The sequence below is a fragment of the Protomyctophum parallelum genome (assembly GCF_964188405.1).
Source record: "Protomyctophum parallelum genome assembly, chromosome: 12".
Classification (NCBI taxonomy): Eukaryota; Metazoa; Chordata; class Actinopteri; order Myctophiformes; family Myctophidae; genus Protomyctophum; species Protomyctophum parallelum.
In genome coordinates, this window is record NC_139712.1 from 47757513 (window position 1) to 47829601 (window position 72089).

A 72089-nucleotide genomic window follows, 5' to 3' on the forward strand; every position below is an offset into this window, starting at 1 on the left:
AATTTGCTCAAAGACAGTAACAGCTTCTTTGTTCACTGGCATGCCTCCATTGATGACACTAGAATCCTTATTTAAGAGCTAAGCAAATGTATTCCGTATTCCCTGGTGGTTCACAGTGAATGCTTGTTAGGATATCTCTGGCACGCCGGGCCTTTTTTTTTTTTACACGGTGTTGACTAAACAGGCTTTCTTAGAAAGGAAGATTTATTAGGATTAACTCCCATCAATTATGCATGCATTCCCAAATGACCTATCAGGGCTAATCCTGTGGGGAGCACAGTGAGGTATATAGTGAGAGAGAGGTTCACCAATAGCATAGAGGATTGTGTCTGGTTAAACACAGAGCTTAATGAACGTCTGGGGAGCATTCACAGACCTATATATATATATTCCACTGTAGTACACAGTGGCATAATACGTTTATAGAGGTTGACATAAGTAAGTGCATTGAAGTAGCACTTCAATGCACTGTGAGGAAGTCACTTACTGTACTTACTGTACTGTAAAATATCAGGAGGGACATCCACTTTGCGGCTGGCTGTTTGTCGTCCCCTGGGGAACGGTTATTTTCTCATAACAGACCTGCCTACCGCGCGTTATGTTAATTGCTTATAGCAGCGTAATGCTGCTTAAAATGCTCTTTTGTCGTAAAGGTTTGCCGCATCTAACACGGAGATGCACTTTATTTGTACGATTTGTGGAAAAACCTTGAAATTTAAACTCTTTGGCGAAGACCTTCTTTTGTACCCGTCTCCTTCCCTTTGTCTTGGAATAACGACACGACGGGAAATATGCACAAAAACGAATTTCACCCACTATTTTACTTGTAAAAACCTGTCTGTCTGTCTGTCTGTCTGTCTGTCTGTCTGTCTGTCTGTCTGTCTGTCTGTCTGTCTGTCTGTCTGTCTGTCTGTCTGTCTGTCTGCTAGCTGTGCTGGGATGAATCGCATATCTAAACAACATTGATCCTCAGAGTATCAGTGCACCGGGGCCTCGATATCAACAACCCCCTTGTGTTTCAGGAGTGATCAATATTGTGTCGCCAGATCCAATTAATTTGTGTTTGTCTCCTCTCCTCTCCACAGGGACCTACATGACGTTGAGGACGGGAATACGATGCGTTTTGTGGCGACGCTGATCTCCAGCATTCATCCCAGCTGAAACTCGCTTCCCGTAAACTCAACGAGTCAACTTTCACGCTTCCCAGGATAATACCATGATAGCCAATCACCTGCCGCTCCTCCTGATGCTGTCCGTCCTGTGGCCCAGCGCCGCCCTGCCCTTCTCCCCCCGGAGCATCGGGAATCTGTTCGGCATGTCAGAGGGTGACGGACGGATACTGCAGCGCTCCAAACGAGGATGGATGTGGAATCAGTTCTTTCTGCTGGAGGAGTACGCGGGAAACGACCATCAGTACGTCGGGCAAGGTAACGTCTCAGAACACCACCGTCCACTTTTTTTTTTGCTTTAGCTTGTTAACCCATTCTGACCTGAGATCAGATTCATACGAGGTTTCCGCCGGACACACACTGGTCTGATTAACCCATTCTGACCTGAGATCAGATTCTAAAAAATGTCAGTCGTTCTTCGATTATCGCGCCACTCGGTGGCGCGATATGAGCTTGTAGGTCTGCTATTTTTGAAAAATAGCTCAGATCAGATTCATACGAGGTTTCCGCTGGACACACACTGGTCTGATTAACCCATTCTGACCTGAGATCAGATTCTAAAAATTTTAGTCGCTCTTCGATTTTTCAAAATAGCAGACCTACAAGCTCGTATCGCGCCACTCGGTGGCGCGATACGAGCTTGTAGATCTGCTATTTTTCAATAGCTAAAGCATGACATGATGCTGACACCAAAATGGGTGCCCGTTCAGAATGGGTTAAATCAATGCTTGATGTACAGTAATTGGTTGATGGGAGGCACGGACCGAAACAGAAAAGCTCGGCCTTCGAACTGAATCGTGCTGACGCTGACGCGGCGGCGCACACACATGCAACATCACCCCCCCCCCACTGCGGCTCTCACACATCACGCTTCGCCCCATCAAGTCACGTGTTGTACGTGAACCCTGACATGAATGTCACCTCACATCATCGCATAATTAATTTTCCTGCTGTGCAGATGTCAGTGATGTGATGGAGGAGGCTTTGACATTTGCTGTGTGGAAAAGAGCACCATTTGAAGCTCATTTGGAGAGCTTGTTTGGCATCATGCCTACATGGTGTAATTATGCACATCACGAAGCCACGGGCAACTGTAATCACAGCTTCATCAAGTCCTTTTGAAGGTGCAGCTGATGAGTCTTCTTGCATACTTCAAGTCTTTGCCAAATTGGGAGCTTCTATAGGCCAGACATAATGATATACTGCGCATAATTCACAAGAAATTGCAAGAAGGGTTAATACAGTACACCCACAGCTTCTCATTTAAGTTATCGACTGGAACGAAGGGGGTTTGGGGTGACTGTGAACAGCCAACTTAATGTTAAACCGATGTATCCGTGGCACTGCTTATGGCTGCGCTGGGCACTGGGGTGGGTCATTTCAAAGCCTGAGAATTGAAAACTTTGCCTTCCAGAAATCACAATTCTGATTAGCTGGTATGTGTGTGTGTGCATGCATGCCTGCCTGCCTGGTGCCTGCTTGTGTGTGCGTTTGCAGTCTGTGCATTGAAATTCAACTCACAATGAGGTAAACAAGTTGTACTAACTACGTATGTGTGGGGACACTCATGTGTCTGGGCATATTTCTTGCTGCATTCTTTGATGCTTTCTGGCACTGAACTTCCGTGGCACGACAGCCAACCCATTCACCAACTCCCCACTCTCCCTGTGTACAATACAATTCACCATTAAACTGTCGGGGAGACAAAGGCCTATAATAAATGACGGAGCCGTGGATTGAGGTAGGGTGTTGTTGGGGCGTTTGGGGGCAGAACATGCAGGTAGAACATGCACGGCAGTGTGCTGCCATGCAGAGGCGATCCAGATCTGTATCACCACTTTCTCTCTTTCAATGCAGGCCGCAGTGCAGACTAGAGTTCTTCAGAGAGAGAGAGAGAGAGAGAGAGAGAGAGAGAGAGAGAGAGAGAGAGAGAGAGAGAGAGAGAGAGAGAGAGAGAGAGAGAGAGAGAGAGAGAGAGAGAGAGAGAGAGAGAGAGAGAGAGAGAGAGAGAGAGAGAGAGAGAGAGAGAGAGAGAGAGAGAGAGAGAGAGAGAGAGAGAGAGAGAGAGAGAGAGAGAGAGAGAGAACGTTGAAAAGCTATACATTTCCTTAATCGACTGGGAGGACGTAGCTGTGAAATGTTGTTTTGTGTATTTTGCATGCATGCAACATTGCCTTGTGCTGCTGGTCCTGTGTGTGCAGCATGTGTCCTCACTTGTTAAAGGAGAATTCCATGCTAGAATGCTTTCTTATCTTTCTTACCTTTCTTTGTAGTTGTTACGTCCCCACCAAAGAGGTCCAGGTGTTTCTTTTGTGCAAAAGCTCCTTATTGGCTATTTTCCCTATACCATAAGCCCTCAATGAATTGCATTGAATTGAATGGAAATTGAATGGGGCTATGGGGTGTTATGCTAGTTCGCTTATTTCCATCGAAAGAAGTAGTAAAGTGTGCCGCTTGGGATATTATTTACATTATGAAGAGAGGATATATACAAAGAAATTATCATTTTGAGCGATGGAAATAAGCGAATTAGCACAACACCCCATAGCCCCATTCAATTCCCATTCAATGCAATGCAATTCATTGAGGGCTTATGGTATAGGGGAAATAGCCAATAAGGAGCTTTTGCTCAAAATAACACCTGGAACTCTTTGATGGGGACGTAACAACTACAAAGAAAGGTAAGAAAGCCTTTTAGTATGGAATTCTCCTTTAACGTGAAGCCTGCAGAGCTACAATGTGAAATGGGTGTGCATTCATCTGGGAGTAGAAACCTTGATATCTCTCCTTTTGACTGACTTTCAGACTGCCGTTAACAAGTGAGCACTCTGCAAAACCCAGACGCGGCGCCCTATTTCTTTTAAGGGGGGTCTGTGAAGTTAACACTTGCAAGAACACAATCACGTCTGGAGCATTTCTGAAGTGAACAAAATCCCATTATATGTTCCACACAACATGTTGCCCAGAATTAGAATATTCCAGCTGTTTTATTATTCCTCTCGCTCTCGTGTTATTGTTTTAGAATTGGCATCTTCAATGTTTTTTAGCAAGGTCTTGTGCAAATATCTTACCCCGTGAATTTTACAACCAGCTATACATGATAATGTGACACAGACAAGACAGGTCAAGTCTTGGAGAGAGAGAGAGAGAGAGAGAGAGAGAGAGAGAGAGAGTATTACTCTGTACCCATTTTGAGCTCTATTTTGCTATCTCCTCTTTGCAGCGAGCAATGCTCACCACAGACCTGACTGGGAGTGCCAATGCTTTCGCTGCTTTACTGACAATCCCTCAGTGTTTGTTGTGTGAGGCAATTTAACTCATCAAGTCTCTCTTGTGTGCAGCTTGTGCTGCAAGGCCAGGAGAGGCAGTGCTTGTGCTTTGTTGCCTTGAAAGGGAAGCCATTAAAGCTATACGAATTTGATTTAGTCACGGCTTTGTGGGAAAGTCATTGTGCGGCACTTTTTCAAGATTGTCATTGCAATTTTCACCCATGCTTATGCAATCTGTTTCCTGCACTATAACGCAGAGCCCTGCACCTTTTCCTTTTTAACCCATTCTGAACGGGCACCCATTTTGGTGTCGGCATCACGTTATGCTTTAGCTATTTAAAAATAGCAGATCTACAAGCTCGTATCGCGCCACCGAGTGGCGCGATACGAGCTTGTAGGTCTGCTATTTTTTAATAATCGAAGAGCGACTGACATTTTTAGAATCTGATCTCAGGTCAGAATGGGTTCATCAGACCAGTGTGTGTCCAGTGGAAACCTCGTATGAATCTGATCTCAGGTCAGAATGGGTTAACCATCCAAAACCAACAGCTGGGTTTAGGACTGAATGCAGCAGATGTACAGTATGATGTAGCTAATAAACCATATATAGAGCAGTCATCTCTTGTATTGTCTTTATCCGACCGATAGGCCAGGAGAAAACCTTTATTTCCCCGCCCCCTGTCCGCATGTGTGTCCGTGCATGTGTCCGCATGTGTGTCCGTGCATGTGTCCACATGTGTGTCCGTGCATGTGTCCGCATGTGTGTCCGTGCATGTGTCCGCATGTGTGTCCGTGCATGTGTCCGCATGTGTGTCCGTGCATGTGTCCGCATGTGTGTCCGTGCATGTGTCCGCATGTGTGTCCGTGCATGTGTCCGCATGTGTGTCCGTGCATGTGTCCGCATGTGTGTCCGTGCATGTGTCCACATGTGTGTCCGTGCATGTGTCCGCGTGTGTGTGTCCGTGCATGTGTCCACATGTGTGTCCGTGCATGTGTCCACATGTGTGTCCGTGCATGTGTCCGCATGTGTGTCCGTGCGTGCATGTGTCCACAATGTGTGTCCGTGCATGTGTCCGCATGTGTGTCCGTGCATGTGTCCACATGTGTGTCCGTGCATGTGTCCACATGTGTGTCCATGCATGTGTCCACATGTGTGTCCGTGCATGTGTCCACATGTGTGTCCGTGCATGTGTCCACATGTGTGTCCGTGCATGTGTCCACATGTGTGTCCGTGCATGTGTCCACATGTGTGTCCGTGCATGTGTCCGCATGTGTGTCCGTGCATGTGTCCACATGTGCCTCTGTGTGTGTCCTGTGTGCACTGCTAATCTTGGAATTCTGAAACCACTCAATAAACTTTGCATGCACACTTTGTAGGCAGAAAGAAGTAAAAAGAAAAACACCCCAAATAGTTCAAATCGCCCTCTTATGGTGGTGCTATATCAGGTCACTTTTCGTTTTAATCCAATTTAGTCGTCTCCTACCAGGGAGGAGCCCTTGCCAGGAGGACGTATAGCCTTCATTCTACTCCTCCCTGCTGACAGGTGCCATATGCCATGATGTACAGTGACAATTATCACCCTCCCTGCCCGGCTTCCCTCCCACAAACACGGGCTAATTGTGTTTGTGTAGACAAAGCCACAGCAGCTCCACGGTAGATTTGAACCCACAACAGGGGCCTATAACTGTACTCATATGTCGTAGTCACGTGATAAACAGGGAAACAAACATACCTTCGATGATTCTCACTGACAATAAAGTTGATGTACAGTTTGAGTTCACACCCGTGTGAAGTGAGGGGCGCTAATTTAAAGTCTAACTCATGTTGATTAGGTGATGTAATGTGATGTAAAACAAACGGTGCCAACACAAACATTAAACGCCATTAACAATATAGAGACAATATGACGTAATGAGTGACAATATGACGTACATTTTCCCTTCATCGTCAATGGTGCTTTTAAAACAAACATTGAACTAAAAACAACGGCGACCATGAGGCCAATTTGTGGAGATTCTTCTCAAGGCTGAGTGTGTTGGGGCATAAGGCCGCAATCATACACTGCCACTGAAGAATACCGGAAGACTCGACCCGGTGCTTGCCCGTTTTTCCTCCCGGAATTGTCACCAGTGAGGGGGATAACTTTGTAATATGCTATTGGCTGTTTGTATTCTTTTTGGAAAAATATAAAAAGATACTCCTGTAGAAAGGCTATATTATTTTACTTATATTGACAATTTAGTATTATTTAGTATATGTAAGGTTTTGCCCCCTCAAATGGTACCTCGTCAGATAATCCCCCACATATCCTACAACAACTTCTGTGAACAGACTTCAATGTAGTAGATTTTCATTAATTATATTTGTACTGTCTGCTGTCATGAAAGTTTATAGTTAGAGAAATTCAAAGTCCAGCCGTCTGCTGTCCAGCCTCTCCCACCCCTCACATTGGGGAAAATTCTGGGAGGAAACGGGGCGAGTCTTCTTGTTACCCCACTGAATACCCCAGGTTATGTGGTTTGTGTGTTGTGTTGCAGTTTCTGTAACAGTTTTTGTCTTCCGGGGTATAGGGTTGTCAGCCCCATGGCCTGGAGCCCCATGGCCCCATAGCCCCATAGCCCCATGGCCCCATAGCCCCATGGCCCCATGGCCCCATGGCCCCATAGCCCCATAGCCCCATAGCCCCATGGCCCCATGGCCCCATGGCCCCATGGCCCCATGGCCCCATGGCCCCATGGCCCCATAGCCCCATGGCCCCATAGCCCCATGGCCCCATGGCCCCATGGCCCCATGGCCCCATGGCCCCATGGCCCCATGGCCCCATGGCCCCATGGCCCCATGGCCCCATGGCCCCATAGCCCCATGGCCCCATGGCCCCATGGCCCCATGGCCCCATGGCCCCATGGCCCCATGGCCCCATGGCCCCATAGCCCCATGGCCCCATGGCCCCATGGCCCCATGGCCCCATGGCCCCATGGCCCCATGGCCCCATGGCCCCATAGCCCCATAGCCCCATAGCCCCATAGCCCCATAGCCCCATGGCCCCATGGCCCCATGGCCCCATGGCCCCATAGCCCCATGGCCCCATAGCCCCATAGCCCCATAGCCCCATAGCCCCATAGCCCCATAGCCTCATGGCCATGCAACTCCCCACCTGGAGGACCAGTGCTGCTTTATGTCTAGCCCCTCTCCCGTGACCTGCCCGGTTGAACCTGCCAGGGGCTTTAACCCATTCTGACCTGAGATCAGATTCATACGAGGTTTCCACTGGGACACACACTGGTCTGATGAACCCATTCTGACCTGAGATCAGATTCTAAAAAATGTCAGTCGTTCTTCGATTTTTCAAAAAATAGCAGACCTACAAGCTCGTATCGCGCCACTCGGTGGCGCGATATGAGCTTGTAGATCTGCTATTTTTAAATAGCTAAAGCACAACATGATGCCGACACCAAAATGGGTGCCCGTTCAGAATGGGTTCATCTTTGAGCCCCCGCCGATATAGTTCATAGATTGCTATGTCATAATTAACTTGTGACAACCAAGCAGCGGCTTGGAAATCACTGCAATAGAAGCCAGAGATACGTCTGTGCGGCTTACAGTACTAGTACTGTAACTGTACTGTACAGTACTATAGTGCCTCACATTGCATCACTCGCACAACGCAAAGAACACTCTGGGGGATTATTACCATTATAAATAAATACCACACTGTTTGCTCGCATGATTCCAGCTAATTGGCCAAACATTGAGCATGCTATAGAGCAGTGGTCCTCAACAGGCGGACCGCGGTCCACGACCGGACCGCGGCACACCTCTCTGCGGGCCCTGGAGAAAAGGCCTGGGCCGTGGCTCAGTGGTCCAGGCACCTTGGCTGGTAATCCAGTCTGGCAGTGTGCCGCGGGTTCGACTCCCGATCCCGACAGGAAATGGGGAGAGAGATGGGGGAGTGACCCCCCCCATCTCTCTCCCCATTTCCTGTCAGCCTATACTGTCTATCCCTCCATAAAGAATATAAAATAAAGGCGAAAGCCACAACAAAACATTAAGAAAAACCCAGAATAAACAGAATAAAGAGAAGAAAAAAAGTCACTGCAACCGCGAGTTGAATTCTCTGTTGTATTCGATCAATGCCAAGAAGCAATTAACACTCTGAATGTGTGTATTATGGGCCGGTATGTCATGATGACAATGTTGCGCTGACTGGCTCACATTCACACATTCAGTTGAATGAAACAAAATTGGATTTTTGGAGGTGTGAATAATTAATATTTTGTCAAAGTGAAAGAGCTATACAAACCCGGTTTATATACCTTGGTAATTGGTTGTTTCTAGGTGAGGGGCGCAGCAATTTTATTTGCGTGCGCATGAGACTTGGACCATGGTCTTGTTCAAAAAATATTTGTGGACCTTCAGCATTTCTAGTTGAGGACCCCTGCTATAGACATAGGAAAGCGAACTGTATGCACATGATTAGGGAGCTGCCCCTATGAAGACGTGTAATAATTAACATGGTCATTTGGAAGAAGGGTCTGTTCTTTTCCATTAAAAAGTATTTTCCAATTTGACAAAACAATTATCAATTAGACAAGACAGCTGCAATTGGCATGATTGAGAGAAGATATTATCTGATAAGCACCTAATTTGTTACCCCTTCGCAATTACAAATAATGGAAAATGTGATGCATGATATGATATATTATGAGAAGGAAAAAAACACACCTGTGTGAAGTGAGGGGCGCTCTTATCATCGTACATCATCATGATGTAACGATTTGCTCAGACACATGACGTAAATTCTCCATTCATTGTCAATGGGAATTTAACAAAAATACCGATTTGCTCAGTCACATGACGTAAATTCTCCATTCATTGTCAATGGGAATTTAACAAAAATACCGATTTGCTCAGACACATATGACGTGAATTCTCCATTCATTGTCAATGGGAATTTAACAAAAATACCGATTTGCTCAGACACATATGACGTAAATTCTCCATTCATTGTCAATGGGAATTTAACAAAAATACCGATTTGCTCAGACACATGACGTAAATTCTCCATTCATTGTCAATGGGAATTTAACAAAAATACCGATTTGCTCAGACACATGACGTAAATTCTCCATTCATTGTCAATGGGAATTTAACAAAAATACCGATTTGCTCAGACACACAACGTAAATTCTCCATTCATTGTCAATGGGAATTTAACAAAAATACCGATTTGCTCAGACACATTATGACGTAAATTCTCCATTCATTGTCAATGGGAATTTAACAAAAATACCGATTTGCTCAGACACATATGACGTAAATTCTCCATTCATTGTCAATGGGAATTTAACAAAAATACCGATTTGCTCAGTCACATGACGTAAATTCTCCATTCATTGTCAATGGGAATTTAACAAAAATACCGATTTGCTCAGACACACATGACGTAAATTCTCCATTCATTGTCAATGGGAATTTAACAAAAATACCGATTTGCTCAGACACATATGACGTAAATACTCCATTCATTGTCAATGGGAATTTAACAAAAATACCGATTTGCTCAGACACACATGACGTAAATTCTCCATTCATTGTCAATGGGAATTTAACAAAAATACCGATTTGCTTAGACACATATGACGTAAATTCTCCATTCATTGTCAATGGGAATTTAACAAAAATACCGATTTGCTCAGACACATGACGTAAATTCTCCATTCATTGTCAATGGGAATTTAACAAAAATACCGATTTGCTCAGACACATGACATAAATTCTCCATTCATTGTCAATGGGAATTTAACAAAAATACCGATTTGCTCAGACACATGACGTAAATTATCCATTCATTGTCAATGAGAATTTAACGTAAATACCGATTTGCTCAGACACACATGACGTAAATTCTCCATTCATTGTCAATGAGAATTTAACGTAAATACCGATTTGCTCAGACACACATGACGTAAATTCTCCATTCATTGTCAATGAGAATTTAACGTAAATACCGATTTGCTCAGACACACATGACGTAAATTCTCCATTCATTGTCAATGGGAATTTAACAAAAATACCGATTTGCTCAGACACACAACGTAAATTCTCCATTCATTGTCAATGGGAATTTAACAAAAATACCGATTTGCTCAGACACATTATGACGTAAATTCTCCATTCATTGTCAATGGGAATTTAACAAAAATACCGATTTGCTCAGACACATATGACGTAAATTCTCCATTCATTGTCAATGGGAATTTAACAAAAATACCGATTTGCTCAGTCACATGACGTAAATTCTCCATTCATTGTCAATGGGAATTTAACAAAAATACCGATTTGCTCAGACACACATGACGTAAATTCTCCATTCATTGTCAATGGGAATTTAACAAAAATACCGATTTGCTCAGACACATATGACGTAAATTCTCCATTCATTGTCAATGGGAATTTAACAAAAATACCGATTTGCTCAGACACACATGACGTAAATTCTCCATTCATTGTCAATGGGAATTTAACAAAAATACCGATTTGCTTAGACACATATGACGTAAATTCTCCATTCATTGTCAATGGGAATTTAACAAAAATACCGATTTGCTCAGACACATGACGTAAATTCTCCATTCATTGTCAATGGGAATTTAACAAAAATACCGATTTGCTCAGACACATATGACATAAATTCTCCATTCATTGTCAATGGGAATTTAACAAAAATACCGATTTGCTCAGACACATGACGTAAATTCTCCATTCATTGTCAATGAGAATTTAACAAAAATACCGATTTGCTCAGACACACATGACGTAAATTCTCCATTCATTGTCAATGAGAATTTAGGACAAAAATAGCCGGTATGCTCGTCTACATACAACGTAATGTCTCCATTGTCAATGGCACTGTTTGTGTTAGGAACATATGACGTAAATTCTCAATTCAATGTCAATGGGAATTTGTGTATAGGACAAAAATAGCCCATTTCCTCAGACACATATATACGACACAAATCCTCCATTCATTGTGTTTAGACAAAAGTCTACAGTACTATGGCTGAATATAAAAACTTACAGACAGGCAGCAAGAATTATGAATTGAAATTAGAAAAAGGTTCATTCAGAAGCTGTATAATGTGATGTCAAATTGCGTGTGGCTTTTGGGAGGATGACTGCGTAAGAGGATGTCAGGAAGAAGAAGTGGTGTCTCGACATTACTTATTGTTGCATTGATTTGAATGTTAATACCAAGTCCTGCTATCAGTACAGCTCTGTCTTTATCCGTCACTCACTATACTGACTATGCTCTACTTTCTTACATTACATCAGTTTCTCTGTCTTCCTTTTATGCACATTCCCATTCCCATAATGGAGATCTCTGTATCTGGCTGTCTGGCTGTCTGTTCCATGCCCATATATATATATATATATAAAAAAAAAATTATCCCACGATTTTGTAACCCAGTTTTCTTTTCACCCAGTGCCAATTATCTAATGTAATCCTGGGTGCTACACTTCCTCTGCCAACCTGGGGGGGGGCAGCGGACTGACCTCATGCCTCCTTCTATGCATGAGGAGTCCAAGCTGCTTCTTTTCACCTGACAGAGGGGAATTTCCCCGGCCGGACGTAGCGCGTGGAAGGGACACTGCAATTTACGAGCTGCGTTCGCTTCCCGCGTTTGCGCGTCTTACTTGTAATACTAGGTGTTTATATGCATAAAGTAGGTAGGTAGCAAATAGTTACACCTAATAATTTTACATTTCAAACGTTCCTTCACAGAGATACTGAGATTTGACAGTTTACAGCGGTCGAAAGTACTTGCGCGCTCTGCTTGCACACTAGTTGGCCATTTATGGCCTACTAGTGCAACAAGCCAGTATGCACTCGACAGAGTGCAGTTCTAGTTATTTTATCGATTTATGCGCTTTATGGGTTAATATTGATGAAAACGGCGTGGTCCTCGGCCTCCTTGGCTGACTGGGCCGAGTTGCTCATGCAGTGGAAGGGTGGATCGTTTCGCAAAGCGGGCCTGCAATACGGATGCGGCTCACACTGATTATATATGTCCCTTTTGATTGCCTGTACATCCCGCGGTGCTCTAGCATCCCACAGATCTTTAAAAAGAAGCTACAGACCTTGAAGAATACATTTGTTAGACTGATGCTTAAACTCCACCCAAGAGCACATCTTCTCCCTGCTCATTGTATTAGCCTCAAGTGGCTCAGAGTGGAGACAGAGTATCACATCAATCAACAATCTCTGTGTATGGTCCACAGGGGTGTAATCAAGGTGAATTAATTGTCTAAGGTTAAGAAAGTTGTAGGTTAGTAGTAAATATTATAAATACAATTAATGTAGGCCAATCAATCAATCAATCAATAGTATGCCTTGGTCGCCGTTTTGTATAGCCTACTGTACCTAATCTTTATGGGAGTTATCTCAGCTTGAGATCAGAACAAAATGGCATGGCAATTATAAGGCAAGGCAACGGATTCAGGTTACTGATATTCACCTTCCTGTTTCGCCAATTATGTGCTTCTATTTTAAGGCTTTCAGCAGATGTGCTGTGTGTGTGTGTGTGTGTGTGTGTGTGTGTGTGTGTGTGTGTGTGTGTGTGTGTGTGTGTGTGTGTGTGTGTGTGTGTGTGTGTGTGTGTGTGTGTGTGTGTGTGTGTGTGTGTGTGTGTGTGTGTGTGTGTGTGTGTGTGTGACGAGACAGGTTCAAGTCACATGGTTTTGAAGAGGCTGCCTTGTCTCACATTTACATTTTACAGAACTTGCCTCCTCTCGAGATACAATCATACACACGCCTCAGAGCTGAAGGAGACGTCTACCTTTCTATGTATACGGCCTTACAAACTACCTCTGGCCTCCAGTAAACTACCTCAAAATTGTACAGTACTTCAGTAAATGTACTTAGTTACTTTACACCACTGCATACTCATGCTACCTGGGAATAGATGGCACGTCAAATTTCACATTTCCTGTCGCAGGTCACAATTGTCAAAATTGTCACTCTTCAGGATTGTAGAAAAAAAAAACATTTCCTTGCAATAGGCCTATTCATATCAATAAGGTGCTGATGCACATTGCCCTGGCCCTAACTACTTACTTGCTTGAGACGTGAGCCAACAAGGTAGCACACCAAATAATGTATAGACAGGCCACTGTATAGTAATGTTTGAATAAAGTATCTGTTACATTGTGACTTTTGCAGCCGTTTCCCGGAGATGGACGAGTCAGAGTTGACTCATTTGAGCAATTTGTGTTGTGAGTCTCTTCCTTTGTCATTCTTTTTTTTTTAAAGATTTATTTATTGATAATGCAGATATTTACCACAATGAGTTACAGAATCATGATTTATTTTTTTATTTTTTTAAACAAGACAAGACAAACTCAAAAAAGAAAAGACCAAAAACAGTAAAAACAACCCCCCCCACCCACCCGCCACCCCAACCCCAGAAAGGAAAACTACACAGCTCTCATTACTCTGTATTGTACACAACACCTCTTGACAGCAACAACTCGGATAAATATACATGAAAATAACAATATAAATACAAACTCAAACTAAATCAACCCAGAGGAGATATTGAAGGTAGAACCTCAAAGAACCTGCCCCATATTTTTCCTTTGTCATTCTTGAAGGGTGTGACATGTACAGTAGCTAGGAAATCAATTTGACGCAATTGTATGAAAGCGTGTGAGTCATATTCAACTCCCTGTGCAGTAAACCCACTGTTATTAGCGAGTGATCCGAATCTCATGGTATTTAATGCCTTGAACAGACCACTTCTGACGCAGGTGTCTATAACCTATTGTTATTTCAAAATGGATTCATCACATAGTCTGTGGACACAATAGGCCTACATTTCAGCATCGATTCAAGATGCAAGATGTAACACTAACAGACATGTGTAATTCTTCACACAGCCTCTCCATGCAGGTCAAGGTTGTTATCACAGCATACTGTTGAGTGATTACTGCTTTCAAACATACAAAAATGTCTTGCATACTAAATAGTATGTTAACCCATTCTGAACGGGCACCCATTTTGGTGTCAGCATCATGTTATGCTTTAGCTATTTAAAAATAGCAGATCTACAAGCTCATATCGCGCCACCGAGTGGCGCGATACGAGCTTGTAGGTCTGCTATTTTTTGAAAAAATCGAAGAACGACTGACATTTTTAGAATCTGATCTCAGGTCAGAATGGGTTCATCAGACCAGTGTGTGTCCGGCGGAAACCTTGTATGAATCTGATCTCAGGTCAGAATGGGTTAAAACGCCATTGCCGGAGATTAGCTTTCCATACAAGCGTTTGCGTGGCACATCTATGCACGGAATGTCTATGTTCACAGGCTTCTGTGTGCGGCCTAGAGGAGCATCTGAGCATGTGCAACACCTTACACCATCTTTGATCCACCCGACATTGAAACATATCCTAATTACGTCATTGACATCCAGTATATATATACCTGTACCACGCATACTGTACATACATTTCACCACTAATATGACTGTAAAATCCGGGATTCGAACTCGGGAGCTACAAAAAGAAGTACACTCAAATCGGAAGCACTGACCACTAGGCTACGACTACGCCTTGACACAGAGATAGAGGGCATGGTGCATATAAAGCACAATGGTTGTGATCATGTTAAAAAAAAAAATCGTTCCATGTAAATGGTAAATGGTAAATGGTGCATTTATATAGCGCCTTTATCCAAGGCGCTTTACAGAGATTGTGCATTACATTCACCCATTCATACACCGATGGCAGCGGAAGCCATGCAAGGCACCAACTAGCACATCGGGAGCAATTAGGGGTTCAGTGTCTTGCTCAAGGACACTTCGACAGTAACTCTGGGGGAGTTCGAACTGGCAACCTTACGGTTACCATCCAGGCACTCTACCCCTGAGCCACCGCCGCCCCATGTGTTGTGTTGTAGAACAACATAAGAACGCTGGTGGAATAAATGTATTTTTCACGTCACGTCATTAACAACTATTAGTGTTATCTTACATGTTTCTACAACTCTGAGCGGTTGTCGCATTGGCTTGTGGACACAATCTCGGCGGCCTATGTTGATCTAGGCCAGCCGGTCCCGGAGAATGTAGTGGCCCACTCCACAAGGGGGGTGGCCACTTCTTGGGCTGTCCATGAGGACATTTGTGCAGCGGCTTCATGGACTGTGCCTTGCACATTTGCGAGGTTTTACAGACTGAACGTGGAATCCCAGCTATCGCTGGGTTCCACCGTCCTGCTTGCAGCTGCCCAGCGAGATGGTGATGGGGCTGAGTGCCCCGTTCCTCGCGACCCGGTTGGTATAAGTCATCCGTTGTTAAGACCGTAGTGACGGTCAGAGTGAGGTCGATATAGATCGTAAGTTATGTCTATAACTATGGATCTATGAGACCGAACGATGACCGTCACTATCTGCTGTCGCTCGGAACGTTATGAGGCGTTCGAGGCTGGAGGCGGAGCCGGCCGCACCGGGCATAACTTATACGGTGAGACCGCCTCCTACGGGTCATGTGGGCATGACAATGTTGATATTTGGTCTCGAAGAAGAGGAGATGAGGGCATCATTCGTTGTTATGACCGTAGTGACGGTCAGAGTGAGGTCGATATAGATCCATAGTTACGTCACCATCGACAGCCAGTTATATAATACGTTTCTTTAAAGGTATATTCAGTGATTTCACTTAATTCAAATATCACTTATTTTTTTGTTTTGTTGTGATAACCCTCTCTACTAGAGTGTGCTGACCATATAAGGAGTTCCTCCATGTCTCCAGTTAACCCCTGGGGGTCAAAAAACCTTAGGTTTCGTTTTTGGCTAGGTGGCAAAGCCTTCATCCAATCAGGATAGAGCCGGAGCGGGCCTTGGTGTGTATGCTGTTGGCCTGTCGTGTGTCCCCCCCACTGTAGTGCGTGCATGTGCACATCTTGTTACCGAGGCGGACCGGGTTTTTTTTCCAAATCACCCAAATCACTGAATGCTCCTTTAAAGGTTTATTTGTTGTTTTAGTATTTAATTTCAACTTGCGCGCTCTGCCTGCGCACTGGCGGAAGGGGCCGATAATGTCCCATAGCTGGGGGGTACAAATATATCCGTACTTCGCAAAAAAAGACTTAAGTGAGAGCATCAAGTGAAGATGGTCAATGGGCCAAATTATTTGCCTTTATGTTCAATCCACCTACTGTATATCTAATTATGTCTTCGCTTCACTTTTTTTCAGCTACACTCGAACATGGACAGAGGCCTTGGCAACGTGAAGTACATTCTCACAGGGGACGGGGCGGGCACCCTGTTCCTGATCGATGAGAAGTCAGGGGACATTCACGCTACCAAGCGGCTGGACCGGGAGGAAAAAGCCATGTACACGCTCCACGCCAAGGTTATGGACAGGAACACCAATCTTGATCTGGAACCAGACACCGAGTTCAACATCAAAATCCATGATATCAACGACAATGAGCCAAAGTTCGAGAAGGAAATCTACTTTGCCAGTGTTCCTGAGATGTCCGAAGTTGGTAAGTGAGATCCTAAGGCGGTGAAAACTTTCAAAAGTATTATAGATTGGTACATAGTATATATACAGTATGTATGGCTGTAGCCACTTCAAAATATATGGCCCAATGTTTGACGTGCAGTAGTACGTCAAACGTACGTACGTCAAAAGTAGTAGTACTTTTAGGGAATAGGTTCCTACTGTAACTGTTACTGAATAAATCATTATATGCAGTAGTGCTTTAGCAATAATACCCGAGACTCCGAGAGGCCACTGTATTGTTATTACCACAGGTGTTGTTGTCATTATGACAAGCAGAGTGCCACACATGCTCAAAGCCCTTGAATATACATGATTATCCCATTCTGATCATTTTGGTGTCAGCATCATGTTATGCTTTAGCTATTGAAAAATAGCAGATCTACAAGCTCATAGCGCGCCACTCGGTGGCGCGCTATGAGCTTGTAGATCTGCTATTTTTGAAAATCAAATAACGACTGACATTTTTAGAATCTGATCTCAGGTCAGAATGGGTTCATCAGACCAGTGTGTGTCCAGTGGAAACCACGTATGAATCTGATCTCAGGTCAGAATGGGTTATATACCTTGGCTTATCATGAAGTGCAGTGTTAATGGATAAAGGAGGGCTTTTACAATGGCAATCATGCTATACATAACAGTATAATAAACTTACAATCAGGAGTCTGCTAAATGAGAGGAGGTGGTTAGACCTGACCTATAATAAGGTAAGGTAAGGTTATCATAGGACCTATTTTGTCTGGGCAATTCCTAGCAATTCAATGCCTAGCTTGCTGACAATGACAAAGCTGATCAACGAGACATAATTCCAATAGAAGGGTACGTGAGCAAGAGATGTGTCCTCCAATTTGTATCACAATGAAAGTAACGTTGCACCAGCTAGGGGCATGCTGTTAAATAGCAACCCATGCTCAAGCCAGTGTTGAGGTTGTAATTTGACAATAGGCTACTCAGACTGCACAGTGTGCACTCACTGAAGCACACATCTCCAACTGGAGGCACAATAATTATAATTATACTTGTACTTGACCTGTGTCAGTATCGTCAATATATCTCTCTCTCTCTCTCTCTCTCTCTCTCTCTCTCTCTCTCTCTCGCACTCTAGACGACTTATAGACAACTGTTAGTAGACCAGTTAATGACATCAAACTAAAATGAGGCTCTTTATATCCTTACGTCAGTTTAAAATAAAATAAAGGCTGCTGATGGAGACCTATACTATTATACTCAGACCCAGAACCATGGTTTCTGATGGAGACCTAGCTGGCGAGATGTTAATGTTTGCCTTTCCTGTGTGCCTTGGAGCAGTGGTTGGATCAATCACTTGCACGTGATTGATCCAACCAGTCATAGTGGTGTGTCGGGCGTTTGTTCCGGACTGCACAGGGGCATACCGGTGGTGCGCCTTGCAGTAGCCTATGTTAGCCTATTGCAGCCTTGTCACTATGTGTGATGTGATCGCATCTCCTTTGACAGCTGAATAATTAACCTTACCCGGCTGATTGTTTTGTCCATGTTTCATTGTTTCATTGTTTGTTGTTTCATACTGTGTGAATGAAATATTTGCATTGATATCAGCCATATGTCTTAAAATTCGGAACAAAGGGGGTGACAACCTTTGCCATCTGATCCGAGATGTCCAGTCCATAATGTGATGTGCGGTGCTCAGAAAGCAAAAATGATATTTTGGGTGGTCTGATAAACAGTGGATGTAGCTTTTCCAGACATGCACCTCATGCTGCCTGGGCACTAGGCTAGGGGAAACTCCCCTCTAAATATGCATGGTTTGGTAACTGTGGAGATTAATTTATTATTATATATTTATAGTTATGTAGGCCTATAGAGCTTTTCAGCCTCTGCCACTGAGGTGATAAAATATGAAGCCGCTTGCCAATTAATGTCTCTCCATCTCAGTACCATGCTGTCAGCCAACTGTTCACCAACAGGCTGTGTCTCAACTTTCCATAGAAGATAGACACTAGGGGTTGCTAGAGCACCCCCTGCCCTTTTGGCAATTTTGCTCTTAAAAAAAAAAAAAAAATCCCCTTAATTTGTAGTGTGTGGACCATGCGGTGACATTGATCAAATCTTGATAAAAAACGCTTCTACTATATTATTACTTTAGGCCCCCACAATCTAAAGCTATGTTTCTGTCAGTGGTTCTTCGATTAAAGTAAAATAGCAGACCTACAAGCTCGTAGCGCGCCACTCGGTGGCGCGCTATGAGCTTGTAGATCTGCTATTTTTCAATAGCTAAAGCACCAAAATGGGTTCCCGCCCCAAAATGCGCTGCACAAGGTGCCCTTTTTTTCACTTGAGCACCTGCCCCCTCTAAATGTCTGTGCACGCCACTGGTTCAACGTGTATTTTGTTTCTACATTGGCTGCTAACCAGAACTTTATTCCAAATGACAAACCAAGAGGCTTACTAGCTATATATATTGCATGAAGTGACACCATGCTTTGGTGAGGAACGAAACTGCTCAACATTACTATTTTCTCGTCCAGGTCTATATCAGGCAATACTGTTGGCAATGAATGTGTTCCATAATTCCAGTGTTTTTGTTCATCAAAAGAAACGCAGATAGCACATGATGTGTCTTTGCTGTGGCACAGTATCACTGGAAACTGGATTCAAATCAAATCAAATCACATTTTATTTATAGAGCACATTTTCAAAGACCAGGAGGCCAAACAAAGTGCTGTACAGGAAACATGGCACAAGTGACATAGTAAAACAAAATCAAAGCAACACAAAAAAGTACACAGGTTAATTAGGTCAAACATTGAAAGCCAGGGAGAAGAAATGGGTTTTTAGTAAAGACTTAAAGGCCTCTAAGGAGGGAGCAGACTTAATATGAAGGGGACAGTTCCAGAGTTTGGGGCCGGCCACCGAAAAGGCACGGTCACCTCTGGACCTGTAATTGGAACTGGATTGCAGAGGACAGTATCTTGGATATGTCTGCCATGCCCCGTAAATACAGTAGTACCCCTCTGTTCATCTAATGGCAGGTGCTGCCAGTTCTCTGAGCTTCTGCTGTGGTACTTTCCGTGCCAAGGATCATTTCAGAGTGTTTGAATAGAATCATAATCAGCCCTAACCTAGCCTCGGTACCAGGCTTTCATTTTTGTTGGTGCAAAAATGTAAAGCCTGGAGGAACGCATTGGCCGCTCTGGTCTAAAAGTGGGAGTCAACCCTTCCGGGTGGGCGTCGCTCCAAATGATGTGACGTACCGCTGCACTAGGGGGGAGAGGAGGGGCCGGGGGTGACGGACAGATCGATGAGATCCAATCAGGGCGTGCGCAAATCTCAGCCGCGACCCGCCCCTCTAGACCAGAAACCTAACACGTTAGCTCAGGCTAGCCCTAACCTGACTCTGCCAGATGGGGGCGGTATTGAGTAACCATGTTCCCCCAACACTGCAACAATTGTGTGTATATAGCAAGCTTCTTGGATCTGGCATCGTCAGGTTAAATCAGCCCCGCCCAGTCAATGAATGTGGATACTGTAATTTGTGGGATATTATATTGTTGCATAGGGCCTTGGACTATTAACCCATTCTGACCGGGCACCCATTTTGGTGTTGGCATCATGTCATGCTTTAGCTATTGAAAAATAGCAGATCTACAAGCTCATATCGCGCCACCGAGTGGCGCGATACGAGCTTGTAGGTCTGCTATTTTTTGAAAAATCGAAGAACGACTGACATTTTTAGAATCTGATCTCAGGTCAGAATGGGTTCATCAGACCATTGTGTGTCCAGTGGAAACCTCGTATGAATCTGATCTCAGGTCAGAAATGGGTTAACCTTGCTGTAGTTGTGTGCGATATGACATGATTAGGTCATGAAAACATCTGCTAGAGAGATTGTTTGCATGATGCTATCATTTGCAGTTTTGTACGAGTAAACAAGGTAAGCTCGCGTTTAGCTGTAGATCTGTTACACCAGAGCAGTGGTTCCCAAACCTTTTCATGTCAAGGACCCCCAAATTGACACTAATTAGCCTGCGGACCCCCGTTTGAAGATATAATGCCAGGGACCCCCATAAGATAAGATTTAGATTAGCAATGATTCTCAACCCGTTTAATTTCACAGACCCCAAGTTTGACATACAGTAAATATTAGTCTACAGACCCCCATTTAATGACATTTATATCTCTGATACCCACAATTTATATTGTAAAATCAATGTTAATTTAACTCAGACTGTACAAATGGAACCAAATAACGGGTCCAATTGAGTTCAGAGTTACAGACCTATAAGGGTCCAATTGGTTATCATTTAGCTGGGGACCCCCTGGAACTCCCTCAAGTACCCCTGGGGGTCCCCGGACCCCACTTTGGGCGTTGAAGCAATTATGGGTGACAACACGGACCCATTGGAGCCTAGTTGTGTTGGTAATATTACTGACGAGCTGGATTTATAGTATAATGCTGTAGCAGCAGCTCACTTCAGAAGAAAAGGTACTGTCATCCCAGCATTAGCAGCTACAGTACATAGCCAACCCACCCCCCCCCCCCCCCCCTCTCTCTTTTCTTTCTTTCTTTTTTTTACTTTTTACTTTAAAGCTGGAGAATATAATTACATCCTGGCTGGTAATAAAACCATAAAAAAAAGGAAAACAGAAAAACTGCAGTTTATAGTATTATTATCATCGCAAATCAGACAGACACAATTAAAATTTGCTCTCTCTCTCTCACACTCACGTGCGCACACACACACACACACACACACACACACACACACACACACACACACACACACACACACACACACACACACACACACACACACACACACACACACACACACACACACGCACGCACACAATTACCAACATTGGCAAGAGTCACCTGGGACATTTTCTGTGCCCAGAATAAAAATGCACCACCTTTCTGGAACAATGGCACCACTTGTTTCTGCAGGACTGCCATTGTGAAATACCGTTTCTGTTTTCCACTGCTTTTTATTGAGGTCACTTGATTCATTTTAGCTCTCTCATATTATTTTTTATTATATTGTTTTCTCTCTTGGTTTAGATGAATCTTTTGGGCTTGTAGCCTAATGCCTTTTATTGATAGGAGAGTAGACTGACAGGAAATGGGGAGCGAGATGGGGAGTGACACATAGCAAAGGTTCTCGGGTTCGGGATTCGAACCCGCGACCCTAGACCTAGTGACACTAGGTCATAGGCAGCCTATAGGGAGACTTCGCCACCACACCAGCGGCCCGCCGGGGTCCCCCATTTTCATAGTAACACAGGTTCTACCACTGACGTTTACTCACGGAAACTGACTGCGAAACCTAGGCAGAAATGGGTGGGGCCTGTACTGTATGTGGAGTTGTCATGATCCATGGGATCCAAGGGAGTTGTATGCTTGCTTTGGGTTGGAGGTAGCCTGGTTAATAAACCAGACCGAATCAGCCGTTGGCAAAAATAAATTGCCTGCCGGCGGATTACGGTCTGGAGAGGCTCAATTGTACGCCCATTTCCTACACCAGAGAAATGGGGTGGCCAATCGGGACACGGTATGCAATATGGGCGGGCTTTGGTACAGTGACTTTCAATGCTTGAGACCTTTGACTGACAGTAGCTCTGACCAATTGCGTCAAAGAGAAAATGTTTCAACCCGCCCCCCTGGAAATTAAATCCAAGCTGAGCCTCCCCAGACTAATATCCCGCGGTCTGTGCGATATTAATCTGGTTTATTAACCAGGCTAGGTTGGAGGCTCTTTACCTATGCTACTGAGAGTGTGCATGCAAAGCGCTCTCTCACACGCACGCACGCACGCACGCACGCACACACACACACACACACACACACACACACACACACACACACACACTGGCAAAAGGCAACACCTCAGAAAAAAGAGGCATGTGTCTGGTCTCTGTGAGGACTCAGACTATAAGGCCGATGCAAGTGGAGCCGTTTTGTTAAAACTATTAAATTCCCAATTGCAAATTGTAATGAAGACGAAACTGTAGACTAGAGCACCTGTTAGAAGAGTGACAGAGGTCTAGATATGTTTGGGGGAAAATGTAACAGATTGGTTTTAATATTAACCCATTCTGACCTGAGATCAGATTCTAAAAATGTCTATTACATTCTGACAGTTTCATTATTAACCCATTCTGACCTGAGATCAGATTCTAAAAGTGTCTTCGATTTAAAAAAAATAGCAGACCTACAAGCTCGTATCGCGCCACTCGGTGGCGCGATATGAGCTTGTAGATCTGCTATTTTTCAATAGCTAAAAAGCACGACACGATGCTAATACCAAAATGGGTTCAGGTCAGAATGGGTTAATGTCACTTATATAAAGTTATAATACCGTAATGTATGGGAAAACATGTCTGCCATGGAGCAAGATTTCCTTTGGACTGTTGTTTACAGTGGTGAACAAGATTTGGAACACTAGATTTACAATTTACAATTACAATTTAGGCATTTAGCAGACGCTCTTAATCCAGAGCGACTTACATTTAAGCAAGAACAAAAGCATGGGAATACATCACAAAAAAGCATTTATCATAAAACATGCGTAAGCTAAGAAAGTAACAGTGGAATATCTATATAATGAAACTATACATATAAACTATATATCTATACTACTATGCTATACATATGTACTATGGCGTGCTATGACTATATACAATGCAATTATAGTGCTGTCTACATAACATGCTATAAGTCTATCAAATGCTGCCTAAAGGTCATTACACACTGGCGAATTGGCGACGCGATATATTCGTGCGAATAATTCGCATTTAAAAAAAAACAATTGAAGTCCATGCAAGCTTCCACATCAGTGGCGAATGTGCGAAAATGCAACCGTTTTCGCTTTTATTTGTTCGCTCTGGTGTCGTATTTTGCAGAGATTCGCAGGCGAACTGCAACATGCAATATTTCGCATTTTCAGATCGCTTATTCGCATCGCGTCGCTAATTCGCCAGTGTGTAATGACCTTAAGTCTACCGAAATGCTATCTAAGGGGTTAGGGTAAGTGCTACGGGCCATGATGGAGTCTAAAAAGGTGGGTTTTCAGACTACGGCGGAAGGTTGGGAGTGATGCTGCAGTTCTGACTGCAATGGGAAGTGCATTCCACAGTTTTGGAGCCAGAAGGGAGAAGAGTTTGGGACGTGTGGAGCGTTGTCCCGGCGTTTTTACTGAGGGTACTTCCAGCTTCCCTGCGTTGGCTGATCTGAGTGCGCGGGAGGGTTTGTAGGGTTAGATGCGTGTGCTATGGTGATTCACCAGGATGGCTCCTTCAAGGCTCTTGAAGCAGATACAAACTGAACTGAAAAGACAGAGATCTCTTGTAAATCATAATAAAATAACTGACCCCATGGCACTTGGATGTTGTGAGGAGGGGAAAGACATATATTGAAATGCCTCTGTATATTTTTGTATTACATTCAAAATGATTTCCATGTAATAATATATCTTTCTGCATAGTTTGTAAACCCTGAATAATTTCAATAAAGCTTATTTAACCCATTCTGACCGGGCACCCATTTTGGTGTCAGCATCATGTTATGCTTTAGCTATTGAAAAATAGCAGATCTACAAGCTCATATCGCGCCACCGAGTGGCGCGATACGAGCTTGTAGGTCTGCTATTTTTTTTAATCGAAGAGCGACTGACATTTTTAGAATCTGATCTCAGGTCAGAATGGGTTCATCAGACCAGTGTGTGTCCGGCGGAAACCTCGTATGAATCTGATCTCAGGTCAGAATGGGTTAAAAAGCAAAAGGTGGGCTGGGGTCATGTCTACGCCACGCAGCAATCTATAGGCTATACATTCACCACCTTGCATGTGATAGGAGAGAGAGCCAGCTTCATGGCTGCCTTGCTTGATTAACCAGGACATTGGTTAATCAAGCAAGGCAGCCATGAAGCTGGCTCCCCTTTTGTGGTGTCAGTGCAGGGACAAAGTAGGACAGATGTTCAGGCATTCATTAGTATGCATGGAGACATTCTGCCCCAAACACGACACAGCGAGGTCCCTTGAAATACCAAGGACAATGTTTTTAATTTGTGGAATTATTGAAGAGGCTTGAAAGATCAACTATAAAGTGCTTGGAAAAGCCCATTGCTCAAAATGGCAGGATGTCAGAAAGGAAACAAGATAGAAATTTATGTTGTAATCCTGAGTTTATTGTTGATTTAAATCACAGTTCCTTTCTCACATCCATATTTCTGTGGGAGTCTTTTGAAATGCGATCGTAATTTGATTTTTAATTGCTTTCCAGTCTTCCCACAAAGCAATTTGCAATAGCAAAAGATTAGTTTTTCTTCTTTATTTCATTTTAATATTATTATTTATCTTTGAATGGGGATCACGTGTTTCTTTTGGATAAAGTGTTTTTAAGAAATGGAAGGCTTGTGTAAATGAAAAGCAGGTGTGTTATAAATAATCAAACTCAAACATTCACATTTGTGTTATTCTTGGAATAAACATTCACACATTTGCGTCTCATACAATAAGAGCTATTCATGTGTGACAATCTGCTTGCTTTATTATTCAATGCTATACATGGGAAGCAGATGACAGCTAACTTTTAAAACACACGTCATGCTAAACTCAGTAACACATCAAACACGTGTGTATGTGTGTGCGTGCGTGCGTGCGTCTGTCTGTCTGTCTGTCTGTCTGTCTGTCTGTCTGTCTGTCTGTCTGTCTGTCTGTCTGTCTGTCTGTCTGTGCGTGCGTATAAGTTTGGCAGTGGGCACTTCAGCAGAGACAACACTCAACTACAGCAGTGGTGACTGACGTTTTGACTTTCATCTTACTCAGTCAAACAGGATATAATGTGTGTGCGTGCGAGTGTTTTCATTATGATAATGCTAAAATAGGATCTAAAGGTGAATGGTGCATTTATATACATGATATATATATATATATATGTAGCGCCTTTATCCAAGGCACTTTACAATGTGCATTACAATCATTCACACATCAATGGCAGAGGAAACCATGCAAGGCACCAACCTGCTCATCGGGAGGGGTTCAGTGTCTTGCTCAAGGACACTTTGACAATAACTCTGGGGGAGCCCGGGATCGAACTCTACCACTCTACCCCCTGAGCCACTATACGTTAGTTCCCTTGTTCCAAGCCGGGGACACAATCAATTGATTGAACACAGCATGTTATGAAAATGCATGGGGGCGATGTTAAGTGGTCCACTGGCATGCAGTAGCTTAGGCTATCATATTGATATATGTTGGTCTCCCTCAAAATGATTTTAAACGGACATTGGAGTCAAACTGGCATTACAATACTGTCAATGCATTACTGGTTCAGTTTGCATTTCATTATATTTTCGACACATTTGCATGTTAGTTGATATTGTATTTATTTATTTTGTGACAGGTACGTCCGTTGCCATGGTAACGGCCAACGATGCTGACGATCAAACATATGGGAACAGTGCCAAGCTTGTTTACAGTATCCTGCAGGGACAGCCATACTTTTCTGTGGATTCTGAAACTGGTAAGCTATCTATCGCACACCAAACATACATGAAAATGGAACCGTTTGAGACCACTGGTCTCCGAGAGTAACGGCAGTGTCAACATAATGGACTTATATTTAGAATACAATTTAAGTGCGTCCAGGTGGTACAGCATCGAGACTGGGGTTTGATTCCTCCACAATGTCTCCAGCTGTGCATGTGCTACAGTACGCCCTCCCAGTGGCTGGTGACTCCATCGAATGAGGCATGTGATTGTTTTGTCTACTCCCTCCCCAGGTCAGCTGTGGGAGTCAGCACAGCTGCAGTGACATGGACCATTTAGTTTACAGTATAGTATAGTGAAGGAGAACAGCTCGCGGGTGGCCTTGTGGTTAAAGTGTCCCCCCTGAGAGTGGGAGGTTGGGGTTCATTTCCCAGGCTGGGTCATACCAAAGAGGCAAAGACTACAAAAGAGTATAAAAACACTAAGCTTTCTGTGTGGAGTTTGCATGTTCTCCCTCGTGTCCCCTATAGGGTAGGTACCCTCACAAAAACATGCAGTAATCCTGGTCTCTAAAACGACCTCCCCCTGGCCAGCCGGGGCGCATGATGGAAGGGAAAGGAACTGGTCGGAATAACGTGTTCCTTCCACGCGCTGGGAGGCATACTATCATCCGACGGAGCATTGCTCCGAAGGATCAATGCTCCGAGGTGCGCTGCGGGTCGGGAGAGGGTTGCGGTTAGGTTTAGGTGTCTGCCCCGGGGGAGGTTAGGGTTAGGGTGAGGGAGGAGGTAGGTTGTCGTTCGGACCAATGATCCGTCGGATGAAAGTACTGCACTCCCACGCGCTAGTCAGGTGAAAAGAAGCAGCGTGGTCTCCTCATGCATAGAAGGAGGAATGAGGTCAGTCCGCTGCCCCCCCCAGGTTGGCAGAGGAAGTGTAGCGCCCAGGATTACATTAGATAATTGGCACTGGGTGAAAAAACTGGGTTGCAAAATCGTGGCAGGCAAAAGTTTGTTGTTTTGACAGAGCATTGTGTTGTAGGTAGAAAAGAAACCAGAACAATTATAGCTAATTGTTTTGGTCACTTAGCTACTGTGCCCTTTCTATTCTCTGGCACATTGCAGTTTGGTAGAAGGGAGTGCCATTATAAATCAGTTACTAAGTATTTCAAGGAGTGTTTTCTATTATTCAAGGTGATTTATTTTTGTTAATGACCAATGGTAGTAATCATTATTGTCTGATGTCCATTGGCATGACAATAACTGACTGAATCATTCACATGACAAACACGCAATGCAACCTTGACGTTAACTAGACATTAACTGTGCACTCGTCTGTTCAATTAACACTCCGAACATGATACGCATATAAATACGTTCTTAATTAGCCATGCGTCCGATGCGAGACACTTATCTAGATACGTTTCGAGCACAAAGTGATTACTTTCAATCGCCTTTCTGCACACCCAGACAATAGATCAAGCAGCCCCGATTCATCCCACAACACTCTCCGGTCACGTGATAAGAAAAAAAAAAAAAAAAGCCTCTTCTTCCCCTCCCTTACTAAAAACAGGACGGGAGGTGCGCAATGTGTAGAATAGTCTCTGCGGCGCCGATGCGAGCGTACATACAACTCCAGTCAACAGAATCACAATGCATGACATCCGACCGGCTTGCCTCCACCTCTCCTCCTGTTTCTCCCTCCTCCCCGCGTCTTGTGTGTCTGTCGGAACCATAGAGTATATATATCTATAGAGAAGACACCCGAGTTCTCCTCCCATCCACTTGCATTGAGTTGCTCAAAAGCGCATGAGGCGGATTCACTCCTCCTTCCGGGTAGGAACAGAGTGCATTCTGGGACGGATTACAATGGTGAGTGGCCCCAAACACATGAACGTGCTGCCGTTGAACGCGCACGAGTGTCGTCCGTCGTGAACGTGTACAATGTTAGTCAACGGACAGCGCGTTCATGTGTTTGGGGCCAGGCTGCAATACCTTCATTCGGCCACTATGTCCATTTCGCCTCAAGATTTCCTCTGGGTGCCTTCTCTATAAATATATATACTCTAAGGTCGGAACATGGAGGCCCCCATGGACACCATCATAACAGATCTAAAGTCGGTCAGATTCTCCTTTCCTTGTGCATACTACGAACAAACAAGAAAACTAACAAACGAATCACAACTTCACGGATTGTATCGTCCCTCTGTGAACTCGGCGAGGGATGGTGGACGGTTATTTTTGATGATGACGCTCATGGGTCAGATGAAACAATGCAAATACTCGCTGGTGTGGAACTGGAGGCGCACAGCAACACCACCGTCCCTCGGCTAGCCGAGTTGGAACGATACAAAGTGACAGACACGTACATAGATGGATAAATAATGACAACGCGTCTTTGCATTGTTTCATCTGCCCGCCTGGCGTCTGCCCGATCCGTCATCATCATCATCATAAACAATAAACAAAACAGTAGTAACGTAGCCCCAATATGTTCCCTCGGTCCCTATGCTCATTCTGTAGCTCATTCAAAAGCCAATTACAGACGAAGGGTAGATGGGATCAATGTGTAGACATTCAGGGCTTTCATTCGGTGTATAGTATGTATAGGATATTTGTTGTGTTTTTTTATTTCTGCCTGTCAATGTCTGACATAAAACGGTCCCTAACTCGGCTTTCTGTTCACGAACAGCACGTTACTACAAAAGCAGGTGTTACATAAAGATACATATATCTCCAGAATGGAATGGTAAAATTAAATTAAATTTTAAATTGGAGTGGACAAATTAAGCTTTCTTTTGAGGTATGTGGGTGTGCTTCTCGCTATGAGAGAACATTTGCTGTCGGCTTTGGAAAAGGTTGGTCCACCAATGCTTTGTGTTAATAAAGAAAAATATTATTTGTTGTGTGTTTTTTTTATCTCTTCACAGGGGTGAAAAAAGGGTTACAAAATTGTGGGATAAAATATATATATATATAGTTGTTGTGGATACATCAATGGGGGACTAGCCTGTTAAAAGTTAAATGTCAAGCATATTTAACACCTAATTCTTACATCTGTCATGTTCTGTGGAAGGTAATTATCCACTTAAAGATGCACTCCACACAATGTTTTTGTTTTGTTTGTTTGTTTTTTAATGGTTTATAATGTGTGTTTGAAGTGTAGCCTACTTGTGATAGAAACCCTGGTCTTGTAGCACTGCATAATTTCTAAAGTACTCTCAAAGCTGTTTTGAAGGTGTGATGCATGAAATAATAATAATAATACTCTTTATTGTCCCGAAGGATATTCATCTTCACAGGTCTGTTCAACACCAACAACAAAAGCAGCACATAGTACAGAAAAACATTACACTAAGACAAAAATACAAAAACATGAGTTCCCCCCTGTGTACAGAAACCCTCCTATCGGCGGGGCAGTTTGTTTAATGCCGCGATGGCTGATGGGACAAAACTCCTACTGAAACGAACCTTTTTCCAGGGTAAGGTTCTGTATCTTTGTCCTGATGGCATGAGGTTGAAGAAGCGATACAGGGGATGATCAGTGTCACGTGATATTGAGAGTGCTAGCCGTGTGATGGCATTATTGTTCATATCAGAAAGTGTTGGTGTGGGAAGTCCGATAATCTTGGAAGCAATACGGGTAATACTGAAAAGTTTGTTTCTGTTAGACATGGGTAGTATGTTGTAAAAACATGCGGAACAGTACAACAGAATAGGTTGGATAATGCTTTTGTACAATAATAAAAGAAGATGAGGAGCAACAGATAATGATCTTAACTTGCGGATTACATGAAGTCTTTGCTGAAAACGTGACTGGATAGATGTAATATGTTGATCAAACCTAAGTCTATTGTCCAGGGTGAGTCCAAGATATGTGAAACTGGCAACCTGTTCTATTGTCTTACCATTAATGAAAAGTGGGTTAAGTCCAGTGTGGGTTGTTACAATGACCAGTTCTTTTGTTTTGTCCACATTCAACACTAAATAGTTGTCAGTGCACCACTGTGTAAAATGAGAAATGGTGTTCTGATAGACCGTGATAGAGTTATTGTCATGGAGCAGTCCGAGAATAGCAGTATTATCAGGGTATTTGAAATATGTGATGTTGCTGGGTGAGGGGCTAGTACAGTCATTTGTGTATAGTTGCGAGTGCAGTGATTGCGAATGCAGTGAGCACTAACTAACTATGAGACCCTGCAGATCATGTCTGTCTGTGTGTCTCTGTCTGTCCCGCTGTTACACCACCCGCCCGCCACCAGAGGGCGCAGCTGTATCACACAACACACACGCACGCACGCACTCACACACACACACACACACACACACACACACACACACACACACACACACACAACTTAACTTAAAAAAACTTCACTTAAAAAAAAAAACTTAACTTAAAAAAAAAACTTTAAAAACACTTAACTTCAAAAAACTTAACTTAAAAATAAAATCTTAAAAAACACAAAAAAACTTAACTTCAAAAAAAACTTTAAAAACACTTGACTTCAAAAAACTTAACTTAAAAATAAAATCTTAAAAATACACAAAAAAGAGAACTTTAAAAAGAAAACCTTAAAAAAGTACGTAATTTATTCTAATTGTTGTTATTGCCATTTACGAGCTGCGTTCGCTTCCCGCGTTTGCGCGTCTTACTTGTGTATAGAGGAAAGGACTGAGGACACAGCCTTGGGGGGCCCCTGTGTTGGTGATAACAGTTGATGAGAACGATGTACCTACTTTAACTGCTTGTGGTCTGTTACTCAGGAAACTGTGAGTCCAGTGTATGAGGAGTGGTGGGATATTGAGGAGGTGCAGTTTCTTGATCATTGTGATGTCATCTCACATCAACAGTGACATGCATACATGTCTCTGCTCAGCCTCAGATTGACACAGAACACACCCAAGTCCCTAGAATAGGGGCGCTAGGGTTCAATGGGTTAATAAAAAAGACCCCATTTAATCTCTGCATATGTCTCCCTCAAGTATAGGAGGAGCTAATACTTGCATCTAACCATGTTTAATACCACCCCTCGCCTTTCCTTTCCTTGGAATATCTGGGGGCTCCCCACAATAAAATGTGGATAACAGGATGTTGATACCCATGTAACTTGAGAAAGCCCGGAGGGCGGGGAGGAGAATTATATCGTGTGCGGACATTCCACTTTTTTCTTCAATTAACAGGATGTTGGCCCATTTGGTCCGCCCTCAGCCCGCCCCTCCTCTTCCGATGGGGCACTTATGTTTTCATCTACAGTATATAATCTAATATATAAATGCACCAAGTCTCTGTACGTGTGTACGTCTGTAATCCACGTAACTCGAGAACCTTTCGCCCTGCCGATTTCAAATTCCACCCCCACAGGGACTGCAGTGCCCGGTGTCGAGTCCGTCGGATATAGCCGGTAGTCCAGAACCAGCCTCTGCCCGGGATCTGGACCTGATCGCCCCTATTATTATCTTCCTGTTCTGACATCACAACACTTCATATTTGGGCATGCCTGACACAGCAGAACTGACATCACACTGATGTTCTGACATCTGTATAGACTCAATATTTGGGCATGCCTGACAAATAACTCCATATATGAGCATAACAGGGACACAGATGGAGCTGGCCTGTTCTGACATCACAACAATGATGTTCTGACATCACAATGATATTCTGACATCACAATTATGCTCGACCTCGCCCTTTATTAGCCAATTGATCACACCTGATCACTCCCCAACGGGCACTGTTCTACTTCCACTAGTCAATTTACAATTTACAATTTAGGCATTTAGCAGACGCTCTTAATCCAGAGCGACTTACATTAAGCAAGAACAAAAAGCATGGGAATACATCACATAACAGCATTTATCATGAAACATGCGTAAGCTAAGAAAGTAACAGTGGAATATCTATATAATGAAACTATACATATATATACTACTATGCTATGTACTATGGCGTGCTATGACTATATACAATGCAATTATAGTGCTGTCTACATAACATGCTATAAGTCTGTATCAGATGCTATCTAAGTCAACAGAAATGCTATCTAAGGGGGTAGGGTAAGTGCTATGGGCCATGATGGAGTCTGAAAAGGTGGGTTTTCAGACTACGGCGGAAGATTGGGAGTGATGCTGCAGTTCTGACTGCAATGGGAAGTGCATTCCACAGTTTTGGAGCCAGAAGGGAGAAGAGTTTGGGACGTGTGGAGCGGCGTTGTCCCGGCGTTTTTAGTGAGGGTATACTTCCCCAATGTACAAACATTCTCAATGCCCCTGCTGACAGTTTCAGTAGCGCAGCTCAGGATCTGTTCTTGAGAGATTGAATCACACAGACTATTTAGACTTACAGCATGTGAGAACATGTCGGACACACACATTCTCCTGTTGTGTGTATAAGGGCAACACCGGACCAGAATGTCCTGATCTGATTCCCTGGACATTGTCCAGAGTTCATAATGTGAGAGTCTCTTTGTGTGTAATAGAAACAAACACTCTATTCAGACGGCTTGGAAAAGCCCTTGGGTCGGAAAGCCCTCTTGAAAAGGAGGATATAATGCTTTTACACAATACAATACAACCACTTGGTTGCTGATATTGTGAGAAAAATTGGACATTGACATATTTTCCACTGTTTTCAAAATGCCTTCTGAATGCCTTTCTAGCCTCATGAATAGTAGCCTACATTCATATTGTACTCTTAACCCATTCTGACCGGGCACCCATTTTGGTGTCGGCATCATGTCATGCTTTAGCTATTTAAAAATAGCAGATCTACAAGCGCGATATGAGCTTGTTGGTCTGCTATTTTTGAAAAAAATCGAAGAACGACTGACATTTTTAGAATCTGATCTCAGGTCAGAATGGGTTCATCAGGACCAGTGTGTGTCCGGCGGAAACCTCGTATGAATCTGATCTCAGGTCAGAATGGGTTCATATGCAGTATGACTTCCTATGAATTACTTGAATTACTGAAGTTAAACGTTCTCTGCAGGCACCATCAAGACGGCCCTGCCCGGCATGGACAGGGAGGTGAAGGAGAACTACCAGGTCGTGATCCAGGCTAAAGACATGGCTGGACAGATGGGGGGGCTCTCAGGGACCACCACGGTCAGCATCACTCTGTCAGACGTCAACGACAGCCCGCCACGCTTCGCTAACCGTAAGATGCCATTGTCTGTCCCCTTCTCCGCATACTCTCTCTCTGTCTCGTATTGATTTTTCACTTTTGCAGTGTACAAAATATAGATATTTTTGCTGTTGAATTATTTTTTCCTTGCAATCACACGCACGTACGCATGTACACACACACACACACACACACACACACACACACACACGCACACACGCATCACACACTCCCTCTTTCACACACACTCATGCATGCACGCAAGCAAGCAAGCAAGCAAGCACACATGCACACACTAGAGATATTGGTCAGGTAACAAAATCATATAACCTCTAGTGCATGTGGAATTAACACATGTCTATTATCGGACATCTACGGAACACACAAAATAAACAGTAAATAGGCTATTCATTAACATAATATGCTCTCTCTACAGATTCCTTTCGTATGACGGTGGTGGAGTCGAAGGAAATCGGCGACACCATTGGCCGGATCAAAGCAGACGACCCAGATGTTGGCCGCAACGCAGAGATGGACTACAGCATTGTTGGCGGCCACGACATGTTCAACATCATCACAGACCAGGCCACGCAAGAGGGGGTCATCACAGTTAAACAGGTAAATGTCACTTCTTACACATCGAACATAGTTGTCCTTCGTAGAACAGAACTAGAAGGTTGTCAGTAGTTTGGTCCGGAACTAAAAGTGGGTTGGTGTTTTATCAGGGTCAGTGAAAAAAGGGTTTGGAATGTGGGATCTGACCTTATAGTATTTTTTCAATATTTGTATTAAGCTTTTTCAAAATAAGACAGACAGATTCAAAATAAGAAAGACAAAAAAAAGAAAGAAAAGAGAGGAAAGAAAAGAACAGGGCATGATTTTATTCTAAATGAGTCAATACGTTACATTACACTGCAATATTGTGTAGAGTGGAGGACATAAGCTAAATGCTGAGGTTCAATGTGACATTTCGCAAGAAATGGCTGCCATATAACATCAAACTTATTTGAGTTGTCCATGTCATAGCGAACTTTCTCCAAGTAAGTTCCGTTAACCAGGTCTTAAAATGAGGTACTTCATCCGATTTCCAGAGTCTTAGAATTACTTTTTTTGCAATTACTGTACCATACCATACATCATTGTATTTTGTACAGAGACATTGTGATTTGACAGTATTTGAGAAGAACAAAAAAGTGCGGTCTCTGGGTCAGGTTCAAACACACATCTATACACATCTGAAAACCATTTGAATATATCACACCAAAATGTATACAATTTTGGGCATGTCCAGAAGAGGTGGGTCAGGGTACCTTCTGCCATTCCGCAACGATCACATAGTGGGGATGTAGTTGGGAAAATCCTGTGTCATTTAGTTTTTGAGTAATTTTTTCAATATCCCTCTTCACTTTTTCCACTTTTTCAAGAAAGTTCATCTTAATAATTAATTTGGGATTTTTAGGGAGGGTTATGACCTTATAGTAGGCAGTATTTAATAGTATGTACTGTAATTGTATATATTTCGGGGAACATATTTCGGTAGTGCTGTCGCCTCACAGCTAGAAGGTCCTGCGTTCGATTGCCGCTGGGGACGCTGTGGGCGCTGGGGCGTGTTCCCTCCTCTGCGTCATCAGTGCCCCGAGGGTTGGCAAAAGGGCCTTTCTGCGTGGAGTTTGCATGTTCTCCCCGTGTCCCCTAGGGTAGGTACCCTCACAAAAAACATGCAGTAACCCTGGTCTCTAAACTACCTATCCCTGGCCAGCCGGGGCGCCTGATGTAGGAGAAAAGGAACTGGTCAGAATTCCACGCGCTGCGTCCGGCCGGAGAAATTAACTACATTTGTTGCACTCTGTTGGAGTTGGAAAGAGTCTATTGGAGTTGAAAACGGTCTCTTTGGTGGAGAGAGAGACACCTTAAAGGAAAACTTCACACTTTCTGCAAAAATATATATGTTAATGATATATAAGATATATAATATAAGATTTAGAACACTTTCCTGGGCGTCTTTATGTGTGTAATATGTGGTTTTAGATATTTTAGATTTTAGCAGTGAGCCCGGTGTCTCTGATGTCATGGACACTGAGCTCACCTCCTTCCTGGACTACATGTTGTCTCAGTAAGACAGCCCTCCACCTATCCACAAGGAGGAGCAGTGCACCAAAGCATTATGGGAATTATAGTCCAGGAAGGAAGTGAGCATCAGAGACACTGGGCTCACTGCTAAAATCTAAAATATCTAAAACCACATATTACACACATAAAGACCCCCAGGAAAGTGTTCTAAATCTTCTAAATGTCATTAACATATATTTTTTTGCAAAAAGTGTGAAGTTTTCCGTTTGACTGTTTTACACGCTTAACCCGCATTTTAATCAACCCCCCTTCACTGCCGAGATTGTTGTATTAACTTTAGAGCATACGCTGAATTATTTGGGCTTTTAATCCGCGAAAATCCAGCAAAAAAAGCTTCCTCGGTATGTTGTGATCCGAGCGTATCATCCACCATCTTGGTGCACCCGGAAGACGCACACAAGACTCGTCTCAATGAGGCGTTGCACCCCATGCATTTCCATTGGCCTCAATTTCCCAGAAGCCCTAGCAGCCCACAGCATGTGACGATTTCCGGTTTCGTCATCAAAGCGAATGCATCTAGTCTCTATCTCCGCGACGAAGACGGCTTTTCTTTTTATTTATTACAATGCAGCGGATTAAACACATAAAACAAAAGGCGGGTATAGCGGGGTTGGCAGTGACAGTAACCTGGAGTAATCCATTCCCGGCACGGAAACTGTTGTCTCTCTCTCCACCAAAGAGACGGTTTCTAACTCCAATAGACTCTTTCCAACTCCAACAGAGTGCAACAAATTTAAACCGATGCCGACGATAAGTTGTTGGCAGCATACTCTATCCAACTCCTTCCACGGCTGACGTCGGTGCGGTGGAGAGCTACCTTTAGGAAGTGAAGTGTCCCTTTAAGTCATACACAGGGTGTCGATCTGCAGTGTTCTACTGTACCCAGTGTTCTACTGTACCCAGCGGTTCTATTCATGTGATATTGCATTTGAAAGAAGATCTCCACCAAGAGAGAGACAGAGAGCAGAGCAGATGATTTGAAATGTGTCTGATTTGAACAATGCTGCTGATTCCTCACTAAAAAGATGATTTGAAATATTTGGATACATCAAGTAGCTATTCAACCCAAGTCTCTACCAAAGTTCAACATCATTAAAATCATAGTCTTGTTTTGTATGCAGGGCCAACGGTATACCCAGTTTCTCTTCTCTGCTAGCACGATTTCCATAAAAGATGCTTATATAATGTTACTTTCAAGAGCTGCTTCTTCTGCCGTCGGAAAAGGCTGGAGCTCACTCTGCCTTAGTTCCCTTTGTCTGCATTTCAATCAACCCTTTAGTTTATCTCATTTGTCAGGTTGCTCTTTTCTTTCCTTCCCTTTTACAGTTACAGCCAATTATGCTAAGTGTTTGACTTCAGTGTTAAAATAGATGATGTAAGAGTAAAGCTGAGATTAAGAACAGTTCCTTGATAGTATTCATTAAAGTGAGAACGGTTTATGAAAGCAGCCGTGCTGAGCCCTGTTATTAAAACCTAAAGATACACTTTGCCTTGAAATGAATAACGTAAAAAAAATACTTTTTTTGAAGCCCTCTTTTAGGTCTCGAATAAGAGAAGTTAAATAATTATCATTATTTCTGCCTATTGCTTGGATTCTGCAACGATTTTCTAACGAATTACAAGTATAAATATTATTATTGGGGTGAGATGAAGTGCGCCCCCTAACAAGACTTCCTCTTTTCATCTTTCAGCCGCTGGATTATGAGACCAAGAGGGACTATGAGTTCAAGGTGGAAGTGAGAAACACGTATCTGGACTCGCGGTTCCTCCAGGGGGTGCAGTTCAAGGACCATGCCACGGTGCGTGTGGCGGTGGAGGACGTGGATGAGCCGCCCATCTTCACCAGGAACCCCTACATCATCGACGTGCACGAGGACACGGCGGCCGGCAGCTTCGTGGGCGTCGTGTCGGCACGGGACCCGGACGCCGCCAACAAACCGGTCAAGTGAGTCCTACACAAATCCTGCCCTCTGTGGTATGGGCAATACAATGCAGACAGGACCACTACAGAATGTGGTTTGGGCAATACAATGCAGACAGGACCACTACAGAATGTGGTTTGGGCAATACAATGCAGACAGGACCACTACAGAATGTGGTCTGGGCAATACAATGCAGACAGGACCACTACAGAATGTGGTATGGGCAATACAATGCAGACAGGACCACTACAGAATGTGGTATGGGCAATACAATGCAGACAGGACCACTACAGAATGTGGTATGGGCAATACAATGCAGACAGGACCACTACAGAATGTGGTATGGGCAATACAATGCAGACAGGACCACTACAGAATGTGGTATGGGCAATACAATGCAGACAGGACCACTACAGAATGTGGTATGGGCAATACAATGCAGACAGGACCACTACAGAACCATCGGAAAGGTGTTCTTTCTTTTGAACCAAAATGCGGGAACATTAAAGGACAACTTTAGTTTTTTTCAACCAAGGTTCATGTTTTAGGTTGTTATTAGAGAAAGTAAAAGGTGAGTGTTTTTGACAGGGGGGCGGGGGCAATTGAGCATGGGGCTAAATATGTATTTTCTTACCAAATTTGATGGTGATTTATTTATTTATTATTTACTATAGTCCTAATAAACCGCAGGAAATTACATCTGGCCACAGAAGATCACAGGATCTACTGAATGTGTAGGTATAGCCTACTGGGGGAAGGCTTATACTGTGTGTATAGGCTCAATATGTCAGTTTGTCACATTCAATAGATCCTGTGATCTTTTGTGGCCAGATGTAATTTCTTGGGGTTTATTAGGACTATAGTCAATAATAAAAAAATAAATCGCCATAATATTTAGCCCCATGCTCGAATGCCCCCGCCCCCCTGTCAAAAACTGCTAAAATCCCCAAAACGAAAGAAAGCAGCAAATGAAAGAAAATTAACACTCACCTTTTAGTTTCTCTAATAACAACCTAAAACATGAACCTTGGTTGAAAAAAACTAAAGTTGTCCTTTAAACTATCTTATTGTAAACTATATGGACCTTATTCTAAACTATATTTTTTCCCAGTTCCCCACCATGGTCAGATGTACTATGGAAGGTGTGTATGAATACAAATGATGCTGGGTGACTTTCTACTGCTTTTTCTTTTAAGCAGAAGGAGAATAAAAACTGCACTCTCAGTAAGACTTTAGAACTCTTGTTCATTCTGAACGGGCACCCATTTTGGTGTCAGCATCATGTTATGCTTTAGCTATTGAAAAATAGCAGATCTACAAGCTCATATCGCGCCACCGAGTGGCGCGATACGAGCTTGTAGGTCTGCTATTTTTGAAAAATCGAAGAGCGACTGACATTTCTAGAATCTGATCTCAGGTCAGAATGGGTTCATCAGACCAGTGTGTGTCCAGTGAAAACCTCGTATGAATCTGATCTCAGGTCAGAATGGGTTAATAATGATGTATAGGATCCGCAGCAGCAGTCAAACCAAACAGACGCGTTTCGGTGTGCGGGCCTTCATCAGTGTAGGAATTTACATACAAGCGGAAATGACATGTTTATATAGAATTCATGTATTATTTGCAAAGAGAAGCATTTTGGATTCACTTAATTCTTAGTTGGTGTTAAACTGCTTTCTATGAATAGTTTTGGGTCTGTGTTTTTTTGTGTATTATATGAGATACTGTGATGACACCTTGATATTATTGACATGATATTTGCTATGCTTTTTATTAATTTGTCATTTAATAATGAGACACGGCTGTATAGTTTTTTAATTAATCAAAAATTCTATAAAACATAAACATGTATTTTCCCTCTTGTATATACAGTACATTCTTATACACTTTGGCCTGGCCTGCCTCTGTGTCCCTTTGTACCGGTACTCTCCCCTATCTATAGCCAAATTCCAATACCCAAAATCTTGACCACTCGCTCACTCACACTCGGTCACTCCAGCATGGCCGTGTTACGGTGAAATTGGTGACCTGCTGAAATATGTGACAATCGTGTTGACATCACATAATGTCAGTGTCCGAATGTAAATTTTGTGGTTTATTAGCAGAGTTCAACCTAGCGGTTTTCAGGCCACGTATTTAAAGACCTCCATGTACTGTAAGTTATGTGAAGTCCACAAGAGGGTCACATATTGCGGCAGCCGGCAGGTCACCAATTTCACCGTAACTCCACCATGCTGGAGTGAGCAAGTGTGAGTGAGCGAGTTGCCGAGATTTGGGGTATTGGAATTTGGCTTATGTGTTTCCCCTCACAGATCTATGTGTAGGTTCGCATCTACCCCAATCATAGGTGCATTGGGAGCACCTGATCACTGCTCCCTGGAGCCCTATAAAGGAGTTGGTGGCAGCCTGATGACAGCACCCTTTTGTTTGTTTGACTTTATGCCTTGATTTACACACCATACTACATTGATCACACATCCACACTGACACTACTGATATTACTGACTTACAGTACACATCCCACACGGTTTTGTTTGTAAGAATAAGTTATGTTATTTATTATACCTTTTGTTAATAAATGATATTGTTAAAAGTGCACACTGCCTGCATCCTCCTCCATTTGGCATGGCCCCACGCCGGGCCGGGTTGTCACACATCTGTTTGGTTTGACTGCTGCTGCTGCGGATCCTATATCATTATTAATCAAGACTCCTAAAGACCTTTACTAAGACTGAGAGTACAGATTTTATTCTCCTACGTATTTTCTGAATCTGCACCCAGCATACTCCTGAACTCTTACAGACTGTCCTTGATAGGGGATTCACACTGAGACGGACTGAATCCGTTTCATTGGAACCGTTTTCGAATATGGTTGCCTGGTCCCCGATGGCCATGATTCACATTGCCCGAGATTCAACAGCGCACCCGGGTACACTTGCATAACACACTTTAATCCTCCTGATGACGGTGTGCTTGATGGCTGGCGCGCACAGACACTGACCATCAACTGTGCGACATTGTCTCAAATAAATCCAGACACACTGAATTGCATTGCCTCTTTGGCTTTTTGCCGTTATACTACTTGTCAGCCTGCCTGCTATTCACTGTGTCAGTCAGTTCTGTGCTCCAGTGTATTAGTTTGCTATGGATTCTACTTTAGCATTATTATTATTTTGTTTTACTTTTTGAAACTGTGCCAAGCAAAGCCCAAGAGCCACGTGTAGTCCGCAGAATAAGATCAGCGCGGTGCTGCGCGTATAAGCAGATTCAACAGGAGAAGGGCGGCGTTGAGAAATGCGCTGGTGTTACGCATCGTGCAGAGGCTGTGTTACGCTTGGCTCGTCGACTGCATGCATTCACATTGGAACGATCTGTATCTGAATACACTTCAACGGTCCAGAGACCCTCCCCCCATGCGGTCCCGGGGACGGTTGGGCGATCCGCTCCCGGGAACGGTACGCATCATTCACACAGAGGGCATGTAGATTAGAGACAACTGGGTGCTTTTGAGATTTGGCAATGTGAGTGAAGAGGAAAAGATTATGCAAGAAAGCGTTAATGTTTTATACTTTTATTTGCTTTGTTGAACCCAATATATCTCGAGGGTTTCCAATTAGCATATCCTGTCCAAGATACAACCAAGTTGCCTGGACCTATTATACCCGTTGCCTCCACGCAAGCCATTTTGAATTAATTGGACAGATTAATTCAAATTCAAACTGATAATTATGTCAGCTCCACTAATTATACATGTGATCAATCCCAAATAAATTACTCACTGTATATGAGACTGTGTAGTGCATTTAACCCATTCTGACCGGGCACCCATTTTGGTCTCAGCATCATGTTATGCTTTATCTATTTAAAAATAGCAGATCTACAAGCTCATATCGCGCCACCGAGTGGCGCGATACGAGCTTGTAGGTCTGCTATTTTTTATGAATCTGATCTCAGGTCAGGATGGGTTAATGGGCTGCTTTGGTGCTCTGGCTTATACAGTAGGTGCTTCTGTTCTCCATACCAAAGGACCACTGATTTCCGTCTGGCAGCAAGAATATATCTTTTCATCTGTTTTTACCATAGTCATTATTTTGTCCGAGGATAACAGCCATGCGTTGTTTGAGTGGAGAGAGCATTGGACTAGCCTCTCGTCCTCCACTGGCTGTGGCACTCATTCTGTGTGTGCCGAATTGCCGATGCACTTTCTGGCCTCTCTAAATGGCCACTTATTTTCGTATTCTTCTTTTGATGTGTGCAGCTCTGAGCTTACCATGTTGAGCACAGCAAGTAGAACATAGGGTTTGTCTCTTGTCTCTTTTTGTTTTTCAACTCTGCTAAGGACTCACTAGCTCCAGACAGTGGAACAGAGTTTAAGGCCCTTTCCCAATTCCTTTTTTAACCCTACCCCTCAGCCCTTGCCCCTTCCCCTTGTCCCTACATAATGAGTGTCAAGGGGTAGGGAGATAAATCATCCCCCTAGGAATTGGAACGTCCCTAAATATTGAACGTCCCTTGTAGATATTGATATACAACCTGTTCTCAGAAAATAGCTGATCTGCAAGCTCACTACAGGCCAGTGGTCCCCAAACTTTGATGGCATTTCTGTCTCTAGGACCCCCAATTTATATTGTAAAATCAATGTTAATTAACTCTGAGAGTGTACAAACTATCATTTAGCCCATAACCCACTTTGGAAACTACTTTCCATTTGATTTAAGCTGTAGAGATGGAACGTAAATATAACATTGCTGTGGTTATGATGAAATAAATATATTGTAATTTTGTCTCATGTTGGTAGCCCACCATGCAGAATGTAATTCAGCTAGATATAGCTCATTCTGACACCTGCTCAACAGTTGTACCTGATTAATTGATTATTGTATTAACAGTTTGTATAGCATGGGTACAGATATATATACAGGGTTAGAAAAAGGAAAAACAATTTACAGTATAGAAAGAAGGGGCTGTGGTCACTGTTCATTGTTTTTAATATCATTAAGAACAGAGTCATTTTCTATCTATGAAAATGCCATTGTGATTCATCTCCATCCAATATACAGTCTGCACAGCAGCTTGCAATCTGTTCCGTAGCTGGTTTGCCTGGGGAAAAAACACCATTGCTAATTAGTTATGCAAGTTTTGCAACTTGTGGGGATTAGTTTAACATTGGTCATGATAAAACCATAGCTATCACTGCAGCGAGTAGCCAACGTTATGCAGTGACAGCGTTATGTAGGTACAGTAGGCTATTTCACGGCTTTTAAGAGCTCCAAAAGCAGAATGTTGACATATCGTGGTCTGGGGGGTCGGACTGATGCCTGCTAATAAGCTAGCTTGCATCCGAGTTGTATCACCGGCGCACCAGCGATAAATAAAAAAGAATAAAGCGCCGATGCGGCGCCAAATGAATGGGTAACGTTGTATGAATGCAACGCCGTATCATATCGTTAGTTCACGTGAAGTAACGTTAACCTTTGCTAGAGATTACGATATTTTTGGCGATGCAGATTGTTAATACATTCAAACAATATTGGTTATTATAATATTTTTCCATAATAAAGGACATAAAAGGCTTCTTACCTCGTCCGCCTTTCAGCCCTCAGTGATGTTGCTCCGTTTGAAGTCCCGTCAAGATATCCCTTCAAACGAAGGGGATTCTACCCCTCACCCTCGGCCCTTCCCCTCCATCCAAAGACAATTGAGATAACCCTTCCCCCTCACGTGAACGCGCATAAGCAAGGGCAAGGGCTAAGGGCCAGGACGAAGGGGGGAATTGGGATTGAGCCTAAGTATTCATCCATTGAGCTACTTTCTCATGCTTTTTTTTTCTCTGAACCATCATCTGACAATTCAGAGATTTGATTACCACGGCACAGGAATCAATAGCAAGAAACAAGCAACAATCACTTTATTGATTCAAAGTCTCCTCTCCTCTCTGCTCTTCTTTTTGGTGAGAGCTAGATTAGGGAGAAGTGTGAAAATGTGCTGCACTTAGTTACATCTAAACATCTAATTTGTCTGCATAGAAAAGGGGAAGAGAAAGTGAATTATTCATGGAATTCCTCCTGGACATTTCCCTGTGGAAAGATGGCAGCGGTGTGAAGTGAATACAGACACTTGTTTGTTCCCCCCAGAATTATGTAAGACCTCTCCTGTGTCATGGCAGTGGCACAAAGTCAAAGTGAAAGATTCTAATTTGCTCGATCAATGGCGCTTGCTCTGTGTCGACATAACCTCACATATGGCGCCTGCCTAGTGTCAATGCAGAGATATGCCGCCGTGTTGTGTAGCTTTGGTGCTACACAGCGCATTGTGTTGCATGGTCTACATGTATAGTAACTAGGGATGCACCGATCCGATACTCGTATCGGAGATCGGCGCCGATCCAGGCTAAAATTCTAGATTGGGTATCGGATCGGTGGCCGATCCATTATCCGATCCGATCCGATAATTATGTGTAATTACAGTATGAAAACAACTCTACCTCCTCTGTGACACAGCAGTGTAGTATTGACAGTATAACATGTGGAATGCAGCCAGGCTAGCCTGCGCACACATTAACCTGGTCTAATTGTTGCACAGTTATTTAATAAATAATTCAGTGCATTTATATCTGTGTTTGTTACATTTTGTTTTACAAAGTTGGGAAAGTAATGTTTAAGTCAAGCCTTGATGTTGCCTTACACAAAATAATGATTCCAGACTCCACACAGTGAGGCATACAGCTTAATAGGTTATTACGTTTCTTTGTGGGGGGTATCGGATCGGTACTCTGTATCGGCAGATACTGGACCCCCATGTATCGAAATCGGTATCGAATGCCAAAAAGCCGGATCGGTGCATCCCTAATAGTAACCATTTCCAAACATTTCATTATTTCATTCTTTGTTTAGATACTCCATTGACCGCCACACAGATCTGGAGAGGCTGTTCAACATCGACTCCACCAACGGCACCGTCACCACGCTGAAAGCACTGGACAGAGAGACGTCCAAGTGGCACAACATCTCTGTGGTGGCAACGGAAATAAGTAATTGTTCTTTTATTTGCTGCCTCATTATACTGCAGGCCTTATATGTGTTTACTGCAAGCTAGGAGAGATAAATACGCATCGCACAAAAATTATTTGTGGGAGTAAATCCCCTAAAACAGGGGTCCTCAACTAGAAATGATGAAGGTCCACAAATATTTTTTTGAATAAGACAGAGGTCCGGTCCCATGCGCGGCGTCCTTCGGAGAGCGGGGCTCTATGCCCGTTTAGTATGGTCAAGCCAAACTTATACAAATCAGATCCCCTTCCACCCAACCAATAATGGGGTGCAGAGTGCAGGCCCGGAGTGGAACTCCAAATCAGGCCGGGAGTTATACGCCCTGGCAGGCCACACTACGCGCGTGTAGCCCGCGCCAGAATTTTGGGGGCCTTTGCAGCAATTTCACATGAGAAATGTACCATCTGATGTTATTTATATTATTAACTTAAAAAATAAATATATATATATTTTTTTTTTTGCCTAGGGTCCACAGAGAGGTGGTCCGCGGTCCCGGTCGTGGACCGCGGTCCGCCAGTTGAGTACCCCTGCCCTAAAAGAATGAAAATGCATGCATGCACATGTGTCTATGTGTGTGTGTTGCTGTGCATTGTGCAATAGTTTCTGCAATATTCCACAACAAGCTGTTTTTTGTTTGTTTCAGATAACCCACGGCAGACAACTCGAGTGCCGGTATTCATCAAAGTGTTGGATGTCAATGATAACGCACCAGAATTTGCGATGTCCTACGACACATTTGTCTGTGAGAACGTCAAAGCAGGACAGGTGATTTAACGTCAATAACATCTTATACTGTGCACGAGGATGCTTATACGCACACCAAACTCCTTGCAGTGGTGCCGGTCCACAGGGGAGCAAACATGCAAAGTTCTTGAAGGAACAAGAAGCTGGCCCGCACACACTGATAGCCAAAGTGCCAATATTTTATTTAGAACTCAGAGTATAGGACATGAAGCCATAGCAAAACATCTTATAGTCAATACATGTATAAATGTTGGTAGGATTTCTTGGGGGGGGGGGGGGGGGGTATAATTGTATGTATGTGAAACTGAAAGCTGTGTGGGAAACAAAGACAGGCATGACCATTTTGAACAGTTCCTATGTTATACTTTCTCACAGTTGATTCAGACGATAAGTGCAGTTGACACGGATGAGCCCCTCGTTGGACACAAGTTTGTCTTCAGTATCAGCTCCAACAACCCAAACTTCACCATTGAAGACAGAGAAGGTACAATGTGCTTTTAAACATATACACTGTACAGTATACTGTATCATCAGGTAAAACTCAAATCAGGTTAACGTACAGAAAGACCAAAATCACTGGCAAAATGCTTGAACCTACTGTGTACAAAATATAATGTCATTACAGTATATAGGACAAGATAGGATGTAGTCAGATTCACAGTGTTTACAGAGTCACATATCATTGCGTTCCTCCCGTGCGTCTCCACTGATAGATAACACTGCCAACATCCTGACGAGAAGGGGCGGGTTCAGCCGGAGAGAGATGAGCGTGTACTTCCTGCCCGTGGTCATCTCGGACAACGACTACCCCATCCAGAGCAGCACCAGCACGCTCGTCGTGCGCGTGTGCTCCTGCGACAGGCGCGGCAACATGCAGTCCTGCAACCCTGAAGTCCTGCCCTTTTCAGACGGGCTGATCACTGGAGCCCTGGTGGCCATCCTGCTCTGTGTCATCATACTGCTTAGTGAGTACTGAGTGGGCTATGCCCCTGTGTGTGTGTGTGTGTGTGTGTGTGTGTGTGTGTGTGTGTGTGTGTGCGCGTGTGCGTGTGCGTGTGCGTGTGCGTGTGTGTGTGTGTGTGTGTGTGTGTGCGCGTGCGCGTGTGCGGGTGAGTGCAAATGTGTTTAAAGGTTGAAAAAGGGTTCTTATCTTAGTGCCATATTTGTTTTTTAGCACACATGGAATTTATGGGAGTAACAATGTGTTGGCCCATTTGAAATATTAAGGATTCTCATTATCCCTGTAAGCATGATGTGGAGCACTGCGTCATGGCTGTTGTGAAGCTCAAGATGCTAGCAACTGAGCAATCTGCGAACCCATTGGCAAAATAATGAAATAAAAATCCTTTGAATTTGCCTCTGGGTGCACCACCCAATTCCCTGTGTAGAGACTGGATGTTCTCACTCTCCTTCAGCCCTCCTCTTAGGAGATGCGTCTTTGTTCATTCCTACAAATAACAAACTCCACAAGTAACGGGAGTTACCGACAGATTCAGCTGCAGAGTTCTGAATCTGTCTCGAGAGATTAATATCAAGTGAAGGTTGCTCGTCTTTCTACACACTAAAGCAACAACAACCACACTTTCAAACACTCTACACAACACAGAGATTCATTAAAGCAAAGTTGAAAGTGGGCTTTCGATGAAAAGGTTCACTGAAGTGCAGTTCAGTGCCGGTTTCCAACGCAGAGCACAGTCACGTAGAGGATGATAGGCTGGTAGTGTATCAAGTGGTTTCCCAGTAAAGCACCTCATTAGTCACATTGGCTAAAAGTGCATACCGGTAGATAGATACCGAAACCTTGGGTGGTTTGATTCATAGTTAATTGAGTCAGAAGTGCAGAGCCAGCTTTGGAAGAATCCTTTCTGCATCTAAGATAAAAGCATGTGTAATGTCTCAGTGAGAGAGACTACTTTACATACATATAGCCGTCTTCCTCTAGAAACAGTGCAGTGGCTGAAAGCTGCTTTCATTAGCAAATAAATCCTGTTGACAAAAAGGTCTTTGTGTATTTCGCTGGTAAAGTAGGTCACATGCTATTTCCTGACATCCTAAAGTGCCACTTCAGCCACCCTTTGTTATTTAATGCAGTAGGCATACAGTGCAAAACAGGGTGAGTGCATATATCGTTTTTCCCAGCAGAATGTGCTTATGTTCAAGGGCATATCAATAAGTAATGGATTTCAAAATGTCACAGAACTTTATACCGCCTGGTAGTCTTAGTCTCTTGGGCTTTGGTATAGTGATAAGAGGCAATATGTTTTTGTGTGACAGAGTATGTTCCCTATACCAGTGGTTCCCAAAATGGGGTCCGGCGGGGACCCCCAGGGGTCCTTGAGGGAGTTCCAGGTCCCCAGCTAAATCATAGTTTGGAACCAAATGGACCCTTATGGGTCTGTAACTCTGAGAGTCTACATTTGTACACTCTCAGAGTTAAATTAACATTGATTTTACAATATAAATTGGGGTCTCAGAGATAGAAATACCATTACATGGGGATCTGTAGACTAATATGCATGACAAACTGGGGGTCCTTGAAATTAAACAGGTTAATGATCACTACTATAGCCGTAAAAATCTTCTCTTATGCGGGTCTCTGACATATCTCTTCAAATGGGGGTCCGCGGGCTAATTAGTGTAAATCTTTGGGCGTCCTTGACATGAAAAAGTTTGGGAACCACTGCCCTATACTGTTTGCATCTACATGAGCAGCCTCTCCCCTGTGCATGTTCAACACACGTTCAAAATGCATATTCTCTTTACATTCTAATTCCCTGTTCTATGACTCGCAATCGCACGCAATGTGCCTCAGCTAACTGCAACATGTGCAAGCAAATTGACGCCGACAGACTAACCCTGCACTCAGCATCCATACCATGTTTTATAGCTTCCCGGCAGTCACCTGTCTGGAGGCTGTGGAGAGATCTTTTGCTCTCCTCTGAAGCGAAATACCATGACATCTGCTCATTATCCTATACGCCTTTTCCCGCATGAACGCCCCTCTGACTCGCCTGTCTCATCTGTCTTCCATGCACCATTGTCTCTTATTGGAAGAGTGGTGGAAAGTAACTAAGTACATTTACTTAAATACAATGTTGAGGTATTTGTAGTTTACTTAAGTATTTCCAATTGGCAATACTTTTACCAATTCCTCTACATCTCAGATCCAAATATTGTACTTTGCGTGTGTGTGTGTGAGTGCATGCGTGTGTGAGAGATAAATTAGACACCTCGGCATGGTTTGCGGACCACCTGCCTAATAATAACCCCATGTGCCCCATCCCTGTACATAAATTGGTGTTCATATATTCGAACGGGTAAAGGACTAGTTACAAAACATACATTACCCACTTCAAATGCTATTTTCAAAAGATGATTATAGTAGATTTTTAAACTTTAAATGGGACATTCTGCACAATGCATTTTCTTTTGGTACTTTAAGTACGTTTTGAAGCCAGTACTTTTGTACATTTACTCAAGTAAATGTTAAATTCCAGACTCTTAACTTGTACCAGTATTTCTACATTGCAGCAGTATTGATACTTTTACTTTAAGTAAAAAAAAAAGCGAGTACTTTTTTCACCACAGGTTATTGCCCTCTATTTTGCCTCACCTTCCGCCTCGTAGAAAATGTGCCGCCCTTGGTCCGTTGGAAGTTTCAGGAAGTGTATAGTTCCTCAGAAAAAAAGAAAATAAACTGTGAGGTACTGTAATTAACACTTACAGTTGGAGGCATGCAAGAGAACTGAACCTGTGAGAATACCTGCTGGGAGGGGAAAAGGCATGAAGGGAAGTACGGAGGCAGGAGGCGGGTTGGGGGGTCTTGGGTTCTTGGAAATATTTCGCTCATTCACACTGTGCAGCTGTATGCGTGAAGAGAGCGCCGGCTTCGCAGCCTCAGATTAACCCATTCTGACCTGAGATCAGATTCATACGAGGGTTTCCACTGGACACACACTGGTCTGATTAACCCATTCTGACCTGAGATCAGATTTAAAAAATGTCAGTCGTTCTTCGATTTTTCAAAAATAGCAGACCTACAAGCTCGTATCGCGCCACTCGGTGGCGCGATATGAGCTTGTAGATCTGCTATTTTTCAGTAGCTAAAGCATAACATGATGCCGACACCAAAATGGGTGCCCGTTCAGAATGGGTTAAATGCCTTTCATCAACAGAATAAGATATGATAAGACATAAGACATCTCGCACATAAGATATGAAGACGTGTACCAAGAGAGTACAGTACGGTGTGTGTGTGTGTGTGTGTGTGTGTGTGGGGGGGGGGGGGTTCCCATGAGCACCGTGGCTTTTGTACTGTGAATGTGGAACTGAAGGGGAAAGAGATATGTTTTTCTCCCCCTGCCAGATCCTTAATAATAGGAGATAAACGCCAGTGGCAGTGCAAAGGTATTTATTGCCGATAGCAAAATGTGTCTCCACATGCTCGCCCCCCCGTGATGCTCTTTAATGCATGACACACGTAAGCAGGTACACGTCTTGCACTGAACTATCTCTCTCTGCTGTGTACTTCTTTTTCCTTTTCTTTCGTTTCTACTTTCTTCTCCCCTCGCTCACAGTGATCGTGGTGCTGTTCGCGTCCCTGCGGCGACAGAGGAAGAAGGAGCCTCTGATCCTCTCCAAGGAGGACGTGCGGGACAACGTGGTCAGCTACAACGACGAGGGCGGCGGCGAGGAGGACACGCAGGCCTTCGACATCGGCACGCTGCGCAACCCGGAGGTGATCGACGCCAACAAGATGCGGCGGGACATCATCCCCGAGATGCTGTTCCCCTTCCGCCGGGCGTCGCCCATCAAGGACAACGCCGACGTGCGGGACTTCATCAGCGGTCGGCTGCGGGAGAACGACGTCGACCCCACGGCGCCGCCGTACGACTCGCTGGCCACGTACGCCTACGAGGGCAGCGGCTCGCCGGCGGAGTCCCTGAGCTCGCTGGAGTCGGCCGAGTCTACCGAGAGCGACCACGAGTACGATTATCTCAGCGGCTGGGGGCCGCCGTTCAAGAAGCTGGCCGAAATGTACATAGGCAAGAGCCCCACCCGGGACACCTAGCGGCACAGAGACGAGACAGATTTTAATATATTCCCACTCTTGTCTTTTTGTTTAATTCTTATTATCTATCCTTCAAGCTCTGTACACCTCTCTTACACTTACACTCACTGTCTGGCTATCTATAATAGATAGGGCTGTCACTTTTAATAATTAGACATTTTTAGTTTAGTATTAGTTTGAACTTTGTGAAATATTACATTTTCAAACTGTAAAGATTTCAAACTGTAATGATTTGTGCAACATCTAAATTGAAGCACAGCGTTCATTTGAGATAAAGCATTCACCCCTGGCGCCGTCCATTGGCTATGCTAGCGGGCAAACTTTGATTAAAGCTACTTATTTCCCCCAGTGAAGGCCAGTACTGAGTTAACTAAGAACGTGGAAGTATTCAAGGCTGTTCACAGCCTTGGGGCATGAAGTACTTCTTATTCTCACCACTAACGTTAAAAGTTAGGAGGAAAGAAAGCCACCCCATTCTAATGAATGGAACATCTCAAACCCAAAGCACCCAAGAAGCATTTAGGTGATGATGGCAAAATTATCGATCAAGATAAGGCTAGAGTTTGGGATATAGAGGCATGAACATTAATTCATTCATTTGGGGGTGATTCATCTATTGTATTGATGCATCAATTGGATTTTCAACAATCCAACTACATTGATGTAAATAGAAAATTGTCCTTCTAGTGTTACTGGTATCAATTTAAAATCTATGAAAGGATAATGGTCAAGTGACCATGCAGACTCAATGTTGAAAACACCATTACGTACAAACTCTGGGCTCGCCATCAGAAGCGGACTTGAGCCCTGTGAGGAGTGCCTGAGCAAGACACAAGCTGAGGCAACTCATTGGCAATCGAGTTGCACTGAATTGCCTATCTATTAGTGCAAGTCGAATGCCAATGAGAATAGAAATAATGATCTCTCCTCATCAGTATGGGACATGAATAGGATATCATCATAGCAGGGTACGATTCATGTCCGCATCCGACGTTAAAGTTAAGTTGACCAAGTTGACGACGTGGGTTAGAATCAAAATTTGTGAAAAAGTGTTTGCCAATCTCAAAGAAGATGAGATGACAATTAGATTTAGTTGAACCCAATTCCCAATTCCCATATTGACCTGATTATTTTTAACAGTTTACTATTTGTGTGCAATGTTACACTTCAGACGTGGTGCAAGTTTGAGCATATGCGGACAAATACAATCTGAATTGGTCATTAAGGTATTGTGCTTACTTATTTCTATTCATAGACATTCATCTATCCCTATATACGAGAATTTCTGTATCAAGTTTTTTATTCCACTTATAGATTGCATTTTTGGCAAACTAAGTTACTGCATCGATCATAACTCATTGAATTGTATCATATCACTCTAAATGAACCAATGGACCACTTTATCATCCTTGTATTGTGTGGTAATTGTTGTTAACATAATCGTTACGGCCCTAAAATGAATTAATTCATTAGTTCAAACAAATTCCATTAGGCCTATAGTTTAGTTTTTTAAATTGCTGTTTCTGGAAAAAAGTGACAGCCCTATCTATCTGTCTATCTGTCTATCGGTCTATCTATCTATCTATCTATCTATCTATCTATCTATCTATCTATCTATCTATCTATCTATCTATCTATCTATCTATCTATCTATCTATCTATCTGTCTATCCACACACGCGTGTGCACACGCACGCACACACACACACACACACACATGCACACACACACACACACACACACACACACACACACACACACACACACACACACACACACACACATGCACGTGCCATACAAAACGTTAAGAAACAAAGACGTGAACTGAACTGAGTTTTCCCACTCTCTCACTACTGGAGACATTGTTATCACAGTTTTTTCTGGTTTGTTTTGTCATAATCAGTAAAGATGCCTTTGACATTTTAGGAACTTTTGTGAACCGTGGTGTGGACAATGTGTTTTGTAACAGCCTCAGAGATAGTAGTATTGTATTACTATCAGTGTTTTAATGGTGACAGGGGTAGGTGGGGGGGGGGGGGGGGGGGGGGGGGCTGGGGGGGGGGGGGGGGACAGCTTTTCCGGCCAGCTGCGTTAGATACTGTAAAACTGTTTTTAATGATGAACATCCGTATATATATAATACTATTTGCTATCGATGTCCATGTGAACGGTTGGTGCAGTTTGTCAAACTGTGGGCTCATTTATCATCTAGGTGTTACTATATGTAATGGGGGGGAAAAAATGTGTTGTAGGATAAGAAATGTCATACACTGGATTCATGCTGTTTGAATGGCTGGGTCATACTGTTTTATATTTATATTTTTCTACTTATTTTATTAATAAAGCAATGGAGAAAAAAAAAGCTATATTTTGTGTGTGCTATAGACAGTGAATGTGCATTTGCGTACATGTGCACGTGTGTGTGCGTGCGTGCGCCCGTCTGTCCGTGTGTGTGAGCTTAGTCTACCTTAGTAGTGCGTCTATGTGCGTGTGTTTACCAAACATTTGTGGGACCAATTTCTATGGGTCACGACTCACGACTCGATTAAAAATCACATTTTCTTTTCCTCCTACGTACAAATTACAATTCAATTTGCCAGCTATAGGAATAGAGTAGTACATACTTGTTCTGGCCTGACACCTAGGCCCCTTTTCCACCGGTTGGTTCCCAGTGGGAACCGGTTCAGTTCTTTTTGGTTTTTAGTCCATGAGCCAGAGCTCCAAAATTGAAACGTTAATTATGAATTGAGTGGGCAAAACCATACCTATATTAGATTGTTATCACCATTAAACTTCCCCAATTGAGTACTTACATGAAGACAATGATCTATTGTATTAAAAAAAGTACATTATTAAATATGCAAATGAGGCATTATGTAGGAAAATATGCAAAATAATCGAAAATATGAAAAAGCTACTACTGTGGAAGGGTTATCATGTATTAATTTACTTGTATTGATCCTATAAACAATTTAATATACGGTATAGTTTGCCCACCAATTTTGGAGCTCTGGCTCATGGACTAAAAACCAAAAAGAACGGTGGAAAAGGGGTCCTACTGTCCAGCTATTGAATTACAGTGGGTGAAAAATATGGCTTAACCCTTAACCCCTTAACTTTATTACTGCCACTAGGTGGCAGTAATAAAGTACTGCATAAGCACACGTAGCGTATGCCACATGTCTGCTCTCACTCTACACTCCTTGTTTCACTTCCGGGTTATTCAGGGTCATCGTTAGCAGTAGCTCATACCCCTTAGCTATCATTACAAACAGTTACATGTGCTCAGTGATGCAATACAAACTCACAAATTATTTCAGATCGCACTCAAAGCTTTATAGATACAGCACTTTGAAAATCCTGTTATAATGGAGGCTCAATGGAGCTGGATTTAAAGATCCCATAGCTGGTGGGGACGGAGGCTCTCCATAGTAACCGGAGCCATAGGAGGCCTTATATTTCACCAGTTTCAATTGAAACGGACCTCCACCCTCAGGGTGGCGTCCAAGCTCCAACTGAACGTCAGGCGTCAGTCAAACCCCGCAACTCTTGGCCCTCTCTATCTCGCTCACACACTGCCTCGCTCTCTCCCACAATGTTAATGTTACACCTATTTTATGTTAATAACCTACAGGGTAAAATGTGCAGCATTGGGAGGTAAAGGGGATACACTTTAATTGTGAAGGGACGACAGGATGGGGAGAGTTGTTGTTGTTGCTAATTGTCAAGAGTAATGGCTGTGCGATATTGAACAGTCAAAACTATTTGTATCAACTAAATAATTATGTCATAGGTATATATGGGGGCCTCATATTTGGTCTTGAAACGGGCCTCCAGATACCTAAGGCCGCCCCTGACCGGAGCAATGCTAAAAGGTAAATTGACGGTCGCCACTTTCATATAGAGAATACGGTTGTATACACTTAGCTACGATTATAAACGTAGATGGCAGTTTTGATGGCAAAACCATACCCCTCGGAGGAGTGGCCCAAAACTGTACCTCTTAGCCAGTGACATCCATATATATATATATATATATATATATATATATATATATATATATCATTATTATCATTAGTATTATTATTATTTTATTATTATTTTAAATAACAAAATGTTAAATAACTTTTTAAAAGAAACAAATCTTTGGGGGCAAACTAATCTCTCTTTTGGGTCTCGACCTGAAAAGTTTGGGAACCCCTGATAATGTACAGTGATATACATTTTGAAGGCCTAGAAAATCCTCATGTACAGTAGGCTACTTTATGGTTTTGTTCTCGAAAAGCAGTCTCTGAGGCTGATCTGTACAGCGACATTTGCACTCAGGATATTATCGTCGTTTTACTCGAGTACCAATCTCGCTGAAGCAGCTGCACAATACTGTAAATACTAGAAGTACAGTAGTATCTGATCCAGTGCATTTTATCAGCATCCCTTTGGTTACAACTTAAATAGAGGAATAATGTGTATGTGATGCAACTGGTTCCTCACTTTATGGTTTACCAATTATGCATCACTGAAGAATTTGAAAATCCTTTAAAAGTATTTTAAAGATAAAGTCCGTTACCCTCTCACATACATACTACGTTACATACAAAGAAGAAAATTAAATGTTACGGGTTTTAAATGTCACCCTCTCACGTGAAGACAAATTAGATTTTGCATAGAATTGTTGACGTGGAATTATCTCTGAACAATCCTGTATGCATCGATTAGCTCAATGCGCAACAGTTGTCTTCATACACCAGCTAATACTTTAGTGTAATTGTCTCCACCAGCCGAAGGCATGGGGAGAGTATGTTTTGCACTCCGTCCGTCCGTCCGTCCGTGTGTCCGTGTGTCCGTGTGTCCGTCCGTGACCAGCTAATCTCAGCCACCGTTAACCCGGTCCATGCCAAATTTTGCACACACACTCCCTGGATGCCAACCATGAACCTCTGCCCCAAACTTTCCAGAACGGCCTGTTATAGCGCCACCAGGAGGCCGCTTTGTGCAAAACAGGTTTTTGCACAGCACACCTACAGATTTTGTCCAAACATCACGCAAATTGGTACACAGTCTCTCTCAACCAAACCGGTCTTTCAGATTTCTCACACTCCATCCTGATTGGTTAAGATTGGCTTCCAAAGTTCACAGGAGTGCTCAGTTTCAAACAAAATGCTGCAAATCATGAACACATCGCGTGATGTCCGTGAAATTGTGCACCCACATTCCCACTAGGCCGAGGACAAAATGCCACATGAACAATTTCAACTCGGCCTCAAGGTGGCGCTATAACTGGCCGAAAAGTGTTTTTACCTCTAACTGCACGGATCTGTGGATAACCTGGTGGAGACCTGTGCCCAGAAGGGCACTTTTTCTAGTTGGTTTATTTAACTCAGGTCAGGTGCGTGACCGCTTCGCTTAACACCCACCCAGAGTAATCTAGTAAGAGAGTGGCGACACGCTTTGATCTCGCCTCAAAGCGGGCGCCTAAGGGCTATAGTTCCAAACGTTGGAACTATCCCATTGAGATAGAATGAGCACTTCCGCATTCCATTGTTACAATGGGAGTAAACGCTAGTATCGCCACTCTCTTACTAGATTACTCTGTACCATAGACTGTAAAAAATATGGACAAAGCGTTCCCCGGGTCTAACATGGACGTAAAATGAAGCCTGTTATTCCTGCACTGTAAGTCGCCATCTTTCTAGATCCGTTTGGGCCCAGCTGGCCATTGGCTGGCTCCATTTGGGCCCAGCTGGCCATTGGCTGCCCAGACAACGAGGCGGGACTTCCCCCCTTCTTCTCCGTTGGTTTTTATTTTGACTCGAGTGGGTGGCGACTCCCGATCATAGACTGTAACGATAGCCACGCCCCTCAGAACATACGCGACTTTATGGTAATTTATTTTATAAATGGGACCATAATTTTCCAAAAAGAATATTATGACATTAGAAATGAGACTTTAAACTAGTGACTGGAAGCAGAAAGTATTCATGACCATGTTTATTAAGGTAATACAGTCTAGGTGAAGTTGGGCCCAAATACATGGACTTCTATGGGGCTATGGGTTTTTTTGGGTCCAGTGACAGCGCCACAACAGGCCATTATATGAACTTTCAGGAGTTTCAGGCTTCACAAAATATCTGTCTGATTGCCTCCCTGCTCTGTACCCACCCACCTTACAGTCTGTTTTTGTGGGTACGGATAGCCTCGTTCCCAGCTATAAGCCTTACTCATCTGCTGTGTTGTGGAGCAGTACACTGTGCCAGCGTAGCTGGGGTTTGCTGTAATTCATGGTCTACTTTTGTTGGAACAGACAGACAGAAAGACAGACGTCTTAAGTGCCTTACAATTTCTCAAAGTAGCAGTCCTTTTTCTTAACTGCATATTTCAGAACAGATGAACAGTATACATACTGTATGTACTGTGACTTGTGGTGTTGAAATGAAAACACACAAAAGTAAGTATTGAATTGCTCTGAAAATGAATTGGTCCCTGGGGGGAACGATGCTGCCTGCTATTGCTTTTTGTGGAATAACAAGACTAATTCGTTCACTGAAAACTGACAGAAGTTTCACCATTTTATTTTTAGTTGTTTATCTGCCTTGAATTGCCTCATCAGTTTTGTTGGAGAAATTTACACAGCAGTATGTGTCAGAGACCCCTTTCCCCCCCCCCCCCCACCCCCAACAGTACAATCCAGAGAGTTTAAAAATAGACTAGTCTAGCTGCTGGTCAATAAACTCACTGGAAACGTAGACGACAATAGTCCGTGATTGGCTCCCGCTAGTATTGCTTGGCTGCCCCTAAACCAATGGGATAATCTGAAACGCCGCCTAAGCCAATGGGAGTCTGAACCACTCGTGTAGCCAATCGCATAGTAGCGACCTAGTCATGATTGGCTGCCTGTATTTGCGATCGCAGCCAGCATGGATGGAGCATCTGACTTGAACCAATAACAGAACATCAGAAACGAACTAAAACCCACGGCCGCAAGGCTGTGACAAACACCACACGCATCAACGCGAACGCCATGCAGCAAGCAACGACAACGTGCATGATGTGAATGCTCCAGACAGCAAAGCCCACCACAGAAAGTCCCACTACTAAGTTACAATATGCACGGCAATGAACTCACTTACAGTAACAAAAGTAGTAACAATAACTGTGAGCTTGTGGTTCTGCCATACTTTCAGGATAGAGGTGTGTGTGCGTGTGCGTGCGCGCGCGTGCGTGCGCACGTGCGTGCGTGCGTGAGTGCGTGCGTGCGAACGTATTCAGTCATGGAAATTAGCCACTTACAGTTGTGAAACAGTTGATCTACAAACTCACAATGATGTAGCCTCCTTTTTTATATATATATTGTTTGTAGAGGGATAGACAGTAGGCTGACAGGAAATGGGGAGAGAGATGGGGGGTGACATGCCAGACTGGATTACCAGCTAAGGTGCCTGGACCGCTGAGCCATGGCCCAGGCCAATTATGTAGCCTTCTGAAAGAAGCAGACAAGTCGCATGCTATGAGCTTGTACAGTGGCTTATTTTCAAAAATGCACCTACTGATTCATTGCTGGACAGTTCAACTGTTCTTTACTGCAGTGTTTAAAGTTTTACACCTCAACAGACAAATGTTGACACTTATCTGCAGCTAATTGTGGCAAAAGCGCTGCCACTTACAAAACCACGGCTGCGAGGTTGTGACAGACATAGGAGGCCTTAAGTATGTTTCACCAGTTTAAATTGAAACGGGTCTCCACCCTCAGGGGGGCCTCAACAAAATAATGATGTCATAGGTATATGGGGGCCTCATATTTGGTCTTGAAACGGGCCTCCAGATTCCTAAGGCCGCCCCTGAGAACACACAAACACACCAAGCTGGCCATAGGGGGCGCTAGCTACCCTCAAAGAGCCAGAATGCAAAATGCATTCAGCCTCACTTTGAGTTGCTCAGTGGACTGTCTCTCACACAGTGATATGGAGAAAAATATCACACCCACGTGACGTGAGCGGCACTGTTATCACCATACATCAAATTCCGTGCTCAGCCAGTCAGCTTGAGCACAAAAAAGCATGGGAATACATCACATAAAAAGCATTTATCATGAAACAGTGGAATATCTATATAATGAAACTATATTATAAACTATACATATATACTATACTATGCTATACGTGTGGAAGACCCATATATCCATAGATCCATAGACCCCAAGGTAGCCGCAATTAAGTAATAAATATAGCAATATAGTTCAAAGGGTGCAGATGAAGAACAGCTGCACTAATTGGCGTCGTTAAGGCGTGCGTGGCAACAGTTTGTGTCTCGTGTGATTTCACACCAGAAGATATAAGATGATGCATCGTGTTGAAAATGACTGTAGACGTCGAGAGAGAGAAGAGAGAAACAGACAGACAGACAGACAGACAGACAGACAGACAGACAGACAACGTGATGTTGTCCTGGACCGTTTCCAAAGCAGGAGGACCAAAGCAAACCTCTCATGCTGCTGTAGCAGTGAGGAACAAACTGTATTCCTTTGGAGGCTACGGTGATGGAGGGACCTTCAACAACATGGGACAGATGGATGTCCATGTCTTCAACACAGTGTCTATATGCTGGAAGAAGTTACCTCCAGTGGAACCAGGAAGAGGAGACGGTCACCTTGAGGTTCCATCCAGGCGCTGGGGCCACACAGCTGTGTTGGTTGAAGATACAGTCTACATCTGGGGAGGCTATCCTTACTGCAATGTGCTTTATGCATTTGATGTTGACTCCCACAGATGGTTCCAACCCAGGGTTTCTGGGACTGTTCCAGAGGAGAGGTGCTACCACTCAACCTGTGTATTTGAGAAGGTCATGTTTATCCATGGAGGATACACCAAGCTGACTGGATACACTAATGACATGTACAAGTTGGACACCAGCACAATGGTCTGGACTTTAATTAACACCAGAGGAACTCCACCTCCTGCTATATACGCTCACTCTGCTACCATCATTGGTACCAAGATGTTTGTATTCGGGGGCTGGAGGCCCAACATGGGCTACAACACCATCAGAGTGTTTGACACAGAGACCAACGGTTGGCTGAACACACCTTCTGCACAACTTCTACCAGAAGAACGCTGGTGTCATTCAGCAATTATCTACAATGGAGAGCTGTACATTTTTGGTGGCTGGAACGGTAACCAGACCTTCAATGATGTGTGGAAATTCAGTCCAGAGACCTTCTCCTGGAAGAAGGTTGAGCCCAAGGGGAAAGGACCATGTCCAATGCATGGTATGTGCTGTTGCATTGTGGGAGATCATATCATCCTCTTTGTAGGATACAAAGGAGATCACACTATCTCTGATGAGCTGTTCATCTTAGACTTGAGTCCTTGTCTTAAGACGTTATGTAAGCTAGAAGTTATTCAGTACGCTCTGGACCAATCAGAACTCCCACACAACATCAGGTGGGAACTGGCAGCCATGGCAACCAGCGACAACAGACGACAACAACAATAACAACCGAGACCACATTCCAGACGAAGGGACAGCAGAAAGATCAAGAAATGATGGATCAACATCTCATCCCACCTGATGGTGAGCCACCTCTCAGCATCACTTACTGAGATTCAAACCTCAGGAGACTCCTTCTCTCCAGACAGGCTCTCTAACCATTCAGCTAGGCATCAAACAATGACAATTGTTCCGTCCAACACAATGCGGTGGAAACACAAACCTGTGTCTGTATGTTCCAAACTGAACACGGTGGAACTCTCTTTATTGTATTTATTTATATGATCTTTTTTTATTTAAAGGACCAAGCAGTCCTGAAAGGACTTGGTCTTTTATTGTTATTGTTAGCTTTTTTTTCCTTCTTACAAAATAATAATCGCGAAACTCGGCCTACATAAAAAACAAAAATCTTAAAGACTATCTGGTACACAGCAAGCTAAAAGGAATCAACACACCAGCACGCCAGAGACCAGAATACTTCAAACCCAAACAAATAGTTAAAAATAGAACTACAAAACGCATGTTGGAGATTAAACAACAGATAACAGCCAGCACCAGCAACTGTGTTTATTTAATCACATGTGAAAAATGTGGCTTACAATATGTCGGAGAAACGAGTAAAACAATAGCTGCAAGGCTGAGACAACACAGATACAATATTAACAATGCAAAAAAGACAACTAAAAGGATTGTTCAACATTACATGGCACATGGCATTGAAGCTCTAAAAGTATACCTGGACTTCAACACAATCCCAACTGGACAGTAGGACTAAGACGTTTTAATGAAAAACAGTGGATTAAGAACCTCAACACGGATTTTCCTGGAGGTTTAAACATGCCAAAATAGTTGTTTTGATTTTGTACCAAAACTCCCCAGCCATATACATGCTAAACACAGCCAACAATCAATGGAAATCAGACTTTGAATATAGGGGACAAATTAGCACATTCCACACCAAGCCAACCTGGGACACGAAGCAAGAGTGTACAGTGCACTGAAGTTCCCTCAGTCAACCCCCGCCACTCTTGGCCCTCTCTCTCTCTCTCTCTCTCACTCACTGCCTTGCTCTCACCCACAATGTTAATGTTATTTTATGTAAATAACATGGTAAAATGTGCAGCATTGGGAGGTAAAGGGGAGACACTTTCATTGTGAAGGGACGACAGGATGAGGAAAGGTGTTGTTGCTAATTGTCGAGAGTAATGGCTGCGTGTGATATTGAACAGTCAAACTATTCGTATCAATATACGGCTGTATCAACAAAATAATGATGTCATAGGTATATGGGGGCCTCATATTTGGTCTTGAAACGGGCCTCCAGATTCCTAAGGCCGCCCCTGGTGACAGAGAAACATACTCCAAAAAAAGGTGGACAGATGCACATACCCAGAGCCATAGAATAAGACACAGTCATACGCAAACTCCGTTCACTTCATGGGGCCAGTCCAATGGCCGCTCTTCTACATAGACTTTTATTGAGCATGTGGATAACCAGAAGTTTACGGAATGCATTGGAGTCTATGGGCATCGCGCAAGTACATGAACCACATGACCACGGGCTGTTTTCTGCCCCCTCAATATCGCAACTCTTCTATTAGATGGCTATACTGTATATGGATATACCCACCCTTGCCTCTTTCTACATCTCATTTATTCCACTAAAGCTACAGTATACCTCGTCTCTCACAGCTACTAAACAACATGATTATCTCTGCTGGTTAAGGCACAGTGATGGATATAATGTATGCTGTAGCATGCTGCATGCATATTTCACTGGAAGGGATGGGGATCCAAACACCACGTCTTGCACCCACTTTATGAACAGAAGATGATGAGACTGATCTTTCACTTACCACAGCCTTCATGGTTGGTTTTGGCTGTGGCTATAGTGAGCTGCATGGGGCTTACTGAATTATGTATAATCTGGAAAAATACAACTGTTGCATTAGTGATAGTTAGTATACATTCACAAATAATACATTAGGGTTATTTTAGCATTCTTATCAGAGAAATATGTTTTTCTAAATTGGAGGAAACTATCTTTATTTTCTCAGTACTTTTACTTTTAAATTAGAAAACGATCTACATGGTCCAACTAACTGACATGGTCCACAGACCATGGCCCTCGTTTATCAACCGTGCGTACGCCAAAATATGGGTGCATGCCGAAATTACCGACATTTACCATTTCCGCCAAAGCTTGAAATTGAACTTGAGTAGGACAAAAAGTCACGTCTGGCCGGGAGCTGTCGTACGCTTTGTCCTCACCTGTTTTTCTGTCGTAGAACAGCGGAGCAGCATTGTTTGACCAGCTGAGAGGCTGTCACAGGCATCTAAACATAATATTTTCACTCCTAAAATGTATAAAACTAATAATACATGTGAAAAATATATATTTTGTAAAGGCATGTCATATGAAATTGGTAGGATAAGTGTGCAAGCAATTAAAATCGTGCAATTAAAAACAATGTTGCAAGTCATATAAGCCATTTAAACACACAATAGTTAACTTCCATGACATGGATCAAGAGGCATTTGCATAGCTGCAGCCTGGGACCGAGGCTATGCAGCTATAGTCAAGTCTACCAACCAACACCAACGGGTATGGCTACTGCAATCGCGTTACGTCTCGTCCTTTTAATTAAGGATAAACCCGACGCGTCGCTCGAATGCCAAATGTGCCGTGCCGGCGTGCCAGCCAGCGCAAGTGCAGGGGAGTCGAGGGGACCGCATCGGAGATAGGCTAACCCAGCCAGCCCACCAGTGCCAGACCAGTGCCATGTACATGAGGCTGGTTTAGGCAGCACATTCATATAATTGACACTGCCCAGCCACTGCAGCGACTCTCGAGGCAATCTAAATAGATTGTCATAAACGTGCATGGTCCCGGTTTAGAGACAGACAGGACAGGAGGGAGGAGATGCACCTAAAACAGCAGCGTGTGTGCGCGCCTATTTAATTGTTATTTAATTCATATGGTTCACAGGTTCAGGTTTTCGTTCACTAATATATTTTGTTGTATATTAAAGGTATATTCAGTGATTTCACTTAATTAAAATATCACTTATTTCTTTGTTTTGTTGTGATAATCCTCCCTACTATAGAGTGTGCTGGCCATATAAGGAGTTCCTCCCTGTCCCCAGTTAACCCCTGGGGGTCAAAAAACCTTAGGGGGGGCATCCCCGGCCGTTAGGTGTGAAGTGTGGACGGTTTGGGTGACCATTTAAAACAAAGGCGGCTTGCATGCTTGCTGCATAACTTTTTTATTTGCTCTTTCCATTGTGTATTAAACTATAGGTTACCATGCGTTGTTTGGTCGTCTCGCAAGAACGAGGGCGAGGCTTGATTTCATAGGGCGTGCCAGATCAAATTCAGCCGTGACATTTATTAACGTCAGAACGAAATTAAGGAAGGATCAGCTGTTTGCGATCACTTTATAAATGCCGTGGCGACGTGGGTGTACTACGAAACCTGCACTCGAATCTGTGGCAGATTTTACACTCAATTGATAAATGAGGGCCTATGTCTCCCTGTCAGCCACTCCCACTCACCATTCCTACTCTCAGTCATTGTCACACACCTGTTCCCACTCCATCCCCAGCCCAGCCACGCCCACAATACAAACCAGTGATCACCTCCACAATCAACCTGCTCACTATAAAACTGGACTTCTCTGCCTTGTGTATTTGTGAAGGTTTGCATTTTCGGACATTCTGCTTTTTGTGCTTCTGTAACGTTCAGCTTTTTTGGCATTTCCTCATTTTCTGCATGCAGCTACTGCTAACCTTGTGTTGTATGCTTGACCGTGTTTGGTTCAATAAATCAGTTAATTTGAACTTTCATGCTCTCTGCCTCTGCATTTGGGTTCAGTCATTCTGCCACCGTGACAACAACTTTATACCAACAGAAAACTGTCTGGGTTTAGGAACAGATGGCTTGCCTTGAGAGAAGCTGAAGGTCAGGATTACGAGCTTTAGGAAACATTATGCATGCTGATTTGCTCACTTCTGCAATTATGTGTGGATGTAGATTTCTCTTTTCTCTCATTTCGGGCGCACTGGTAAAGGCTTGTGGGAAAGCATCATCTCGTTGCTGTTGGGGCAGAGACCTTGTATATCTCCATATTTTAATGTTTTATGTTTTTCATAAATTAAGCCCTACTTCATTTCATGCTGTGTCACAAAAAATACGAATCCGACTTACTCAGCTCTGTCTGTATAGAGTATATTAATACATTAATGAGTGCTTATGACTAAAACTACATTGGATCCATTGGATGGATTTTGGAGCACTTTTTTCCCCTGAAAGATAACTCCTTTGGACATACATTACAAGGTTGTTTTGTAGGGATTCTATGGCTCCTAATCCCCCATAGGTCTTAGTGAGAGGAGGGGACTGTTCTCCTTTTCTTTGTCCTAAAGCATTACTCAAAATGTTAAGCCAATATTAGGGGTATGGTTTCAAAACGATGCATTGGGCTTAATGTTGGCATGCAACTTTCTTGCGTTTTTTTACCAAGTTTCGTTATTGTCTCTCTCTCTGCCTGTACTCAAACATTACGTGTCCCCGCCCACTCCTCACTATAAAGACAGACAGACACACAGACACACACACACACACACACACAGACAGACAGAACTTTCTGTTGGATTTGGACCAACAAATTACCAAACACAGTGGCGTTTCAGACTGTTCTGGCACCTTAGATAAGGTAGAGAACATGTTGTGCTTTTAAGGACGGGTGAGTGGCCAGGCCAGTGTATTTGCTTTTATTGAGATGGTGGGAAAGCAAAGGCGTGGGAGTTGCACTCCCTGTAACCCTAGAAGAAAAACAAACATTAGTACCAGAGACAGACCGATGCTTTTAAAAAGATCCTACTTTTGTCTACTTTCACAAAAACAATTAAAACATAAACTATATCTATCACCCCTCATGACCCCTCATCTGTTTTTTGTGTCCACGACCACTACGCCCAAAGAGGGGTCAAAGTTGAAAGAAAGTTGCACTAACATTTTAGAAATAGGTCAACTATAACAAATTACATTCGTTTTGTGAATTAATTTACTTTTACTGCGTGGCCTCAGTGGCCCCCACAAAGAAGAAAGAAGAAGAAAGAAAGCATGTTAATAATAATAATGTCACTTTTAAGATTCAAGATTTAAGATGTTGCACGGAGTTGTAAGTTTCAACTTTGCGAATCGTTGGTGTGTCATGTCCATGCACACGTCTTCATCTCTCCCCTTCACTAGGCAAACATAAGCACGCACGCACACGCACACGCACACGCACACGCACACGCACACACTCAAACACAGTTTGTATAGTGAGGTTTTTTTTTAATCACACCCACCCGCGTGACCTTACAGAGACGGCAACATCAATTACCCGGTTGATGATTGTGAAGGGAGATTTCTCCAGTTTCGTGCAATAATAATAATGTTACCATATACCGTATGTTTTACCAGTCATATTGATATTACACATATGAAGTGACCTCCTGAGGAATTTGTTTGGTGAAATGTCAACGTTCAGAGAAATGTAATAGGTGTTGATAATGGTTCATAATAACACCAGCACGATCATTACACTATAAATGTCACGCACCCTAGAGGAAGCTTGCGCACCCCATGAGGTTGAAAGCGCCACAGTTTGGGAATTCTAAATAAACAATAATGTACATCTTTGAGTGAATGAGGGAAAGGCAGCTATAGGGAGAGCTAGTACAAGCGATTCATAAAATAATTATTGGTCTACGTATAATACGATATATTGCTGATACGATACGCAATATGTGTATTTCAGATCGTGTCACCTGCCTACAGAGAGGTGTTTTAGTACAGTCGTTTACACATGTGTGTCCCTGGGTGTGTGTGTCCCTGGGTCCCTGGGTCTGTCCGAGCACGGAAATAGCGTTATAGCGTTTGTTCACCACCAAGTGTCACAGCCTAACACACAGACACACACACAGGCCAGGGAGGAGGGTTTGTACAGTACAGTACAGTACAGTACAGTACAGTACAGTACAGTACAGTACAGTACAGTACAGTACAGTACAGTACAGTACAGTACAGTACAGTACACCACTCACTTCAGACAGGTCTGATTTTTTTATTATCCACTCATGAACGAGAAATCTCAACATGGATCACTTTCTCATCACACGAAAAGAATCCCTAATCTCCAGGCTTCTTGAAAATTCCGACTTTCACGATCAAAAACGTCATCTTTACTTGGCCTGGGATACAGTACACGTGTATCCCAGATGAGAGATGACTATTTTATGATTGCATTAACCCATTCTGACCGGGCACCAATTTTGGTGTTAGCATCATGTTATGTTTTATCTATTGAAAAATAGCAGATCTACAAGCTCATATCGCGCCACCGAGTGGCGCGATACGAGCTTGTAGGTCTGCCATTTTTGAAAAATGGAAGAACGACTGACATTTTTAGAATCTGATCTCGGGTCAGAATGGGTTCATCAGACCAGTGTGTGTCCAGTGGAAAACCTCGTATGAATCTGATCTCAGGTCAGAATGGGTTAATGGTGCATCAGCCGATAACGTTTCATGTGGTTCCATGATTCATCTGACCATGGTGACCCATGTGGAGAGCTCTAAGACGGGGGAAAGGGCTGCCTTACCTCTGACTCCTGGCAAGCCGATCTGCTCTCACATGTGACCGCATGATTAGCCGTTAAATAGGACACATCCTGTTTGATGTGCAAATGCATTTACATGTCATATGGAATAATACATGACAGAATGCTCTGGATGGCAAACCATCCGTGGGCCTACTTGGAACGATATATAGACAGTGCTCTGGGGCAGCTGCAGGAGAGAACAATGCGAGAAATGCTGATCTTTTCATTGGTGCTAATAGCGGCTCAATATGACAAATTTGCCTGAGGCAGTCGTGGACATTTTTATGGAGCTTAAAAGAAGTATAGTCGGCAGCTCTCCCAGCACTATTTGCTTGGTCAACTCATTTTTTACCACAGATGGATCTAGAGAGAGAGAGAGAGAGAGAGAGAGTGTGTGTGTGTGTGTGTGTGTGTGTGTGTGTGTGTGTGTGTGTGTGTGTGTGCGTGCGTGTGTGTGTGTGTGCGTGCGTGCGTGCGTGCGTGCGTGCGCATTTGTCTGTCTTCTCGCATCTGCGCGTGCATGCGTGCTACTCTCATTGATTTCCAACCCTCATTGATTCAGTTTGAATGGCTTTCAGATGGATCATGTCCTCAAACAGTCACGTCAGCATTTCTACTGAAGACATTTTTCTGAAGAATAAAGAACTTTTCCATGCATGATCAGCCTGTTCAACACCAGCTCCCATCTCGCGTGTTACACAATCCATTCATGGCTCGTATAGCTTAAAGAGCTGGCAGACGACTTCAAAAGCCTTCTCGGTGCAAAGGAGCGAGCTGCAACTCATGAATTATCCCATTCTGAACGGGCACCAATTTTGGTGTCAGCATCATGTTATGCTTTAGCTATTGAAAAATAGCAGATCTACAAGCTCATATCGCGCCACCGAGTGGCGCGATACGAGCTTGTAGGTCTGCTATTTTTGAAAAATCAAAGAGCGACTGACATTTCTAGAATCCGATCTCAGGTCAGAATGGGTTAATCAGACCAGTGGGTGTCCAGTGGAAACCTCGTATGAATCTGATCTCAGGTCAGAATGGGTTATATCTTGTCTCTGTTTCCGGGAGGCAAGCTTTTAGACAGCCATTTTAGACGAAGATCCTGTGATTAACAATGCAATAATGTGACAGTATCTGAAGACCTTAGTTTTGAATGCAGACCAATAAAAATAAGGCAACATAAACCCATAATAATTGAATAAGTGTGAAAAAAACTCTTTGGTTTGTGATCAGCTTGACTTCTTAATGAACAGTAAAGACATCAGGATCAGGTTAAACCTGGCTGTTAGCCTGGTCCGGGGGCAGGCTAAGTCCACAGCATTAGTTTCCATGGTAACTAGTGTGGCATTGCTTTCATGAAACCGAATCAAGCCTCAACATATCCAGGTTAACTGGCTAAATTAATCTGGCAAGATTAACCAGCTTTCATGAAACCGGTTAATCGCTGATCCAGGATATATTAAAACAGGATATCTGTTAAATCCCAGTTTAATCTCTAATCCAAGTTTCGTGAAACGGGCCCCTGCTCTGCCTCATCCAGCATTTGGGTTCTACATTCTCTTCTGACTCAAAGCCTGATAGTTTACTTATAGGCTCCTATTTCCATGTTGACTCAAATTACCTCAATCCTTTCATTGCCTATACTAGACCTGTACTTGCCCGTCGCAGTCGGTCACCGGCCTACTTGGGAACCTAATGATATACGTTGCCATAGCACCCGTTTTAACTGTCAGCCGGTGTCCCACATAGAGATCTGTGTATGTGCCTGTGTGTGTGTGTGTGTGTGTGTGTGTGTGTGTGTGTGTGTGTGTGTGTGTGTGTGTGAACTGAAGACTGCAAACTGAAAACTTGGCACTTGGCAATCAATTGGGCCCACCTTAAAGAGGTCCACTGGCAGAGCCTGGCCCAGGTGAAAGGAGTTGGCCTCATTAGGCCCACTGGCAGAGCCTGACCAGAGCCTTTTGTGGTGGTTCTGGAGAACCGTGGGTCCGACCGACTCGATACCTGGCACTGCACTCCCTGTGGGGGTGTGGAACGCGTGTGTCGAATGTGAATGTGAATGTGAATGTGAATGTTCGGTGGGTCAAACGGTTCTCGAGTTACGTGCATTACAACCGTACACACACGCACGCACACACACACACACGTATACGTACGCGAAGAGACGTGGCACATTTATAGTAGGATGTTGAATTATGTTATAACTGAGAATGTATTATTTATTATTATGTGCCTATGTAGCACAAACAGCGCTGAATTGGCAGCAGCAGGCTTCACACGGCTCTGTGCATGCGGCTACGCCTCGTTTGGCAGGCCACCTGCCTGAGCTCAAGGCCGATGCTTGCATGCCTGCCTGCCTTGAACCGTTTAGTTACAAGTTCTTGTTCGAAGAAATGTACAATGACATATCTGGCGACCGGACCGGGTTGGCTTTAAGTCATTCTGACCGGGCACCCATTTTGGTGTTGGCATCATGTTATGCTTTAGCTATTGAAAAATAGCAGATCTACAAGCTCATATCGCGCCACCGAGTGGCGCGATACGAGCTTGTAGGTCTGCTATTTTTGAAAAATCGAAGAGCGACTGACATTTTTAGAATCTGATCTCAGAATGGGTTCATCAGACCAGTGTGTGTCCGGCGGAAACCTCGTATGAATCTGATCTCAGGTCAGAATGGGTTAAGTCCATGCCTCACATTATTAAATTAGCTGTCACTATAAGGGCTTCATGAAGCTCCCATCAATTGAAATGGGAATAAATTGCAATGGTGTTCCAGGAAAGGCTGATTCTATAGCCCCGCAAGGATGGCAACGTGAGCTCACCAAATCAATAAGTTGTAATCAATACCTAATCAATACTGATACCTGTCATCGGCTTGGCAGCTAACAGTAATAAGCAATTACTTGTCACTGCTTTGTGATAGACAGTGTGTCCATCAATGGCCATTTTGTCCTGTCAATATGGTCCTTGATTCTGAATGCCTCAGTTCTCTCATGGTTAATCATTCAACATTACAGTGTCAGCTATGCCTAAAATGTACCACTGCATGTGTACAGTACATAATAGCTGCTTAGCCATTTTGCCTTACAGTAGTACACAATTAACTATTTTCCAACATGGAACAATTTAAGTCGGAAGTCAGACTTTTTTACCATCAAATATTAGAGATCTGTCGTGGTTGGAGAATGAGCACTAAAAGGCAACAAATAAATGAATATTCAGCATAATGCTGTGCACAGTTAATTCACATTGGCTGATTGGCAACCACTTGAAAATGTGGTTGCCAAATGCTGGAGCTCGATTAAACAACTATCAATGTTTAATCAGGACCCCTTGCCAGCACGACAACGTGTTTTGCCAAAGTAATGTGGCACAGCTGTGACTGCAGCCAGGTTTGGCTGAGTAGTGTGGCGTAGGCAGGCGATCAGGCATGTCCACCTACTGATACGCCTGGTTGAATCTAAATGTAACACATGTTTTGGCTATAGCAGCACAGCTGCGAGAACAGGCAATAACAAAACTATACACCCACTGCTTTGTGGTGTAAAACAGTAAATGTACTACGTAAATGTACTACGAACATTTACTCAAATTATGTATTTCCATGCTGACCGAAATGGTATTATTCTACTACTTTTACCTAAGTGAAAAATGCACCACCCTAAAGTCTTTGCAGTCTTTGCGGTTTTGTTTTCTCCCTCTCCCTTCCATCCAGTTTAACCCCGAATTTAGATATGTGACCATGCTAATAGGTGTAGCTCTCTGGTCGTATGGCTATGTTTAACTACTGGCGGAGAGCCATTCCTGGCCCATATGCAGCTTCACTGCAGAGTGTTAATGTAGTTCGAGGGAGGAGAAAAACAAAACCATGTTTAGTATTTTCCTGTCTGGGTCTTAGTTCTGCACTTAAGCACTTAAACCCATCAGGCCAAGAAGGCCATGTCCGTCTTTGCCCCTCAGTCTGGCCTTGTGCCCCTCAGTCTGGCCTTGTGCCCAGCAGTCTGGCCTTGTGCCCCTCTAGAAAATGGCATGATCTGAGGCCACAGTGCCCTTAATTAATGCCCCAGCTGATTGTACCACTTTATCCTCTGTCTCTGTCGATATGTAGGCAGCAGTGTCTGTTACTTGTCTATATAGACACCATTGTCTCTTTCTTGTCAATGGGTAGACAACGTCTTTCTTGTCAGTAATGTAATGTATCTTTCTTGTCTCTTTCTTGTCATGTTGTCTTTTGTTGAGATTCTGAATTCTTAACTCCCCATCTTAAGTCCCCATCTTTAAACCATTCCAGTAACTTTCATTGGTGCAGGGCTGAGTATGGATCAGATTGTAAATACCATAATTCATTTATTTCACTGCAGGTGGTTGTCTACTCTACATTATTGAATTTATCCTTAACCCTTAAATTCAATCAATTATTTCAATGGACTAAAATATATATTTTTTTATGGCTGAGAGAGAGAGAGAGAGAGAGAGAGAGAGAGAGAGAGAGAGAGAGAGAGAGAGAGAGAGAGAGAGAGAGAGAGAGAGAGAGAGAGAGAGAGAGAGACCAAAAGTGTATCAGTTCAGTGACAACATAGCGATCATACATTACCTTCTTGGACATAAGATGTTGTTTTTGTTTGAACAGTGCAGAATGTCAGAGCTCAGCTGAGAAAACACTCTTCTAAACAGCAATCCATGGGAGTCTTTATTGTGGATACAAAAGGAATGTTTCTGCATGGCTGCGGCTATTAGTTATGGATGTGGGCTGAACATTAGACATATAGAGGCTGTTGTTTTCCCTCAGATAAAAGAAAATTACTCCTGGACTCATAGGGAATGCAGCATCAGTGACAGTGTAGCATACTGCCTAGTTTTCTATAATTACAAGCAAGAAAGTTCTGAATAGGCATCTTAATGACCAAACAAAATTGTTGCATATATTTCAAACCCATCTGGATAATTTTCTTAGGGGGGGGGTATAATTGCTTTTCACAAATGCTGAATGTGGCACACACACACACACACACACACACACACACACACACACACACACACACACACGCACACGCACACGCACACGCACACGCACACGCACACGCACACGCACACACACACACACGCACACCTACTGTAAGATTATGGAGGCAATGCATAATAGGAATAAGCATAATAGGAATATGCTGCCAATGCTGCCATTGGGATATTACTTTGTCAGGTTTAATTTTATGCAGATGCATCATATACTAAAAGGGGAATGCCTCTGTATTTCAGTCTGTCATGTTTTATCAATCTACTTGATGATTTGTGATTTTTTTATTACAAACATAAACAAGGTATAGTGTGGTCATCTATGATTTTGTGAAGATCAATATTGCACACTCAAATCTATATATATCCCATTCTGACCTGAGCTCAGATTCATACGAAGGTTTCCACTGGACACACACTGGTCTGATGAACCCATTCTGA

The 72089-nt window shown here is 43.4% G+C and overlaps 1 pseudogene across 1 annotated transcript; it reads left to right on the plus strand.

The window, feature by feature from the left end:
* The first annotated feature begins 1216 nt into the window (after positions 1-1216).
* On the plus strand, positions 1217-50509 carry LOC310867866 (cadherin-10-like; annotated as a pseudogene). Its single transcript, XR_014571072.1, has 11 exons — positions 1217-1427; positions 16689-16983; positions 26383-26502; positions 33459-33626; positions 34030-34211; positions 37415-37668; positions 44539-44675; positions 45338-45459; positions 45814-45922; positions 46152-46403; positions 50016-50509. The product of XR_014571072.1 is annotated as a cadherin-10-like (transcript).
* Positions 50510-72089: the final 21580 nt, after the last annotated feature.